Source organism: Anolis sagrei, chromosome 13 (assembly GCF_037176765.1).
Source record: "Anolis sagrei isolate rAnoSag1 chromosome 13, rAnoSag1.mat, whole genome shotgun sequence".
NCBI classification, from domain to species: Eukaryota; Metazoa; Chordata; class Lepidosauria; order Squamata; family Dactyloidae; genus Anolis; species Anolis sagrei.
In genome coordinates, this window is record NC_090033.1 from 15,480,603 (window position 1) to 15,552,691 (window position 72,089).

The 72,089-nt window shown below is 42.5% G+C and overlaps 2 protein-coding genes across 4 annotated transcripts in view; both read left to right on the forward strand.

Moving 5' to 3' along the window:
* The first annotated feature begins 454 nt into the window (after window positions 1–454).
* On the forward strand, window positions 455–59,020 carry CEP104 (centrosomal protein 104). Of its 3 annotated transcripts, none has more exons than XM_067472818.1 (22): window positions 455–579; window positions 7,099–7,229; window positions 12,108–12,281; window positions 15,912–16,050; window positions 16,207–16,269; window positions 16,359–16,435; window positions 19,794–19,962; window positions 22,890–23,048; window positions 24,335–24,577; window positions 24,654–24,860; window positions 37,840–38,007; window positions 38,090–38,263; window positions 40,996–41,172; window positions 42,233–42,439; window positions 46,467–46,583; window positions 49,565–49,601; window positions 51,935–52,004; window positions 52,324–52,432; window positions 53,705–53,843; window positions 55,284–55,351; window positions 58,388–58,498; window positions 58,600–59,020. In XM_067472818.1, the coding sequence occupies exons 2-22, from the start codon at window positions 7,117–7,119 to the stop codon at window positions 58,696–58,698; spliced, it is 2,820 nt and encodes a 939-aa protein (XP_067328919.1). In that variant the 5' UTR covers window positions 455–579; window positions 7,099–7,116; the 3' UTR covers window positions 58,699–59,020. The 3 variants fall into 3 exon arrangements, with proteins under 3 accessions (XP_067328919.1, XP_067328917.1, XP_067328918.1); XM_067472816.1 differs by having other exon boundaries at window positions 58,388–58,484; XM_067472817.1 differs by having other exon boundaries at window positions 455–575; window positions 58,388–58,484.
* Window positions 59,021–66,777: 7,757 nt separating this feature from the next.
* Window positions 66,778–72,089, forward strand: part of LRRC47 (leucine rich repeat containing 47) — an 18,451-nt gene continuing 13,139 nt past the window's right edge. Inside the window, exons 1-3 of the mRNA XM_067472819.1 lie at window positions 66,778–67,470; window positions 70,878–71,309; window positions 71,423–71,539. Of these exons, the coding sequence (XP_067328920.1) occupies window positions 66,817–67,470; window positions 70,878–71,309; window positions 71,423–71,539 (1,203 nt within the window). The 5' untranslated portion in view covers window positions 66,778–66,816. The remainder of the gene's footprint in view (window positions 67,471–70,877; window positions 71,310–71,422; window positions 71,540–72,089) is intronic.

Sequence of the window (72,089 nt, forward strand, 5' to 3'; positions counted from 1 at the left end):
TATTCTCCGCGCATGCGCACTACAGGAGAACACATCCGTTGAGAATTTTTTTTGTATTCTCCGCGCATGCGCACTACAGCAGAACACAGCTGTCGAGGGGATGACTTTTTTGTATTCTCCGCGCATGCGCACTACAGGAGAACACATCCTCCGTTGAGAATGACTTTTTTTCTGTATTCTCCGCGCATGCGCACTACAGGAGAACACATCCTCCGTTGAGAATGACTTTTTTCTGTAGTTTCCGCGCATGCGCACTACAGCAGAACACATCCTCCGTGGAGAATGACTTTTTTTCTGAATTCTCCGCGCATGCGCACTACAGTAGAACACATCCGTTGAGAATGACTTTTTTCTGTATTCTCCGCGCATGCGCACAACAGAACACTCCCTCCGTTGACGTCACCGCCCCTTGAGGGGAAAAAAACTGTGGCCGATGATTGGTTGGCGGGACTTTCCCCGCCCAGTGACGTCACCGCTCTTTGTCCTCTCTCTTCCAGCTTGGCGGCGCATGCGCGGTGGCGTCCGAAGCGGTTGCTAGGAGATGAAAGTGGCCCTAGTGATGGAGCCGGAATAAAGTAGGTAGGAAAGAAAGAAGGAAGGAAAGAGGGAAGGGAGGGAAAGGAAGAGGGGCCCCCGCCAGGCCACAATGAGCCACGGGCCTGGGGGACTCCCTGCCACAAGGTGAGGAGGGCCAGGCGAGGATTCCTTGGCAAGAGGCCTGGGCTAGGCCTAGTAGGAGTAGTAGTCGTCATAGGAGTATTATTATACCAATACATGAATATTGTACTCGTATTATTATACTAATATACCAATATTATACTGGAATATTAGTAGTATATCAATATTATAATATTAGTATTAGACCCATAATACACTAATGTTATACTATAATATAAGTATTGCGGACCTTTTTCCCGACAGGTGTTGGCTCTTTGTTGGAATTCTTCTTTGGTGATGTCTCCCTTTTCCCACTTCTTGTGCGTGTCTCTTTTGTGTCTTGTTGTTGTTGTTCATTCGTTCAGTCGTCTCCGACTCTTCGTGACCTCATGGACCATCCCACGCCAAAGCTCCCTGTCGGCCGTCACCACCCCCAGCTTCTTGTTCTTCAGGGGACTACCTTTACCTTTTTAGTATAATAATACTAGTATAATAATATAATACTAATATAATATTAGTATATTAATTTAATAATGCTAATATTATAATACTGATATAATATTATAGTACAATATTAGTATATTAATATAATAATACTAGTGTGATATTAGTATATTGGTATAATAATGCTAATATTAGTATTGTGCTAAGCTGAGGAGCCTTCTAATCAAGGTGAAAGAAGAAAGTGCAAAAGCCGGGTTGCAGCTAAACATAAAAAAACCAAGATTATGGCAACAAGAATGATTGACAACTGGGAAATAGAGGGAGAAAATGTGGAGGCCGTGACAGACTTTGTATTTCTAGGTGGAAAGATTTCTGCAGATGCAGACTGTGGCCAGGAAATCAGAAGACGCTTCCTTCTTGGGAGGAGAGCAATGTCCAGTCTCGATAAAATAGTAAAGAGTAGGGACATCAGACTGGCAACCAAGATCCATTGCCTAGTCAAAGCCATGGTCTTCCCTGTAGTCACCTACGGATGTGAGAGCTGGACCTTAGGGAAGGCCGAGCGAAGGAAGAGAGATGCTTTTGAGCTGTGGTGTTGGAGGAAAGTGCTGAGAGTGCCTTGGACTGCGAGAAGATCCAACCAGTCCATCCTCCAGGAAAGAAAGCCCGACTGCTCACTGGAGGGAAGGATACTAGAGACAAAGCTGAAGTCCTTTGGCCACATCATGAGGAGACAGCAAAGCCTAGAAAAGACAATTATGCTGGGGAAAGTGGAAGGCAAAAGGAAGAGGGGCCGACCAAGGGCAAGATGGATGGATGGCATCCTTGAAGTGACTGGACTGACCTTGAAGGAGCTGGGGATGGTGACAACCGACAGGGAGCTCTGGCGTGGGCTGGTCCATGAGGTCACGAAGAGTCGGAGATGACTGAACGAATGAACAACAACAATCAATATTATAATATTAGTATTATTATTACACCCATAATACACTAATGTTATACTATAATATAAGTATTGCAGACCTTTTCCCTACAGGTGTTGGCTATTTGTTGGAATTCTTCTTTGGTGATTTCTCCCTTTTGCCACTTCTTGTGCATGTCTCTTTTGTGTCTTAGCTCAATACTAATATTAGCATTATTATACCAATATACTAATATTACACTAGTATTAATATACTAATATTATATTGGTATTATACCATTATACTAGGAGCCCCCGGTGGCGCAGTGGGTTAAACTCCTGTGCCGGCAGGACTGAAGACCGACAGGTCGCAGGTTCGAATCCGGGGAGAGGCGGATGAGCTCCCTCTATCAGCTCCAGCTCCTCATGTGGGCACATGAGAGAAGCCTCCCACAAGGATGATAAAAACATCAAATCATCCGGGCGTCCCCTGGGCAACGTTCTAGCAGATGGCCAATTCTCTCACAACAGGAGCAACTCCTGACATGACAAAAAAAAAACCCCATTATACTAGTATTATTATACTAATGTACTAATATTATACTATAATAGTATTATATCGGTATTATAATATTAGTATTGTAACAATATATTAATGTTACATGAGTATACTAATATTATACTATAATAGTATAATAGTATTATGTCGATATTATAATATTAGTATTATAACAATATACTAATATTACACTAGTATTATTATACCAATCTCCCTGTTGTGCCACCTCTACAAAGTTCTGGAGAGACTTATTTTGCATAGAATTATGGAAAATATAGACCCCTGTCTGATCCCACAGCAAGCTGGCTTCAGAAAAGGCAAAAGCTGCACATCGCAAGTGCTGAACCTGACCCAGCACATAGAAGATGGCTTTGAAAGGCAGCAGATCACAGGAGCTGTCTTCATAGACTTGTCAGCAGCCTATGATACTGTGAACCACCTTGGCCTCCTCCTGAGAAAAATGTATAGTATCACAAAGGACGACCACCTCACCCGCCTCATAGGAAACCTGCTACAAAACAGGAGCTTCTTTGTTGAGTTCCAGGGCCAGAGAAGCAGATGGCGGAAACAGAAGAACGGCCTGCCTCAGGGGAGCGTGCTTGCTCCATCCATGTTCAACATCTACACAAATGACCAGCCACTGCCAGAAGGGACAGAGAGTTTCATCTATGCTGATGATCGTGCCATTACTGCTCAAGCAGGGAGCTTTGAGATGGTAGAACAGAAGCTCTCCGAAGCTCTAGGTGCTCTTACTGCCTATTACAGGGAAAACCAGCTGATCCCCAACCCATCTAAAACACAGACATGTGCCTTTCACCTTAAGAACAGACAAGCATCCCGAGCTCTGAGGATTACCTGGGAAGGAATCCCACTGGAGCATTGCAGCGCACCCAAATACCTGGGAGTCACTTTGGACCGTGCTCTGACCTACAAGAAGCACTGCCTGAACATCAAACAAAAAGTGGGCGCTAGAAACAACATCATACGAAAGCTGACTGGCACAACCTGGGGATCACAACCAGACACAGTGAAGACATCTGCCCTTGCGCTATGCTACTCTGCTGCTGAGTATGCATGCCCAGTGTGGAACACATCTCACCACACTAAAACAGTGGATGTGGCTCTTAATGAGACATGCCGCATTATCACGGGGTGTCTGCGCCCCACACCACTGGAGAAATTACACTGCACCACCTGACATCCGCCGGGAAGTAGCAGCCAATAGCGAAAGGACCAAGGCAGAGACATCTCCAGCTCATCCCCTGTTTGGGTATCAGCCAGCACGTCAAAGACTTAAATCAAGACATAGTTTTCTTAGATCTACAGAGACACTCGCTGGAACACCCCAGCAAGCGAGAGTCCAAAAGTGGCAGGCCCAAACCCAGCACCTCAATTCATGGGTGATACCAGATGAGAGACTCCCCCCTGGGCACTCAGAAGACTGGGCGACTTGGAAGGCGCTGAACAGATTGCGCTCTGGCCCCACGAGATGCAGAGCCAATCTTAAGAAATGGGGCTACAGGGTGGAATACTCGGCATGCGAGTGCGGAGAAGAACAAACCACTGACCACCTGCTGCAATGCACCCTGAGCCCTGCCACATGCACGATGGAGGACCTTCTTGCGGCAACCCCAGAGGCACTCCAAGTGGCCAGATACTGGTCAAAGGACATTTAACCAAATACCAAATTTGCAAATTCTGTTGGCGGTGTTTTTTTTCTTTCTTTTTTTCTTTTTCTTTTTAATCTCTGTGTTTGTTTTGCTCTGTTAGAATTGTAATACAATGGTTGCTGATGACACGATAAATAAATAAAATAAATTATACCAATATTATACTATAATAGTATTATATCAGTATTATAATATTTGTATTATTATCCTTACTAATATTGTACTATAATATTATATCAGTATTATAGTATTACCGTTATTGTAACAATATACTAATATTATGCTATAGTATTAGTATTATATCAGTATTATAATATATAGTATTATTATACCAATATAGTAACATTACACTAGTATTATTATACTAATATTATACTATAATAGTATTATATCAGTATTATAATATTAGTATTATACCAATATACTAATATTATACTAGTATTATAATATTAGCATTATTATACCAATATACTAATATTACACTAGTATTATACTAATATTATACTATAATAGTATTATATCAGTATTATAATATTCGTATTATTATACCAATCTACTAATATTATACTAGAATTATACTAATATTAGTATTATTATAACAATATACTAATATTATACTAGTATTATACTAATATATTAATATTGTACTATAATAGCATTATATCATTACTATAATATGGAACGGTATATGGATTACGAGATTGGTTATGATTCTACAATAAGACGGAGCGGATTATTTTAGTGTAATTATATTATTGTGTACTAGTGATATGTTGATTTTTCGTTAATGCTTTATTGTAAATTGTCTTTTATATGTTGTACACCGCCGTGAGTCACCGTAGGGCTGAGAACGGCGGTCAACAAATGCAGCAAATAAATAAATAAATAAATAATATTAGTATTATAACAATATACTAAAATTACACTAGTATTATTATACTAATATTATACTATAATAGTATTATATCAGTATTATAATACTTCTAATATACTAATATTATACTCTAATATTGTACTAGAGTAGTATTATATCAGTATTATAGTATTAGCATTATACCAATATACCAATATTATACTAGTATTATTATACTAATATACTAATATTATACAATAATAGTATTATATCAGAATTATATTAGTATTATTATACTAATAATATACTATAATTTATAATATAATGTAATGCAGTATAATACTAATAATATTAATGTGATAATTATATATTTTATATTACATGTAATCTTTCTAATAATATTACAATATAATTTTATAGTACAATATAATGATATATAGCAATCCCCAGATTAAAACCAGCCGCTATTCGAGGGGGCGGGGCCAAAGAAGGCAACGTTGCGGCCCCTCTGAAATGGCTAGGCGACCCCTCTGGGGGTCGCGACCCCCAGGTTGAGAACCGCTGATCTAGATTAAAACCAGCTCACAGTGTTAAACTGCTTAAGACACCTACTTAAGACAGAGGCACTCCTGGTCAGTCGCAAGGCCGAACAGGGTATAGAGTTACAGCCTGTGTTAGACGGGGTTACACTCCCCCTGAAGACGCAGGTTCGCAGCTTGGGTGTGATCCTGGACTCTTCGCTAAGCTTGGAACCCCAAGTTTCGGCGGTGTCCAGGGGAGCATTTGCACAACTCAAACTTGTGCGCCAGTTGCGCCCGTACCTTGGGAAGTCTGACTTGGCCATGGTAGTCCACACTCTGGTTACATCCCGGATTGATTACTGCAACGCGCTCTACATGGGGTTGCCCTTGAAGACTGCCCGGAAACTTCAGATGGTCCAGCGCTCGGCGGCCAGGTTGCTAACGGGAGAGGTACTCAGGGAGCATACCACTCCTCTGCTGAGCCAGCTCCACTGGCTGCCAATCCGCTACCGGGCACAATTCAAGGTGCTGGCTTTAGCCTATAAAGCCCTAAACGGTTCTGGCCCCGCTTACCTCTCCGAACGCATCTCCACCTATGAACCGACCAGAACATTAAGATCGTCTGGGGAGGCCCTGCTCTCGATCCCGCCTGCGTCACAGGCGCGCTTGGCGGGGACGAGAGACAGGGCCTTCTCAGTGGTGGCCCCTCAGCTATGGAATGCCCTACCGGCAGACATCAGGCAGGCACCTTCGCTGCTGGCGTTTCGGAGAATGGTTAAGAGCTGGCTTTATGAACAAGCGTTTGGTTAAGCAGTGCAACCAATCATAGGAAGATGGTAAATAGAACATAGGAATGGCACAAGGATTATGAGAACGGATCTGATTTCAACTGAGGCGTTATGTTATGTTTGTCTTGTCGATCTGTCTTATTGTTGTGGATTGATGCTGTTGATCCTGTTTGTTGCATTGTTATGTTTTAATTGCACTGACACTGTTTGATAATTGTACCATGTAAACCGCATTGAGTCGCCTGTCAAGGGCTGAAAAATGCGGTATAGAAATAAAGCAAATAAATAAATAAATAAATACTCATAGTTGGAAGAGACCCCAAGGACAATCTAGTCCACCCCTCTTGTTTCAAGCACCCCCAACAGATGGCCATCCAGCCTCTGTTTAAAGGCCTCCAAAGGAGCTGCGAGGCAGAGAGTTCCACTTTAGACACTTAAAAACTTTCAAGACCCTAGGTTCTTGTGGGTTTTTTCGGGCTATAGAGCCATGTTCTAAATGCCTCTAGAACATGGCTCTATAGCCCGAAAAAACCCACAAGAACCTAGTGATTCCAGCCATGAAAGCCTTCGACAATACATTTTCAAGACCCTGCTTCACCCCAGGACTCTCTCTCGAGTATGTTCTTCTCAGGAATATGTGATGTCATGGACTTTCTTGGAAACGTTGGGGTGCCCCAGGAAACGTTGTCTTTGCTTTCCTTGCAGTTCGCTCAAGAGGGCAGGATGCCGCACAAGGTTGGGTTCACTGTTGTAAGTTCATCCGGGCACGAGGATGGCTTCAGTGCAAAAGAACTGATGGTCCACGCCCCGACCGTGAATGGATGGAGGTCACCAAGGTAGGCCATGGCGTCGTAGAGGTCCATAGGACCGTGCGTGATGTAGTCACCCCTCTGTATCGGGGTCAGAAAGTGGTCTGCCTTAAAGGCCATCCAACCCAACCCCGTTTTTGGCAGGAACACATCAAAGCACACCATCAATAGTTTGAAGTCAACCACTGTTAAGATGAGCACAATAACAGACGGGGAAAGTCAGGCCCGCCTCGAGACTTACGTGGGATCAAAGAGAGACACTGGGTTGTTGTATGTTTTTCGGGCTGTATCGCCATGTTCTAGAAGCATTCTCACCTGATGTTTCGCCTGCATCTATGGCAGGCATCCTCAGAGGTTGCGAAATCTCTTCGCCCAACTCCTTATCTAATGCTGCAGTTTCTGGCTCCTCTGACTGACCTTGAAGCCCTGCACTTCGCAAGTCAGCATATTGCAAGGGGTGTGCAATATGGCCATGTGCTACACATTCAGTTTACAGACTTCATTCAGGAATCTTGACAATTTAGAAACATAATTACTAGGGCTGGGTAACCACGGAAAAATTTGATTCTAAACTCGATTCGTTTTTAGGGGGTTTTTGCGTTTCGTTTTTTAAAAGAATCCCGAAATTTTTCTTCAAAAAAGTTCGAAATATACGAAATTTCGTAAATTACGAAACAATTACGAATCGATTCGTTAATGGCGGACGCGATTGCGCAATATGCTAAAAAACCCTCCAAATGGGACAGGGGGAACTTCTGAAGCTTCCCTCTCCCTCTGTTGTTGACTGTTGGTGTGATAATTTATTTTTTATCACTGATAAAACAAACAACAACCCTAAAACTTGCACCAGACATACGGAAACTAGGTAATTACTAGGCCTGGGTAACAACGCAAAAATTTGTTTCTAAAATCAATTTGTATTTGGGGTTTTTTTTTGTTTCGATATTTAAAATAATTACAAAATTTTCCCTTAAAAAAGTTTGGTATTTACGAAATTTCGTTAATATTTACAAAACATTTTGTAAAGATGGCGCCCTTTTTTTTTCAATATTTTTCCAATATTTTTTTAATTTAATTATTAATTTAGTAGAATAGGGAGGAGAAATTATTATTTAGGGAAGGCAGGCACTCACTCTGGCAGGCCCTCAAGCGCTGCCGCCGAGTCGGGCCCGGCTCCTCCGAAGCTAAGGTTTCAGTGCGGAATTGGGAGAAGGGGGTCCCCAAAGGCCATCTAGTCCAGCCCTCTGCTAAGGTTTGAATGCGGAATTGGAGGAAGGGGCTCCCCAAAGGCCATCTAGTCCAGCTCCCTCCTAAGGTTTGAATGCGGAATTGGGAGAAGGGGCTCCCCAAAGGCCATACATTCCAGCCCCCTCCTAAGGTTTCAATGCGGAATTGGGAGAAGGGGCTCCCCAAAGGCCATACATTCCAGCCCTCTGCTAAAGTTTCAATGTGGAATTCGGAGAAGGGGCTCCCCAAAGGCCATCTAGTCCCGCCCTCTGCTATGGTCTCAATGCGAAATTGGGAGAAGGGCTCCCCAAAGGCCATCTAGCCCAGCCCTCCGCTAAGGTTTCAGTGCGGAATTGGGAGAATGAAGCACACCCACCGCAAAGGTGAGGAAGGAGGGACGGGCTGCCTTCCCGCTGAGGGTCGCTCTCCCTCTCGCTCGCTTGCTCAGCCGGCGCCTTCCCCGCCCTCTCCTCCTCCTCCTCTTTCAGGCTCTGACTGGCTAAGGAGAGGAGAGAGAGGAGAGCTCCCAGCAAGCATCTAGCCATCTTACGTATTTCCGAAATGGACGGAAATACAAAAATATTTGGCGCATGCCGTTTCGATATTTAAAAACACTTCCGGGTTTAAAAATAAGTTTTGTAATCGTTTTGTAATTGCTAAAATTAACGAATATTTAACGAATTACAAAATTAACGAACGAAACCGGCCAGGCCTAACGGAAACAATTACGAAACAATTACGAAACAATTACGAAATAAATTGAAAAATTTGTTTCGATTTTTTAATTGCTCCTGCATGGCTCGATATCGGAGCTAATTTAAATACGAATTAATAACGAATTACGAAATTAACGAACGAAACCGCCCAACCCTAATAATTACGTTGTCTGAGTCACTATAGTTTTTCAAGGAATCTATAACATGTCCTACGTATTTGAAATGTTTTACTTGCTTGATGTAGTGGCCTATCTTCCAGACTTTTCCCAAAAACCAGGATCTTGGCTTTATCATAATTCACCTGCAGTTCATTCGTCTCACAGAAATCCACAAATTTGTCCAAGAGTCTTTTTAAACCCACCTGGGAGAGGGATAGTAGGCCACATTATCCGCAAATAGCAAGAGGGGAACATGCTTTGGGCCAATCTTGGGACTATGCCCGTCTACTTGGGCCAGGGTGTGAAGGAGACCGTTTTAATGCCACCGAATGCCACCAAATGTGAAGGTGCGAGTGGTAAAACACCCACTGCCACCTAATCTATGAGGGAAGCCAGGCAACGATCAATATCAAGCTAGGAGCTATTTTATAAAGGGACTGTTAATTACAGAAGGCTTTATTTATTTGATAGCGTAGCGTTTACTTTCCTGGCTTGACTTTACTATTGCAGGCTGTTCAACTTAGGAGAAACTGTATCAGGCAAGGCTTGAGGAGAACAGTAACAAGTTTATTTTAACAGGAGTATAACATGTTTAACTGTTTCTTCAAAAGAGGCACAAATCTTGATGGTTACATCGGAAAGGTTTCATGAGTAATCTCAGGCACAGACTTCAAAACGTTTCACAGCAGACACAGCAGGCTTAAACCCAGCCAAACCTTGATTCTTAATTCAGAATCAACAACCCCCTGTAGCTCTCTCACTACCGGGTCCTTCTCTGCAACTACTTTGGTCACCAATTGATTCTCTGAATCCCCACCCTGAGATTCAGTCTTTCCTATAGCACACCGGCTACAGACACATTCCCTGAATCTCCACCCAGAGACTCAGTCCTCTCAGTAGCTCACCGGCTTACTGACTGACTTTTTAAAACAGCTGCCTCCTGAAGAGGCAGTTGACTCCGCCCCTTTTGCTATGGCAACTCAGCTAACGCCAAGCCACCATCTCCAACAAAACATAATCTCCCATACTTACCATCCCTAAACTACTGTCCAAACTACACATAACCAAAGGAATAAAATTTACACATCGTCACACAGGGCTATAGGGAGATCATGCAAGAAGATGTTGAAGAGGATTTACCTATTTCTTTAAAGTGCTTTTTTACTTTGCTGTTTTTAAATGATCTTCAATAAAAGGATTGTTTTGCCTATTCAACGTGTGGTGTTTCCTGTCAGGATTATTTGGTTATGCATGTGTGTTTTTCAATGTGTTTCTATGTGCTTCAAGATGGATTAAGATGTTCAAAGTTCAAAACATTTATTTCGGTCATTGACCAGCACAGGAAATAGTGTCACATTTCCTTACAAGCCTGGCATGTTTGGTACATTAAAAATATAAATACAACTACTAAAAACACAATATGGGTGAGGGAGCAGAAGGGGAAACAGGGTAAAAACATACAATGCCCAGATCCATCACCAAATTGTAGATTCAGGGAAGACGATTACTGGACACACAGTTGACTTTTGGAACTAGTCATTCCCTGGCGGATTTTGTATGCTGCTGCACAAAACTTTGCGACATTGTAGGTTGTAGCTGAATTAGTATCCGCAAGTAGCAGGGAGGTATAAAATTGTCCTGAATGGCCTGGGTGCTTGTCTATCAGGGGTAAGATAAGCCTGGCACGGATATCCCTGTAGAACGGGCACTGAAGGAGCACATGTTCTATTGTTTCCACATGACCCGAGTCACAGGGGCAGAGTCTCTCTGGGAAAGGGATCTTCCGGTAGCGGCCTTCGAGTACAGCTGATGGGAGAGCGTGGCATCGGGCCAGGGTGAAAGCCCTCCGATGAATAGGAACCTCTAAGTATGTTAAATATGCCATAGGGGAGGCAAGGTATCTGCTGTCTTCACTGACAAGAAAGGTTGGAGCCGAGGCCAGATCTAGTTGGCGCTCTGTGTCTGTGATACGTTGTTTAATAAGTGCTTTGGCTTGATTGTAATCCATAGCTAATAGTAGACCTGGAGAAAATCCCAACGAGGAGATTTTGGATGCTACCGCCTGCTTCCATGTGGATTGGAAGTCATCCTTCATGGTTAGTGGGGCAAGGCCAAGGGGTGCACGGGACAGTCTGAGCCAGAGGTTAAGTATGGCCACCCACACCCTGGCCTCCACTCTCATAAAACCCATCTCTAGTCGCAGGGTGATTAAGATGTATTTCAAGATGGATTCCATTCTGCTCTTTTGTGTATTAAGAAAACATAGTGCAGAGGCTGTGAAACGGTAACTTTGACAGAAATGAGATAATGTGTTCTCTGGCTGGGAAGAAGAGGGAGGATCTGGTCTCAGCCAGAAGTCAGATAAGCAGGTGTTCAGAGACTGTTGTTTTTGCCTAGTAGTTTATTTATTTATTTACTTTACTTTACTTATATACCGCTGTTCTCAGCCCGAAGGCGACTCAGTTCCTGTCTGTTGCTTGTTGTGAATAGACGTGTATAGATGTACTTAGTAAACTTAGTTTTCTGTTGTAACTGAAAGCTTGCAGAGTCCTTTTTGAACACAGTGTTTGCTGATCTAGCAATCCTTCCGCTGGCGTCCTGGAAACACCACACGTTGCAACAGATAGCCTCTGGGGTCTGGTCTCTGGGGTCACCTGCTCTGGAAGGCGCAGAGGCGCTGCTGCGTGTGGCTGCACTCGATGGCCTCCTCCCGCTGGTCCTGCAACAGTGCCAGGAGCCTCTTCCTCTGCTGTAGAGGACATTCTGTTTCGGAAAGTGACATCCTTGCGTGTTTCCATTTTCAGGCTCTGCCAGTATCCCCAAGAGATTGTCCTGCAGATGGTGGAGCGATGTAGGATTCGAAAACTGCAGTTGCTGGCTCACCAGTATATGATCTCCAGCAAAATCGAATTCTATATCAGCGACAACTTGCCCGAGTACTTTGCGCCATACAAGTCGGAGAGGTTCCGGAGACTGGGGTAAAGCATCCACTTTCCCAAGCTCATTACGCTGTTGTTGCTCGTTGTGCTCAATGGGGAAGCTGCCTTGTATAAGGAATATCACAGGAGGGAATTGATAAACAGGGAACGATATAACTGTATAGATATATTTGAATGACATCTGAACTGAGAGGTTTTCAAAAGGCTTCTTCAATTGGGTACGCTGCCACCTTATTGCTTAGTATTCAGGCTGAGTTATATGTGTGAAGAGGATACTTAGTAACACCCTTCTGTGTTACTATAGTGTTTATTTTCTTCAGAGCGTTTAAATACCAATGACGTTCACACACAGGCTGTTGTAATGTGTTAACTACGAGGGGTATTTTTTAAGTAAGGTCTGTTTGAACATAAGCACACAACGAAAGTTTATTTCAAAAAAGTAAATTTATTTTCAGAAAGTATATACTTCACTCTATTTTTTGACATAGTTGCCAAGTTTGTTCAAACATTTATCATACCTCTGGACCAATTTTAAAATACCCTTTTCATAAAAACTGCCACCTGCTCCAATAACCAAATCATCTGTAAGCAAAGAAGAGCGACCAGAGTGGTCCTCATCATGGACGTTGTCACGGCCATCTTTGAATTGTCGTACCCACTTACGCACTTTGCTTTCACTCATACCAATATCACTGTACACTTCACAAATCTGTCGATGAATTTCTGCAGCAGGCAGGTTCCTTGCTGACAAAAAAAGTATCATAGAATCAGAATCAAAGAGTTGGAAGAGACCTCATGGGCCATCTAGTCCAACCCCATTCTGCCAAGAAGCAGGAATATTGCATTCAATTCACCCCTGACAGATGGCCATCCAGCCTCTGCTTAAAAGCTTCCAAAGGAGCCTATACCACACTCCGGGGCAGAGAGTTCCACTGCTGAACGGCTCTCACAGTCAGGAAGTTCTTCCTAATGTTCAGATGGAATCTCCTCTCTTGTAGTTTGAAGCCATTGTTCCGCGTCCTAGTCTCCAGGGAAGCAGAAAACAAGCTTGCTCCCTCCTCCCTGTGGCTTCTCTCACATATTTATACATGGCTATCATATCTCCTCTCAGCCTTCTCTTCTTCAGGCTAAACATGCCCAGTTCCCTAAGCCGCTCCTCGTAGGGCTTGTTCTCCAGACCTCACATGTGGCTGGTGAGTTGATACTCTTAAACATTTTTAAAGCACAGATCAGAACCTACAGAGCTACAGAGCGGAAACTGAGCATAGTTGTTCCCGAGGCATGCCAATACACGACGCACATGCTCGTTGCGGTATGCTTGCGAACTACTAGTGTCTACAACAAAACGGACCTTACTTAAAAAATACCCTTCGTATAATGAAACGTTTATTTAACAGGCTTAAACTCTTCTGGTACAAATGTGTAATGGTTTCTGTAAGTTAATGGCACAAAAGCTTTTGGTTACGTTTGATGTACAATTCTTAGATGGGTACTGGGTTCAAATCTAGAGTTAACAAACCGGAGATTATCTCAGGAAACTAATCTCGGATGATAATTCCAAACCAAATTCCCACTTTCTGGAATCTAGCCAAATAACCTTGGCCTAGCCTTCCTCAGGAATAAAAGAAACAGACCGTAGGCAAGGTCCTGTTCCCACTCTCAGTATTCCTGGCTAATTCCTCTAGCCCTTGAATACTACAAAAGATTAACCCAATTCTCTTACCTAGCACTATCCAACTGTGAACGCCAACCGACTACCTAACTCCCATATCAAGACCCAGAAGCCTCAAGTAGAGCCAAACACAGGATAAAGAGTTCAAACACAGCTTTATTGTACAAAAATTGTCTTTTAAAGCACTTAACTTCAGTGCAGAGAGTCAATGTAGCAATTTGGCATCAAAAACGCCAAATACCAGTAACAAAAATATAACCTGGATTATAATGCTGTTTAATCCAGATTAAACTCAAAGTTCAGCAATCTGCTTGCAAATTAGCTCAGCACAAAAACACAGTCACAGAAGATGAAAAACGAAGTCCCAAAAACGATGAGATGTTCAAGCACAAAGTTAGCAGAGTTTAAAGTTCCAGAAGTCAAAAGCGAAAGTCAAACCGGTCCGTGGTCAAGCCATAGTAAAAGGTAAACACAGGAATGCAGGAATCTCAGGAAAACAGGAAGCTGTAGCCCAAGGACCCAAGCTAGAGAGTTGGCAGCAACAAAGATTTATGTCCCATAAAGACACTTTGCCTTCTGCAAAGTATCATTCAAACAGAACCCACTTTTATCTTAGATCTCCTCATTAGAGGATGATGAGCTCCCCACCCTTTCCTCATCGCTCTCAGCTGCATCCATCCCCGCAGCTGACCCCGGGAACTAGAGAGTGTGTGGCGTTTGGATCCGAGCGAGCCAAATCGAACACGGTTTGTGGCCTTTCTAAGGGCATATGCCACGGCAATAAAAGCTGCAAAGAAATCTTTCTTTGCAGCCAATATTGCGTCTGCTAAGAACCGTCCGGCGGAGCTGTTTCGAGTTGTCAGAAGCCTATTAAATCCCACCACTCGGGATGGGAGCACTGACAACAGTAGACACTGAGGGCTATAACCTCCATATCTGCCAGCGTCTGCTAAGACTTAGATCTTGCCAAGTCCTCCCCAGTTGCCAATCCCCCGTGAACCCCTCAAATTCATCACTGGAGGTGGGTTGGCTACAAATGTCCCTAATCTGTTGAACATGGGTCCAATCCAGCTCATCCTCCTCTCCCATATCACTCCCAGACCCATCACTCCTTTCAAACCCCATGAAATCCTCGTCCTCTGTTGGGGCAGTAAGTATTTCCCAGATGCGCTTCCTCTGAAGCTCCTCATCGGACTCCAGATCGCGAGTAGCCCTCTTTACTCCCCTGCTCTCCTCCCCATCTCCCATTTCGCAATCAGAGATGCCCTCAAACGTCTCCGAATCACTTGGGGCCAATATTATTTCCCTAATGCGTTTCCGCTGTTGTTGTTGCGCAGACCTCTTCTCCCTCCTACTGGTAGTAGGAACGTTACCATCACGCTGAACTACAACATCCCAACTGCCAAAACTCAAGCCTCAAATTCAAAAAGTACACTTTTTCCATCTATTTGAATATTAGGCTCCGCCCCCTATTCTTAACCAATCCTGGCCATCTACTCTTTGCTTACTGGACTAGGACACGCTCCATCTAAGAAAACTTGACCTAAAACGGTGTCTCCCTGTTTCCCTATCCTAAGATGGCTGCCAGGGCTTCGCTTTGTTGTTGTTGTTCATTCGTTCAGTTGTCTCCGACTCTTCGTGACCTCATGGACCAGCCCACGCCAGACCTCCCTGTCGGCCGTCACCACCCCCAGCTCCTTCAAGGTCAGTCCAGTCCCTTCAAGGATGCCATCCATCCATCTTGCCCTTGGTCGGCCCCTCTTCCTTTTGCCTTCCACTTTCCCCAGCATCATTCCCTTTTCTAGGCTTTCCTGTCTCCTCATGATGTGGCCAAAGGACTTCCACTTTGTCTCTAGTATCCGGACTTCGCTAGGCCCACATTCTAACTGTTTAGGCCGTCAGGCTTCGCTAGGCCCACATTCTGGCTGCTAAAGGTAAGGGTTCTTCACACCTTGCTTCCAGTGGTCATCACTGACCCTTTCCCTTTGGTTGTGCAGTTATGTCTCTCTCTCGGACAACGAAAAGACCAGCTACAGAGCCCGAGAGCTGAAATCGGTCTATGTGGACGCCGTTGGGCAGTACCTCAAGTTGACCTTCCACAAAAACTATGTCAATAGGTACAACTTGTACAGCCAGGTACGGTAAATTTGATTTATATCAAAATAAAGTCAGGGGGAGGAGGGCGGAGTATAAATATAGGAAATAAATAAACAAACAAATAAATAGAACCAACACCCAAGAGGAAGAGGAGAGTACCCACGTTTCATTGCTCGTCTCTCCTTCTCTTTTTAGGTTGCTCTTGTGGCCATCAATATCATTGGAGAGGCGGCAGATTTCAACATTGATAGTAGCCACGTAAGTTGTGCAGTGGTGGGACGGGGAACACTCCGCAGGGCTTCTGTGGGAGGAAAACACCCTGCGCATTTCTCTCCGTCTTTCCAAAGGTGTCTCGAGAGAAGCTGATCGATCATTACCTTGGGAACAACCCAGACGATTCGGCTTTAGATGGAACTTACACTGGGTAAGGATCACTGCTATACAGGTCCTTGACCTCTTATTTATTTATCACTAGCTTGGGAACCCGGACCCGTCGCTGCCCGAGTTATTTGTGATTGGCATTGTTTGTCTGTTCTGTAGTTTTAGTCTAGATCCAATGTCTAGTGGTTCAGTGGGTGCAGGTGAACTCAAGTAGCCGAGCTAAACTAGCTCCTTGGTTCAACGAGGAGTTGGCAGCGATGAAGCGAAGGAAGAGGGAACTAGAGAGTGTGTGGCGTTTGGATCCGAGCGAGCCAAATCGAACACGGTTTCTGGCCTTTCTAAGGGCATATGCCACGGCAATAAAAGCTGCAAAGAAATCTTTCTTTGCAGCCAATATTGCGTCCGCTAAGAACCGTCCGGCAGAGCTGTTTTGAGTTGTCAGAAGCCTATTAAATCCCACCACTCAGGATGGGAGCACTGACAACTGTAGACATCGAGGGCTATAACCTCTTTCACAGAAACCGAACAAAGGGGAGAGGAGGCGGAGTAGCCTTATATGTCAAAACCCGTTATGCTGCAGAAGAGATGCAAGAGAGCAATCCGGGAAACCAGCTTGAAAGCATCTGGATAAGAATCAAGGGAACTGGGACTCAAAAAGATCTCGTTGTAGGCATCTACTACAGACCTCCAAGGCAGGAGGAAGAACTTGATGAAGTCTTCTGCCAACAGTTGACCAAACAGGCACAGAGAAGAGATGTAGTAGTCATGGACGATTTCAACTATCCCAATATTTGCTGGAAAACAAACTCGGCTAAGAGTATAAGGTCCAACAAATTCCTCGCTTGCCTTGCAGACAATTTCATGGTCCAGAAGATAGAAGAGGCAACAAGGGGATTGGCTACTCTTGATCTCATCCTAACAAATGCAGAGGACCTGATCAATGCGGTTGAAGTGGTAGGATCCTTAGGGGCAAGTGACCATGTGCTCCTGCAATTTGAGGTACAAAGGAAGGCCAAAACTAAGACAAGTCAAACCCGCATTTTGGACTTTAGGAGAGCTGATTTCCAAAAAATGAAGGAAACACTGAGCAGCATTCCGTGGACACAGATATTAAAAGACAAGGGAGTTACGGATGGATGGGAATTTTTCAAGAGTGAAATACTCAAGAAGCAATTGCAAACTGTGTCAACAAAGAGAAAAAATAGGACAAGTGCAAAGAAGCTAGAATGGATGTCCAAAGAACTTCTAACTGTGCTAAGACACAAAAGAGACATGCACAAGAAGTGGAAAAAGGGAGAAATCACCAAAGAAGAATTCAAACAAATAGCCAACACCTGTAGGGAAAAGGTCCGCAAGACTAAAGCACAAAACGAGCTCAGGCTTGCCAGGGACATTAAAAACAATAAAAAGGACTTATTTTCTTATGTCAGTAGAAAAAGGAAAAACGAGGAGGCGATAGGGCCTCTTTGAGGAGAAGATGGGGCAATGCTGACAGGGGATAGGGAAAAGGCAGAACTACTCAATGCCTTCTTTGCCTTAGTCTTCTCACAACGAGAAAGTCATCTTCAACCTCAGCAAGATGGAGTGGATGAGGGATTAGAGGACATCCAACCCCAAATTGGGAAACAAGTTGTCCAGGAATACCTGGCCGCTCTCAATGGGTTCAAGTCCCCTTTCAGGGCCAGATCAACTACACCCAAGAGCATTGAAGGAACTAGCAGAAGCCATCTTGGAACCATTGGCAATCATCTTTGAGAGTTCTTGGAGAACGGAAGAAGTTCCAGCAGACTGGAAGAGGGCCAGTGTGGTCCCAATCTTCAAGAAGGGGAAAAAAAGGATGACCCAAACAACTACCGTCCGGTCAGCCTCACGTCGATACCAGGCAAGGTTCTGGAAAAGATGGTTAAGGAAGTGGTCTGCAAACACTTAGAAACAAATGCAGTCATCGCTAATAGTCAACATGGATTTATCAAAAACAAGTCATGCCAGACTCATCTGATCTCTTTTTTCGAGAGAGTTACAAGCTGGGTAGATGCGGGGAACGCCGTGGATGGAGCGTACCAATGGGATTTTGGCCTGCATCAATAGGAGCATAGTGTCTAGATCAAGGGAAGTCATGCTACCCCTCTATTCCGCTTTGGTTAGACCACTTTACCTGGAGTATTGTGTCCAATTCTGGGCATCACAATTGAAGAGAGATACTGACAAGCTGGAATGTGTCCAGAGGAGGGCGACTAAAATGATCAAGGGTCTGGAGAACAAGCCCTATGAGGAGCGGCTTAAGGAGCTGGGCATGTTTAGCCTGAAGAAGAGAAGGCTGAGAGGGGATATGATAGCCATGTATAAATATGTGAGAGGAAGCCACAGGGAGGAGGAGGGAGCAAGCTTGTTTTCTGCTTCCCTGGAGACTAGGACGCAATGGAACAATGGCTTCAAACTACAAGGAAGGAGATTCCATCTGAACAACTCAACAGCCCGCTGTGAAGCATTTGCTCGGTTCTTCGCAGACAAAGTCTCTTTGATCCGTTCTAGTCTGGACACCATGTTAATGGCAGTCTCTGAGAATGTAACACGAGCATCTGCTTGACCGGTTTTGATTGATACAAGCAATAACAACAGTAAACAATTAAATAAAACTCAAAACAAAAAAGCAATATACAATGACCGTAATACAACACACAATTAAAAATCTATGACTGGGCCAAATGTAATTAAAGTTAAAAATCATGCTAGGCATAGATAAGGTGGGAGAGATATAATAATATCTATATGTCTATAAAGACAACAACAACAATAATATCTATATAATATTTTTGAACTGGGTTATATGGCAGTGTGGACTCAGGGCCCTTCCACACAGCCACATAACCCTTTGACCTCGAGGAGACTGAAATGGGCCTATCTTAGGTTGACACTTTGCCACTTCCATTGTGTATTGATAGCTTAGAAACCAGCTCTTCCTCTTTTCTTTCTTTCCCATTTCTCCACGATGAGCCACAGCAACGCGTGGCCGGGTACAGCTAGTAAATAAATAAATATATACTCTATGCTCTTTGGATATTATACTTTCTCCTTACATAGATTGCTTTGAGTTTGTTCTGACATCCAACAAGTATTCTGGGACGTTGTATAGTAGTATGTCTCATTGAGAGCCACATCCACTGTTGTAGTGTGGTGAGATCTGTTCCGCACTGGGCATGCATACTCAGCAGCAGAGTAGCCAAGCACAAGGGCAGATGCCGTCGCTGTGTCTGGTTGGGAACCCCAGGTTATGCCAGTCAGCTTTCGTATGATATTGTTTCTAGTGCCCATTTTTTGCTTGTAGGTCAGGTTTTTGCTTTCTGGTGTGGCCCAACCAAGTCCCCACCTATTTCTATTTCTCTGCCCCTCTTTCGCCCCAGGAAGCCAGATTCCATTTCGCCGCTGGACGATCTGGCCTTTGATATGTACCAGGATCCGGAGGTTGCCCAGATAATCCGCAAACTGGACGAGAAGAAGCACGATGCAGTGCGGCAGGAACACTACGACCACGCCAAGAAGCTCAAGCAAGCTATTGCCGACCTGCAGAAGGTAGTGTCATGCCCCCTGTGTTGCACTCCAGGACAGGAAAAGCCTACTGACTGTAAATACCACACCGTTGATTGGAAAACAATCCTTTCATTGAGAATAATTAAAAAGCAGCAAAGTAAAAAGCACTTTAAAGAAATAGGTAAATCCAATCAGGTATGAAAATAAGCAGGTGCAAAAATAGTCCAGTGTAAAGTTCACCAAAGTCCATAAAAGCAAAGTCCACACAACTCTTTAAACACCACACTGTTGAATAGGTAATTACAATCCTTTTTTTGAAGATAATTAAAAAGCAGCAAAGTAAAAAAGCACTTTAAAGAAATAGGAAAATCCAATTAGGTATGAAGATAAGTAGGAGTAAAAATAGTTCAGGGTAAAGTTCAGCAAAGTCTATGAAAGCAAAGTCCACACAACTCTTTAAACACCACACTGTTGAATTGGTAAAAACAATCCTTTTATTGAAGATAATTAAAAAGCAGCCAGGTCAAAAGCACTTTAAAGAAATAGGTAAATCCAATTAGGTATGAAGATAAGCAGGAGTAAAAATAGTCCAGGGTAAAGTTCAGCAAAGTCCGTAAAAGCAAACTCCACACAACTCTTTAAACACCACACTGTTGAATAGATAAAAACAATCCTTTTTGGAAGATAATTAAAAAGCAGCAAGGTAAAAGCACTTTAAAGAAATAGGTAAATCCAATTAGGTACAAAGATAAGCATCAGCAAAAATAGTCCAGGGTAAAGTTCAGCAAAGTCCTTAAAAGCAAACTCTACACAACTCTTTAAACACCACACTGTTGAATAGGTAAAAACAATCCCTTTATTGAAGATAATTCAAAAGCAGCAAAGTAAAAAGTACTTTAAAGAAATAGGTAAATCCAATTAGGTATGAAGATAAGCAGGAGCAGAAATAGTCCAGTGTAAACTTAAGCAAAGTCCACACAACTCTTTAAACACCACACTGTTGAATAGGTAAAAACAATCCTTTTATTGAAGATAATTAAAAAGCAGCAAAGTAAAAAAGCACTTTAAAGAAATAGGTAAATTCAATTAGGTATGAAGATAAGCAGGAGCAGAAATAGTCCAGTGTAAACTTAAGCAAAGTCCACACAACTCTTTAAACACCACACCGTTGAATAGGTAAAAACAATCCCTTTATTGAAGATAATTAAAAAGCAGCAAGGTAAAAACACTTTAAAGAAATAGGTAAATCCAATTAGGTACAACGATAAGCAGGAGTAAAAATAGTCCAGGGTAAAGTTCAGCAAAGTCCTTAAAAGCAAAATCCACACAACTCTTTAAACACCACACTGTTGAATTGGTAAAAACAATCCTTTTATTGAAGATAATTAAAAAGCAACAAAGTAAAAAGCACTTTAAAGAAATAGGTAAATCCAATTAGGTATGAAGATAAGCAGCAGCAAAAATAGTTGAGGCTAACGTTCAGCAAAATCCACACAACTCTTTAAACACCACACTGTTGAATTGGTAAAAACAATCCCTTTATTGAAGATAATTAAAAAGCAGCAAAGTAAAAAGCACTTTAAAGAAATAGGTAGATCCAATTAGGTACGAAGATAAGTAGGAGAAAAAATAGTTCAGGGTAAAGTTCAACAAAGTCTATGAAAGCAAAGTCCACACAACTCTTTAAACACCATACTGTTGAATAGGTAAAAACAATCCTTTTATTGAAGATAATTAAAAAGCAGCCAGGTCAAAAGCACTTTAAAGAAATAGGTAAATCCAATTAGGTACGAAGGTAAGCAGGAGCCAAAATAGTCCACGGTAAAGTTCAGCAAAGTCCATAAAAACAAAGTCCGCACTTCTCTAATATAATCCAGGAAACATTAATCCAAGGCATGAGTAGGCATTCATACAATCCAAGAATGCAAACCAAGAACTACACTTGATTCTAAACCAGTCTTTCTCAATCTGGGGGTCGGGACCCCTGTAGGGGTCGCGAGGAGGTGTCAGAGGGGTCGCCAAAGATCATCAGAAAACATAAAGTTTTCTGTTGGTCATGGGGGTTCTGTGTGGAAAGTTTGGTTCAATTCTATCGGTGGGGTTCAGAATGCTATTTCATTGTGGGTGAACTATAAATCCCAACAACTACAACTCCCAAGCGGCATGGTCTATTTTCTCCAAACTCTACCAGTGTTCACATTTGGGCATATTGAGTACTTGTGCCAAGTTTGATCCAGATCCATCATTGCTAAAGTCCACAGTGTTCTCTGGCTGTAGTTGAACTACAACTCCAAAAACTCACGGTCAACGTCCACCAGACCTTCCCAGTGTTTTCTCTTGGTCATGGGAATTCTGTGTGCCAAGTTTGATTCAATTCCATCATTGGTGGAGTTCAGAAGGCTCTTTAATTGTAGGTGAACTATAAAACCCAGCAACCAGAACTCCCAAATGACAAAATCATAATTTTTTGAGTGATGGTCACTCCTTGTGTTGTGAGAGGTTTCGTTGCCAAATTTGGTGTGATTTCGTTCACTGGTTCTTTTGTTTTTAAGGTACTTATGCACTGAGCATTTTTATATATATAGATAATTGGTTAATAGGGTCCTTCTCGGAAAGCAACCGGACGGCGGAAGGTTGAGAACCACTGTTCTAAACGATGCTTCATCTGACTATATTTCCCATACTTGGAACTTATATCCCCTCGTTAAGCTATTCCAATCACTCAGAAATTGGTTTCACTTTGAGATTCCCTTATCTTTTTCTCTCGGTTCCTGGCAATCCGCCGAAGCCACTGTTCGGTCTGCCTGTTTTGACTAATCTCCTGCCGTCTATCTATTTGCTCATTGGGCCAGGTGCTGAGTTGTTTTCAAGCCCCAAATCCTGGGAACCCTCTGGTAGCAATTCAGTGAGTACACTACCATCGCTACACCCTTCAGGGACATTCTCATGAGAAACTACACTTTTCGCAGGTCGGTGAGCGGCTGGGCCGCTACGAGGTGGAGAAACGCTGCGCCGTCGAGCGGGAGGACTACGACCTCGCCAAGCAGAAGAAGCAGCAGATGGAAGAGTACCGCCTCAAAGTGTACCAGCAGTTGGAGCTACACAACCTCCTGGATCCGGACCTGATGGTGGGTGACGACGGCGGCAATGCATGTCCCTGTATGTTGCAGCCCCCCCCCTCTCTCCCCGGGCCCGAACCCCTTTGTTGTTTCAATCCCGGTATTAAAAAACTCTAAAATTACAACAGCAAAACAACAGAGAGGAAACATTCAGGCACATCTAATCACCTCTCAACAAAAGATTGCCCCAGGCACTGCCTGGCCATCAAATGCTAATCAAGGTGGTCAGTTGAAACATTCACACCCAGCTCTAGCAGATAAGAGTTCTTTCTCCCACCATGGTCATTCCACAGATATTCCATTTTCCTACTTCCAACAGACCTCACTACCTCTGAGGATGCTTGCCATAGATGAAGGCGAAACGTCAGGAGAGAATGCCTCCAGAACATGGCCATATAGCCCGAAAAAAAACCTACAACAACCCAGTGATTCCGGCCGTGAAAGCCTTCGACAATAGATTAAACACGATTGAAAATAAATTAAATGGATTAAAAAAGAATAATTTTAATAATAATGTTTAATAATAATTTGTAATAATAATAAAAAATTAATAATGTTTAATAGCAATAATTTTAATAATAATAATGTTTAATAATAATAATTTGTAATAATAATAATAATTTTAATAGTAATAGTGTTTAATAATAATTTGTAATAATAATAATAATAATTTTAATAGTAAGTGTTTAATAATAATAATTTGTAATAATAATAATAATTTGTAATAATAATAATAATAATTTTAATAGTAAGTGTTTAATAATAATAATTTGTAATAATAATAATTTTAATACTAATGTTTAATAATAATTTGTAATAATAATGTTTAATAATAATTTTAATAATTATTATTTTAATAATAATAGTGTTTAATAATATATATATATTTTGTCGTGTCAGGAGCGACTAGAGAAACTGCAAGTCGCTTCTGGTGTGAGAGAATTGGCCGTCTGCAAGGACGTTGCCCAGGGGACGCCCGGATGATTTGATGTTTTTATCATCCTTGTGGGAGGCTTCTCTCATGTCCCCGCATCAGGAGCTGGAGCTAATAGAGGGAGCTCATCCACCTCTCCTCGAATTCGAACCTGCAACCTGTCAGTTTTCAGTCCTGCCGGCACAAGGTTTTCTAAGGTCTACAGAGACACTCGTTGGAACACCTCAGCAAGCGAGAGTCCAAAAGTGGCAGGCTCAAACCCAGGACCTCAATCCGTGGGTGATACCAGATGAGAGGGGATCAAAAAGGCCCGAAATCCCAGCTCCTTGCTCTGACTTCCTCTGCTGTTTCACTCCTCCAGGTTCGACGGCCTCTCGACTTGTCTCTGGACCGGCTGGCCTATCCCGCCATGTCTCCTCACCACAAGAAGCCTCTGCTCTCTCCCCGCCGGGACAAGACCGATCCCGATCCAGCGGAGCCTTTGCTTCTGGAAAAGCCGCCCGAGACTCTCTCCCCGGAGCCCCTCCTCACCCAGCGCTTCTCTCCTCCGGCCGCCCAGGCCTCCCCCATCTCTGCTGCTGACGCTGGGTTCCCAAAAATAAATGTAAGTCTTGTTTTGATTCGATTCGATTCGATTCCCTCCTCTGCCGCTGATCCACCACTTTCTCTCCTGCCTTCAGGTCGACTTCCTCCCCTACGACGAGAGGCCTCTCCCCGCCATCCGGAAGCAGCAGCAGGAGGACGTGTTCGCCTACCCGGATCCCGAGACGGCCGAGGAGGACCCTGGGGACACTCCCAGGAGCGGCGTCGTGGGAGAGCCGGAACCGTTGACGGAGAAAGCACTGCGGGAGGCCAGCGCGGCCATTGAAGTGTTTGGGGAAGGGCTGGTGAGTTCCCTCTCGCCGTCGTTTGTTGTTGGCACGTGCCTTTGCGTCAAGTCTGCTTCTGGTTATGACATTTATTCCCCGTATGTGTGTATGTGCTGGTTGGAGCTCAGCCTGTGATTGTGTTTCAGGATCAGGGTGCTTTGGATGTGGGGAGGGATGTCAATGAGTTTCAAGATGGCAATGGTTTGGTCAATATTGATGCAGAGAATGACATAGAATCATAGAATCAAAGAGTTGGAAGAGACCTCATGGGCCATCCAGTCCAACCCCATTCTGCCAAGAAGCAGGAATATTGCATTCAAATCACCCCTGACAGATGGCCATCCAGCCTCTGCTTAAAAGCTTCCAAAGAAGGAGCCTCCACCACACTCCGGGGCAGAGAGTTCCACTGCTGAACGGCTCTCACAATCAGGAAGTTCTTCCTCATGTTCAGATGGAATCTCCTCTCTTGTAGTTTGAAGCCATTGTTCCGCGTCCTAGTCTCCAAGGAAGCAGAAAACAAGCTTTCTCCCTCCTCCCTGTTGCTTCCTCTCACATATTTATACATGGCTATCATATCTCCTCTCAGCCTTCTCTTCTTCAGGCTAAACAGGCCCAGTTCCCTAAGCCGCTCCTCATAGGGCTTCTTCTCCAGACCCTTGATCATTTTAGTCGCCCTCCATAGAGACCCCAGTCAGGGGCGGCTCGTCCATTACGCGAAGTAAGCGGTCGCAGAACACTTTTTTTGCCAGGGGTGCAGAGGTGCCTCTGTAAATGCCCCTCGACTGCCACTTAAGGAGCGCCCCCTCAGCTCACAACAGCCCTAGCAGTCCGGGGGGAGCCTCGGCTTTCTTGCCTCGCTGCCGGGCGATCCTCTTCCCAAAGGGGCCGGGCCCTTGAGCCTCGCCTAGCCCCTCTCGTTCCTGCTCCACCCGGCCACCGGGTGCACGAGCAGAGCCGGCACTCAATCGTTCTCCGCGTTCGATCCCTTCCCCATGACCGGCTCCCTTTCCTTATCCCCCGGCGCTCTCCTCTCCCCAATCCGCGGGTAGGCCAAGGGGCAGATCCGCCGCACCCATATAACGGCTTCCCCTTCGTGTAGTCTGTGAAAGACGCACATAATGGGTTTTATTCTGCGCATGCGCAGCTGTTCGGAACCTTCTAGAATTTAAAATAGACACTTTTTGGCGGACGCCCCGCCCATACTCCCCAATACTATAAGTACCCAAGGCGGGAGCCTCGGCTCAGTTCCTTTTTCCGCCATCACAGCGTTTGGAACACCTTCTAGCAAAGTATTTTTCTAGCGGACTGATTTGTGTTTGACCGGAATCCTCATCGACCTAGTGAAAATCTCCTCTCCATCGACCTCGGCACGGAATTAGACTACTCTCAGGCCAGTTTCCTTCTCAATATGAGCACCACCTTTTTTAAGAAATGCGGCTCCTGCGGGGGCAAGGTGCCCGAGTCAGACGGGCACTCCATGTGCCTGCTCTGCTTAGGGGAATCCCATCGTCCCCAATCCTGCCAAGTATGCCTGGCTTTCACTCCTAGAGCCAGAAAGGACAGAGAGTCCAGGCTTAAAGCCCTACTTTACGAGAGAGCTCTGGCCCCGAGCACCAGCCGAGCTGAGAAGCGCCCGGCCCCCGAAGTACTCCCTAACCATCAGGGAGGTCAAGAGGCAGAACTGGCCGCATCTCATCCATCCCCTCCTGGCCAGGAGGGGGAAGGGGACTCCCAGCCGGGCCCCGCGAAAAGGGCTAAGCCTCCCAAACAGGGAAAAGCTTCCCATAAGCATAAGGAAGGGCTTAAAAAAGGAAAGAAGAAGGGGCAACTCGGCGGCAGCCCGCCCCTGAGTCCCCAGTCCTCAAGGGACATAGCCCAGGGGGATACAACTCGAGCCCTTTCTGATGGCCCCCCAGAGCCAATGGAGGGGATTCAGCAAATGGCGGCTCAAACCGCCCAGCCAGAGGAAATGGCGCCAGCCCCTCCAACACTCTCCCCAGCGGAGGGAGTTCGCCCACGTGGCGCAACGGCCGATGGGCCCATCACCCCATCTGACTTACCTGTGGCGCCCCAGGGCACGGGGAGCTCCCTAACCCCATCGGGGTTGCCCCAGCAGGCGCAAAATCTGCCCTCATCATCAGCGATGCATAGGAGGGAAGGAAGAAGGGGCCGCTCCCAGGAGCGCCGGTCGCGCCATGTGCCACGGCACCGACGCAGATCTCCCTCTATCAGCTCCTGGAGTTCTCGGTCCCGAAGCCCTGTGGGATCGTACTACAGGGGGGATTACTCCCCAGAGCGCCACCATCCAAGATACTACAGAGACTATGCCCAGTATAAGTACGCTGGGCCCTACAATGAGAGAGGCTGTTGCCGCCATCTTGGCTGCTGCCAGTACGCCGAGCACGCTCAGCCTGACTTGGGAGCCACGCCCCCTGGCGCAAGCCACGCCCATCTGGGAGGAGCGGCCTCGGCTCCGTCCCAGCTTGGAGCCATGAGCCAGCCTGCAAGGCAAAACACGGTGCCGACCACTCAAGCCAAGCCCAGCGCTGCAACAGCGCCACCTGCTGGGGGACCTGCTGGGGGACCTGTCTACTGCCCCGTGGCTGGCCAAGCAACCTAAACCAAACTCCATCGTGGTGGACGTTAGTCAGCCTCGCCCCTCACAAAGATCCCAAACGACTCCATCAGACAAGGAGGGAAAGAAATTGGAGACTTTAGGGAAAAAGATCTATGCTTCGGCCTGCCTCGCTTCCAGGATGGCCCACTACGGGGCCTACATGGCGGGCTATCAAGAACATCTATGGAGCAAGGTAGCGGGATATCTAGACATGCTCCTGCCAAATGAACAGATATTGGCGAAAGCCTTCCAACAAGAAGCATCGTTGTTGGCCTCTTTCCAGAAAGACCTGGCCAAACATACAGCGGATGCAGCGGGTAAACTCTTAGCAACAGCAGTCGCTTTACGCCGCCACGCGTGGTTGAGGGCTTCAGGCCTATCCCAATCAGCCAGAACAGTGATAGAAGACCTTCCAATGGACGAATCCGGGCTCTTTAACCCAGAAACGGATTCGCAACTGGAACATACACAAAAGATGAGACAGACAGCTCACAAGTATGGCTTCTCTCCCTACCTGTCGCAGCACCACAGACAGTACTGGCCGAATCGTTTTCAGCAACATCGTAGACGCTACAGCCCTCCAAACTTCAGAGGACGTCAACTCCCCACTGCTCCACCAGCATCCATCAGAAAGCCATCTCTGCCATACAAGAACCAACAGCGTGGTGGAGGTAAACAGCCAGAGCGCCAGAAGCGCCGCTTCTAGCCCCCAGGCTAGAAGCGAATCGCCAGTTACATCAGTTCCACAGTTTCAAAGTTCCACAGTTGGCTCCGTTGAGCTAAGTTCATTATTTGATGGTTCCTTATCCTGCGATAGTTACCCGCCACAACAGGGCACCTTCCGGGATCGGTTGGCCCCGTTCGTGCATGCTTGGAGAAGAATAACAACGGATTCTTGGGTCCTTTCCATCGTGGAGCATGGCTACGCCATAGAATTTGACTCTCACCCCCCCCCCTGTAGGGGTATTGAAATTTATTCCATCCTCCCCACAGCTGCAAGAGGAAATTTCCATCCTCTTAGAGAAGGGAGCCATCTCCAGAATCCACCCTGCGGAAGCTGGACGTTGCTTCTTCTCAAGATATTTCCTGATTTCGAAAAGGGGCGGTGGCCTCCGCCCCATATTGGACTTAAGAGACGTAAACTTCTTTATAAAGCCCCGCAAATTCCGTATGGTGACCTTAGCCTCCATTCTCCCGCTCCTGAGACCGAGAGCGTGGTTTGTGACGCTGGACCTCCGAGATGCGTACTTTCATTTTTCAATAAGAGCAGATCATCGCAGATTCCTCTGTTTTGCGTTAGACAACCAACTGTATTCGTACACTGTTCTCCCGTTCGGACTCGCCTCCGCGCCCCGTGTTTTCACAAAATGTGTAGCAGTAGTAGCCGCCCACTTGAGACAGAAAGGAGTGACAATCTTTCCGTACCTGGATGATTGGATGATTACTTCAGAATCAAGATCTCAACTCCAATCAGACCTTACCCTCACTCTGTCTCTCTTACAGAGCCTCGGCCTCATGGTCAACTTCGAAAAATCCAACTTGATTCCATCGAGACGCGTCCAATTCATCGGCGCCACCATAGATTCCATCGAAGAGAGAGCCTTCCTGCCAGAAAACCGCTTCCACACCATCAAATCTCTCATAGACGACATCTGCACGCAAGGGAAAGCCACTGCATGGGTCATTCAATCTCTGCTTGGGCACATGGCCTCCACAACATCAGTCATCATGTTCGCGAGACTAAAAATGCGCCCACTTCAACACTGGTTTCTCGGTGTTTTCAAGCCCCACCGGGACAGCCAAAACACCCAGCTGTACCCCCCACGTCATGTACTCTCATCCCTCCGTTGGTGGACAAGAGAACAGAATGTCCTTGCAGGCATGCCGTTCAGACATCCACAACCGTCCCGTTATCTGACGACAGATGCGTCCATGCAAGGATGGGGGGCCCACCTCCGAGACCTGACGATACACGGAAAGTGGTCCCAGGAAGAAGCAACCTGCCACATCAATTATCTCGAACTTTTAGCTGTCCAAAAAGCCCTGCGAGCATTCGAGTCCCAAGTCAACGGGCACACCGTCCAACTCATAACAGACAATACGACGGTGAAATGTTATGTCAACAAGCAGGGTGGGACACACTCCTCCGACCTCCTCCACCTGGCCACAGAGATTTGGGAATGGTGTATTCCACGAGAAATCCTCCTCACAGCGATACACCTTCCAGGAGACGAAAACACTCTGGCCGACATGCTCAGCCGTACTCAGTCATCGACACACGAATGGCAGCTCCATCAGGACGAGTTCCAGTTCCTAACTCGTCATTGGGGCCGACCAAGATTGGATCTGTTCGCGTCACCGGAGAACAGACAATGCGACATGTTCTGTGCCAGACTTCGCCCCAAATCAACACCGGGCTGCATGGGAGACGCCTTCTTATTCACTTGGGCCCCGGGCCTTCTATACGCCTTTCCTCCAATTCCATTGATCCCCAGAGTGCTGGCCAAGATGATCGAGGACAACACGGATGCCATACTAATTGCTCCATGGTGGCCACGCCAGCACTGGTTTGCGCCCCTCCTCAAGACCTCGGGCAGCGAGTATCTCTACCTGCGGGACAGACCAGACCTCCTATCCATCCAGGAGGGTCAGGTGCACCACCCGGACCTAGCATCACTGAGACTCACGGCGTGGAGAATTCGGCCCAAGCCCCACTCTCGGAGGAGGTGCAGCTCATAATCGCAGCAGCACAGAAATCTACGACCAAGAAAGCTTACAATTATAAGTGGTCACGCTTCCTAGAATTCCTCAAACCGCTTAATGTTGACCCTTTGAAAGTCCCAACGAAGATAGTCCTTGACTTCCTGGTACACCTCTCCAGCAAAGGACTGTCTCTGTCATCGATCAAATGCTACCTGGCAGCGCTCTCGTGGCGCTGGAGACAGGCAGGAAGACCATCATGCTTCCACGACCCTATGATCCGGCTTTTTCTCAAAGGGTACGCTAACTTACACCCGCCCGTCATGCCTCCCCCCCCAGCCTGGAGCCTGGAACTGGTCCTATCGCAACTCTCCAGACCACCATTTGAGCCAATGGCCACCTGTGATTTGTCACATCTTTCGTGGAAGACCGCATTCCTTGTGGCCATCACATCGGCCAGGAGAGTGAGTGAAATCTGTGCCTTAAGGGTTGATCCACCATACTTACGATTTCATAAGGAGAAAGTTGTGCCACCTCTACAAAGTTCTGGAGAGACTTATTTTGCATAGAATTATGGAAAATATAGACCCCTGTCTGATCCCACAGCAAGCTGGCTTCAGAAAAGGCAAAAGCTGCACATCGCAAGTGCTGAACCTGACCCAGCACATAGAAGATGGCTTTGAAAGGCAGCAGATCACAGGAGCTGTCTTCATAGACTTGTCAGCAGCCTATGATACTGTGAACCACCGCCTCCTCCTGAGAAAAATGTATAGTATCACAAAGGACGACCACCTCACCCGCCTCATAGGAAACCTGCTACAAAACAGGAGCTTTTTTGTTGAGTTCCAGGGCCAGAGAAGCAGATGGCGGAAACAGAAGAACGGCCTGCCTCAGGGGAGCGTGCTTGCTCCATCCATGTTCAACATCTACACAAATGACCAACCACTGCCAGAAGGGACAGAGAGTTTCATCTATGCTGACGATCGTGCCATTACTGCTCAAGCAGGGAGCTTTGAGATGGTAGAACAGAAGCTCTCCGAAGCTCTAGGCGCTCTTACTGCCTATTACAGGGAAAACCAACTGATCCCTAATCCATCTAAAACACAGACATGCGCCTTTCACCTTAAGAACAGACAAGCATCCCGAGCTCTGAGGATTACCTGGGAAGGAATCCCACTGGAGCATTGCAGCGCACCCAAATACCTGGGAGTCACTTTGGACCGTGCTCTGACCTACAAGAAGCACTGCCTGAACATCAAACAAAAAGTGGGCGCTAGAAACAACATCATACGAAAGCTGACTGGCACAACCTGGGGATCACAACCAGACACAGTGAAGACATCTGCCCTTGCGCTATGCTACTCTGCTGCTGAGTCTGCATGCCCAGTGTGGAACACATCTCACCACACTAAAACAGTGGATGTGGCTCTTAATGAGACATGCCGCATTATCACGGGGTGTCTGCGCCCTACACCACTGGAGAAATTACACTGCTTAGCCGGTATTGCACCACCTGACATCCGCCGGGAAGTAGCAGCCAATAGTGAAAGGACCAAGGCAGAGACATCTCCAGCTCATCCCCTGTTTGGGTATCAGCCAGCACGTCAACGACTTAAATCAAGACAGCTTTCTTAGAACTACAGAGACACTCGCTGGAACACCCCAGCAAGCGAGAGTCCAAAAGTGGCAGGCCCAAACCCAGCACCTCAATTCATGGGTGATACCAGATGAGAGACTCCCCCCTGGGCACTCAGAAGACTGGGCGACTTGGAAGGCGCTGAACAGATTGCGCTCTGGCACCACGAGATACAGAGCCAATCTTAAGAGATGGGGCTACAGGGTGGAATCCTCGGCATGCGAGTGCGGAGAAGAACAAACCACTGACCGCCTGCTGCAATGCACCCTGAGCCCTGCCACATGCACGATGGAGGACCTTCTTGCGGCAACCCCAGAGGCACTCCAAGTGGCCAGATACTGGTCAAAGGACATTTAACCAAATACCAAATTTACAAAATCTGTGTGGTTTTTTTTCTTTTTTTTTCTTTTTTTCTTTTTTTCTTTTTCATTTTAATCTCTGTGTTTGTTTTGCTCTGTTAGAATTGTAAAACAATGGTTGCTGATGACACGATAAATAAATATAAGGAGAAAGTGGTCCTTCGACCGGACACTGCATTCCTGCCAAAGGTTGTCTCGAAATTTCATTTGTCACAAGATATCTCACTCCCAGCCTTCTTCCAGAATTCTTCTTCTCCACTGGAAGCCACTCTGCATTTACTGGACGTTAGACGTGCCCTAGCCTTCTACACCAATAGAACAGCTCCTCATAGAAAGTCGGTGAAACTGTTCTTGAAATACCGTAAAGACTCCCTAGGCTTACCTGTGTCATCCCAACGCCTTGCTTCATGGATCGTTTCAACCATCAGACTAGCTTACCTTCTCGCAAAGAAAGATCCACCTCAACAGATCCATGCCCACTCTACGAGGGCAGTGTCAACGTCGCAGGCCTTCCTGAGAGGCATCCCCATTGACGACATCTGCAGGGCGGCGACTTGGTCCAATCCCTCGACATTCGCTACCCACTACAGGCTGGATGCCAGAGCGAGAAAGGATGCTGCCTTCGGTCGAGCGGTGTTGTTTTCCTGCATCGCATGACCCCGCCTCCAAGGTTGGTAGCTTGCTAGTCACCCATTATGTGCGTCTTTCACAGACTACACGAAGGGGAAATGCAGGTTGCTTACCTGTAACTGCGTTTCCACGAGTGATAGTCTGTGAAATTCGCACATCCCCGCCCGTCCTCCCCGCAATGGTCATGCTCGTTTCTACAGCTGCTGATGGCGGCTGCGGAACTGAGCCGAGGCTCCCGCCTTGGGTACTTATAGTATTGGGGAGTATGGGCGGGGCGTCCGCCAAAAAGTGTCTATTTTAAATTCTAGAAGGTTCCGAACAGCTGCGCATGCGCAGAATAAAACACATTATGTGCGAATTTCACAGACTATCACTCGTGGAAACGCAGTTACAGGTAAGCAACCTGCATTTCTCAGCTGTTATCTCCCTCGGAGAAGGGAAAAGAGGCTCCTCCACGTGGCGCTGATGCTGGAGTGGAGCCGGCATCGGCCTCAGCTCGCCCCGCGCGAGCACAGGAGGAAACTGAAAACGAAACTGAGCCAAGATCGGCCAGAACACGCCCCGCGCATGCGCAGGAGGAGGCTAACACCACGCCTCCGATGCCGACGCTCTCGGCGCCGGCTCCTACCATGGCTCAAGGGACTGGATTTGGGGAGGAGCCGAGACGGGCGCCTTCCGTAGCGCTCCCATCCACATCGGGGGCAAATAGCTCCACAGCCCCTGCTCAGCGCCGTGCGCGCACTCCTTCCCGCACAGGCAAAAATAAAAGGGGACGTCAGGACCACTCGAGCTCGAGTGATTCCTCCCCATCTTCTACTACTTCCTGCTCTGCAAGGAAACGCAGACGTGCATGCGCTAAGAGAGCAGTATCGACCTCATCCTCGAGAACATCACGCTGGGGGGGTCTAAGTGACAGAGGACGGCCATTCCCTCATCCAGGCTTCTATGAGATAACCCCGCTGGGACAATTTATTTATTGCGGTACACCACCAAGGTCTTCAAGACAAGAGGACATTTATCCTGCTAGGCTAAGCGGGCCAGGCAAGGGAGCAAGTGCGGCAAGTGCAGTTACTGGGATGTATAGTTCACCTACAATCAAAGAGCATTCTGAACTCCTCCAATGATGGAATTGAACCAAATATGGCACACAGAACTCCCACGAGAAACAGAATATATATATATCAATGATTGGTTGGTTGTGGCACACAGAACTCCCACGACAAACAGAAAATATATATCAATGATTGGTTGGGGGGGGGGCACCAAAATACTGTTTGCTTACCGTTGAAAATTACCTAGGGCCGCCTCTGACCCCAGTTCAAAGTGTAGTTTCCCATGAGAATGTCCCTGAGAGGTGTGGGGATGATGGTTGCTCCCTGAATTGCTACCAGAGAGTTCCCAGGATTTGGGGCTTGAAAACAGCTCGGCACCTGGCCCAGCTGCAGAAGTTAATGAGCAAATAGATTTGGTCAGTGATATTGATGAGAGGGCGGAGCTAACCAAGGTGCCTTCACGACCCCCAGCAAATGGCCGAACGACCCCCCTGGAAACAGAAGAACGGCCTGCCTCAGGGGAGCGTGCTTGCTCCATCCATGGTCAACATCTACACAAATGACCAGCCACTGCCAGAAGGGACAGAGAGTTTCATCTATGCTGATGATCGTGCCATCACCGCTCAAGCAGGGAGCTTTGAGATGGTAGAACAGAAGTTATTTATTTATCGTGTCATCCGCAACCAGACCATTGTATTACATTTCTAACAGAACAAAACAAACAAACAGATAGAAAAACCCACAAATTTTGCAAACTTGGTAGCTGATTAAATGTCCTTTGACCAGTATCTGGCCACTTGGAGTGCCTCTGGTGTTGCCGCAAGAAGGTCCTCCATTGTACATGTGGCAGGGCTCAGGTTGCATTGCAGCAGGTGGTCAGTGGTTTGCTCTTCTCCGCACTCACATGTCGTGGATTCCACTTTGTGGCCCCATTTCTTAAGACTGGCTCTGCATCTCGTGGTGCCAGAGCACAGTCTGTTCAGCGCCTTCCAAGTCGCCCAGTCTTCTTCTGTGTGCCCAGGGGGGAGTCTCTCATTTGGTATCACCCATTGGTTGAGGTTCTGGGTTTGAGCCTGCCACTTTTGGACTCTCGCTTGCTGAGGTGTTCCAGCGAATGTCTCTGTAGATCTTAGAAAACTATTTCTTGATTTAAGTCGTTGACGTGCTGGCTGATACCCAAACAGGGGATGAGCTGGAGATGTCTCTGCCTTGGTCCTTTCACTATTGGCTGCTACTTCCCGGCAGATGTCAGGTGGTGCAATACCAGCTAAGCAGTGTAATTTCTCCAGTGGTGTAGGGCGCAGAAACCCCGTGATAATGCGGCATGTCTCATTAAGAGCCACATCCACTGTTTTAGCGTGGTGAGATGTGTTCCACACTGGGCATGCATACTCAGCAGCAAGGGCAGATGTCTTCACTGTGTCTGGTTGTGATCCCCAGGTTGTTCCAGTCAGCTTTCGTATGATATTGTTTCTAGCACCCACTTTTTGTTTGATGTTCAGGCAGTGCTTCTTGTAGGTCAGAGCACAGTCCAGAGTGACTCCCAAGTATTTGGGTGTGCTGCAATGCTCCAGTGGGATTCCTTCCCAGGTAATCCTCAGAGCTCAGGATGCTTGTCTGTTCTTAAGGTGAAAGGTGCATGTCTGTGTTTTAGATGGATTAGGGATCAGTTGGTTTTCCCTGTAATAGGCAGTAAGAGCACCTAGAGCTTCGGAGAGCTTCTGTTCAACCATCTCAAAGCTCCCTGCTTGAGCGGTGATGGCACGATCATCAGCATAGATGAAGCTCTCCTTTCTGGCAGGGGCTGGTCATTTGTGTAGATGTTGAACATGGATGGAGCAAGCACGCTCCCCTGAGGCAGGCCGTTCTTCTGTGTCCGCCATCTGCTTCTCTGGCCCTGGAACTAACAAAGAAGCTCCTGTTTTGTAGCAGGTTTCCTCTGAGGCGGGTGAGGTGGTCGTCCTTTGTGATACTATACATTTTTCTCAGGAGGAGGCGGTGGTTCACAGGATCATAAGCTTCTGTTCAACCATCTCAAAGCTCCCTGCTTGAGCAGTAATGGCACGATCATCAGCATAGATGAAACTCTCTGTCCCTTCTGGCAGTGGCTGGTCATTTGTGTAGATGTTGAACATGGATGGAGCAAGCACGCTCCCCTGAGGCAGGCCGTTCTTCTGTGTCCGCCATCTGCTTCTCTGGCCCTGGAACTCAACAAAGAAGCTCCTGTTTTGTAGCAGGTTTCCTATGAGGCGGGTGAGGTGGTCGTCCTTTGTGATACTATACATTTTTCTCAGGAGGAGGCGGTGGTTCACAGGATCATAAGCTTCTGTTCAACCATCTCAAAGCTCCCTGCTTGAGCAGTAATGGCACGATCATCAGCATAGATGAAACTCTCTGTCCCTTCTGGCAGTGGCTGGTCATTTGTGTAGATGTTGAACATGGATGGAGCAAGCACGCTCCCCTGAGGCAGGCCGTTCTTCTGTGTCCGCCATCTGCTTCTCTGGCCCTGGAACTCAACAAAGAAGCTCCTGTTTTGTAGCAGGTTTCCTATGAGGCGGGTGAGGTGGTCGTCCTTTGTGATACTATACATTTTTCTCTGGAGGAGGCAGTGGTTGACAGTCTCATAGGCTACTGACAGGTCTATGAAGACGGCTTCTGTGATCTGCTGCCTTTCAAAGCCATCTTCTATGTGCTGAGTCAGGTTCAGCACTTGCAATGTGCAGCTTCTGCCTTTCCTGAAGCCAGCTTGCTATGGGATCAGACATGGGTCTATTCTTTGCATAATTCTATGCAAAATAAGTCTCTCCAGAACGTTGTAGAGGCAGCACAACAGGGAGATTGGTCTGTAGCTTTTTGGGTCATTACCGTCTTTGCCTGGCTTCAAGATGGCGATGACTCTTGCTTTCCTCCAGATTTTGGGGATCTGACAGGAGATTGGTTTGAGGTAATTTTATGCAAAATTTTAATGAAATTTTATGAAAAAGATAAGCGAAACCCATTTCTGAGGGCTTGGAATAGCTTAACGAGGGGATAAAAGTTCCAAGTAGGGGAGATGTAGCCAGATGAAGCATCATTTGGAATCGGGTGTAGTTCTCATCCTTGTTTCATGGAAGCCTTGCTTGGAAGATTCGTGCTTAAGTATTTCTTGCTTCATAGTTTTGATTCTTGTATTTTATGATTGCATACTCAAGCCTTGGATTAATGTTTCCTGGATTATATTAGAGAAGTGTGGACTTTGTTTTTATGGACAGGAGGGCGACTAAAATGATCAAGGGTCTGGAGAACAAGCCCTATGAGGAGCGGCTTGGGGAACTGGGCATGTTTAGCCTGAAGAAGAGAAGGCTGAGAGGAGATATGATAGCCATGTATAAATATGTGAGAGGAAGCCACAGGGAGGAGGGAGCAAGCTTGTTTTCTGCTTCCTTGGAGACTAGGACGCAGAACAATGGCTTCAAACTACAAGAGAGGAGATTCCATCTGAACATGAGGAAGAACTTCCTGACTGTGAGAGCCGTTCAGCAGTGGAACTCTCTGCCCCGGAGTGTGGTGGAGGCTCCTTCTTTGGAAGCTTTTAAACAGAGGCTGGATGGCCATCTGTCAGGGGTGATTTGAATGCAATATTCCTGCTTCTTGGCAGAATGGGGTTGGACTGGATGGCCCATGAGGTCTCTTCCAACTCTTTGATTCTATGATTCTATGACTTTGCCGAAATTTACCCTGCTTATCTTCTTACCTAATTGGATTTACCTATTTACCTGGGGGTCGCAACCTCCAAGTTGAGAACTGCTGATGTAGAGCAACCTCATCATTAGAAACATCATTAGAAACATGAACCTCATTGTCATTCCCAACAACTGGAGTACCCTGATCATTAGACGCAATCACAGGCTGAACTCCAACAACCACTGAGAATTTGGTCTTTTGTGAGTGTTGCACCGTCGGCGTTGGTTTCTCTCCCAATTGACATCTGTTGACATCCCGCCGTGCCTTTGTTTGGGGTCAGGTTGCTGGGGCCTACTCCAAAACATGGTCCTATCGTGAAGACTCCTTGCTGGCGATCTACAAAAAGATGACGGAAGTGTCTCCAAGCACACCAAAGGAGGACCTGAAGAGCCTGCTCCGGGGTGCCATCTTTCTCATCGTGAGAGCCATCAAAGACATCGTCTCCTCGGTGAGTGAGGGTCCAACCCCGAGCGGAGCAGGAATCGCCTCTTTCCCCGCTGCAGGCTCTATTTGATGCTCCTTTGTTGCAGGTCTTCCAAGCTTCCTTGAAGCTCCTCAAAATGATCATCACCCAGTTCATCCCCAGGCATAAGCTTGGGAGGCAGGAGACCAGCCACTGCGTGGAGAGGACCTTCCCCAACCTGCTCTCCAGGACCGGAGACTCCTCCGCCCGCCTCCGCGTGGCCGCGGCCAACTTCATCCAGGTAGGTCGGCCTGGAGAGGTAAATAGAGTAAAATAATAAGTGTAATAATAATAGAGTAAAATAATGTAAATATAATAATAATAGAGTAAAATAATGTACATATAATAATAATAATAAATAATTTATAATAATAAATAGAGTAAAATATTAAATGTAATAATAATAAATAGAGTAATATAATAAATGTAATAATAATAGAGTAAAATAATAAATGTAATAATAATAGAGTAAAATAATAAATGTAATAATAATAGAGTAAAATAATAAATATAATAATAAATAGAGTAAAATAATGTAAAAAAAATAATAAATAATGTATAATAATAGAGTAAAATATTAAATGTAATAATAATAGAGTAATATAATAAATGTAATAATAATAGAGTAAAATAATAAATGTAATAATAATAGAGTAAAATAATAAATATAATAATAAATAGAGTAAAATAATGTAAAAAAAATAATAAATAATGTATAATAATAGAGTAAAATATTAAATGTAATAATAATAGAGTAATATAATAAATGTAATAATAATAGAGTAAAATAATAAATGTAATAATAATAGAGTAAAATAATGTAATAATAATAATAATAAACAAAATAATAAATGTAAGAATAATAATAGAGTAAAATAATCAATGTAATAGAGTAAAATAATGTAATAATAATAATAAATAGAGTAAAATAATACATGTAATAATAGAGTAAAATAATAAATAATAAGCAAAATAATAAATGTAATACTAATAATAAATAGATTAAAATAGTAAATGTAATAATAATAGAGTAAAATAATGTAAATATAATAATAATAAATAGAGTAAAATGATGTAATAATAATAATAGAGTAAAATAAATAAATAATAATAATAATAATAATGTAAATATAATAATAATAAATAGAGTAAAATGATGTAATAATAATAATAGAGTAAAATAAATAATAATAATAATAATAATAAACAAAATAATAAATGTAATAGAGTAAAATAATGTAATAATAATAATAATAAATAGAGTAAAATAATAAATGTAATAATAAATAGAGTAATATAACAAATGTAATAATAATAGAGTCAAATAATGTAAATATAATAATAATAGAGTAAAATAATACATGTAATAATAGAGTAAAATAATAATAAATAATAAGCAAAATAATAAATGTAATACTAATAATAAATAGATTAAAATAGTAAATGTAATAATAATAGAGTAAAATAATGTAAATATAATAATAATAAAGATATTACATGCAATAATAATAATGACTAGAGTAAAATAATAAATGTAATAATAATAGAGTAAAATAATGTAAATATAATAATAGAGTAAAATAATGTAATAATAATAATAGAGTAAAATAATAAATAATAATAATAAACAAAATAATAAATGTAATAATAATAATAATAAACAAAATAATAAATGTAAGAATAATAATAGAGTAAAATAATCAATGTAATAGAGTAAAATAATGTAATAATAATAATAAATAGAGTAAAATAATGAATGCAATAATAAATAGGGTAATATAATAAATGTAATAATAATAGAGTAAAATAATGTAATAATAATAATAATAGAGTAAAATAATACATGTAATAATAAATGGAGTAAAATAATAAATAATAATAAGCAAAATGATAAATGTAATACTAATAATAAATAGATTAAAATAGTAAATGAAATAATAATAGAGTAAAATAATGTAAATATAATAATAGAGTAAAATAAATAAATAATAATAAACAAAATAATAAATGTAAGAATAATAATAGAGTAAAATAATAAATGTAATAATAGAATAAAATAATGTAAATATAATAATAGTAAAATCATGTAATAATAATAATAATAACTAGTGTAAAATAATAATAAGCAAAATAATAAAAGAAATAATAATAATAAATAGAGGAGAATAATAAATGTAATAATAACAGAGTAAAATAATGTAAATATAATAATAGAGTAAAATAATACATGTAATAATACAATAATAAATGTTATAATAATAATGAGTAGAGTAGAATAATAAATGTAATAATAATAAATAGAGTAAAATAATAAGTGTAATAATAATAGAATAAAATAATGTAAATATAATTATAATAATAAATAGAGTAAAATAATGTAAACATGATATTAAATAGAGTAAAATAATAAATATAATAATAGAGGTAAAATAATGTAAATATAATAATAGAGGTAAAATAATGTAAATATAATAATAATAGAGTAAAATAATACATGTAATAATAATAATAATAGTAAAAATAATGATGATAATGACTAGAGTAAAATAATAAATGTAATAATAATAATGACTACAATAGAATAATAAAAGTAATAATAATAAATAGATTAAAATAATAAATGTAATAATAGAGTAAAATAATACATATAATAATAATAGAATAAAATAATGTAAATATAATAATAATAATAATAATAGCAACAACAACACTTTATTTATATTCCGCCCTTCTCACCCCAAAAGGAGATTCAGCACAGATCGCAGTACACATAACATGGCAAGCATTCAATGCCAAAGCTGTTTTCAGACTTCCTAGGTCAACAATAAGCTGGGCTGACAGTCGGAAGCTTACGCCAACCCGGGGCTTCGAACTTGCAACCTCTCGGTTGATAGATCTCATAACTGGTGATTTACCGGAGGGACAGCTTGCTGTTCAGTTGGAGCCATGTGTGCGTGATCTTTCTCTTCCCAGGAGATGGCCCTCTGCAATGAAGTGCGGCCCCTCCAGATCATCCCGGCCCACCTGGTGCAGCCCCTGAAGCCAAACGCTTCCACGCACCTCTCCATGAGCCAGGTGGAGCTGGTGGAGCGCCTACTCAGGGATCTCGGGACCGACAACACTGGCTTCACCGTCGACAGCGTCATGAGGGTAAGGGGCCCTGCGGGTCGCTCTCCTCCTGCCATCTTTGGCCCCAGGCTGGTAGGAATTGTGGGAGTTGAAGTCCAAAACACTTGAAGGGAGGGCCAAAGTTTGCCCATGCCCGTTAGCCAGAGCACAAGACGTAGAGCACAAGTTTGCCCAACTCCTTATCACAAATTCACAAATTTTGTATTTTGTCTTCACAAATTTTGTATTTTGTCCCCAACTCCTTATCTAATGTTGCAGTTTCTGGCTCCTCTAACTGACCTTGAAGCCCTGCACTTTGCAAGTCAGCATATTTCAAGAGGTGTGGAATATGGCCAGAAGCATTCTCTCCTGACTTTAGCCTGCATCTATAGCAGGCATCCTCAAAGGTTGTAAGGTCTCTTCGCCCAACTCCTTATCTAATGTTGCAGTTTCTGGCTCCTCTGACTGACCTTGTAGTCCTGCACTTTGCAAGTCATCATATTGCAAGGGAGATGCAATATGGCCATATTCCAGAAGCATTCTCTCCTGATGGCAGACATCCTCAGAGGTTGTGAGGTTGCTTCGCCCAACTCCTTATCTAATGTTGCAGTTTCTGGGTCCTCTAACCGACCTTGAAGCTCTGCACTTTGCAAGTCAGCATATTGCAAGGGTGTGCAATATGGCCATGTTCCAGAAGCATTCTCTCCTGATGGCAGGCATCCTCAGAGGTTGTGAGGTTGTTTCGACCAACTCCTTTTCTAACATTGCAGTTTCTGGCTCCTCTGACTGATTTTGTAGCCCTGCACTTTGCAAGTCAGCATATTGCAAGGGGAGTGCAATATGGCCATGTTCCAGAAGCATTCTCTCCCAACTCCTTATCTAATGTTGCAGTTTCTGGCTCCTCTGACCGACCTTGAAGCCCTGCACTTTGCAAGGGGAGTGCAACATGGCCATGTTCCAGAAGCATTCCCTCCTGAAATTTCGCCTGCATCTGTGGCAGGCATCCTCAGAGGTTGTGAGGTCTCTTTGCTGAACTCCTTATCTAACGTTGCAGTTTCTGGCTCCTCTGACCAACCATGAAAGCCTTTGCCTTTGCTCTCAGTTTGCCACAGGCGCTCTGGAGCACCGGGTCTATGAGGTCCGGGAGACGGCCCTCCGGATCATCTTGGACCTCTACCGCCAGCACCGGTTGGCCGTCCTGGATTACCTCCCGCCCGACGACGCCAACACCCGGAAGAACGTCCTCTACAAGACACTTTTCGACGGGTTCGCCAAAATCGACGGCAGGCTCACGGAATCCGAAATGAGGGTCAGAATCCCAGCGTTTCCATTTAATCATTCCTTCTCTTGGCTCGTTTCCTCTATGTCTGTAAGTCGGGGACTACCTACATATATCTATATAGATATATAGATATATGTAGGTAGTCCCCGACTTACAAACGCCTGGTTTTTAAGGCTTATATAATAATACAAGGCTTATATATTAATATGTTATAGTGCTAATATATTACTGATGTGCTGTGCTAATAATATAATATATTGTGTACACATATAATATTGATAATAATAATATATTGATAATAATATTGATAATAATAATATAATTGTTATAATATAACTATATAATATATTGTGTACACATATAATATTGGTAATAATATTGATAATAATAATAATATAATTGTTATAATATCATAACAATATAATGTATTGTTTACACATATAATATTAGTAATCGTATTATAATGTAATACAATATAATACTAATAATAACACAATATAAGAATTATATATCTCATTTCACATTTACCAGTACTAACAATATTACAGTATAGTGGTATAGTTCAATATAATATATAATATTAATGTTGTGCTGTTCTAATAATAATAATAATAATATATTGTATGCACATATTATATTGATAATAATATAATAATATAATACATTGTATACACATATAATAGTGTTAATAATAATATAATTTGTATAATATAATAATAATATAAATATATAATATACAATATTAATATTGTGCTGTTCTAATAATAATAATATATTGTATACACATATAATATCGATAATATTATAATAATATAATAATATAATACATTGTATACACATATAATAGTGTTAATAATAATATAATTAATATAATATAATAATATAAATATATAATATTAATATTGTGCTGTGCTAATAATAATAATATATTGTATACACATATAATATTGATAATATAATAATATATTGTATACACATATAATAGTGTTAATAATAATATAATTAATATAATATAATAATATAAATATATAATATACAATATTAATATTGTGCTGTTCTAATAATAATAATATATTGTATACACATATTATATTGATAATATTATAATAATATAATAATATAATACATTGTATACACATATAATAGTGTTAATAATAATATAATTAATATAATATAATAATATAAATATATAATATACAATATTAATATTGTGGTGTGCTAATAATAATATATTGTATACACATATAATATTGAAAATATTATAATAATATAATAATATAATACATTGTATACACATATAATAGTAATAATAATATAAATAGTATAATATAATAATATAAATATATAATATTAATATTGTGCTGTGCTAATAATAATAATGTATTGTATACACATATAATAGTGTTAATAATATAATTAGTATAATATAATAATAATATAAATATATAATATATAATATTAATATTGTGCTGTGCTAATAATAATAATATATTGTATACACATATTATCTTGAAAATATTATAATAATATAATACATTGTATACACATATAATAGTGTTAATAATAATATAATTAGTATAATATAATAATATAAATATATAATATTAATATTGTGCTGTGCTAATAATAATAATAATAATATATTGTATACACATATAATATTGATAATATAATAATATAATAATATATTGTATACACATATAATAGTGTTAATAATAATATAATTAGTATAATATAATAATAATATAAATATATAATATATAATATTAATATTGTGCTGTGCTAATAATAATATATTGTATACACATATAATATCGATAATATTATAATAATATAATAATATATTGTATACACATATAATAGTGTTAATAATAATATAATTAGTATAATTAGTATAATATAATAATATAAATATATAATATTAATATTGTGCTATGCTAATAATAATAATATATTGTATACTCATATAATATTGATAATATAATAATATAATAATATATTGTATACACATATAATAGTGTTAATAATAATATAATTAGTATAATATAATAATAATATAAATATATAATATTAATATTGTGCTGTGCTAATAATAATAATATATTGTATACACATATAAGTGTTAATAATAATATAATTAGTATAATATAATAATATAAATATATAATATTAATATTGTGCTGTGCTAATAATAATAATATATTGTATACACATATAATAGTGTTAGTAATAATATAATTAGTATAATAATATAATATATTGTAATTTATTATAATGTAACACAATATAGAACTAATAATAATTCAATATAATAATTTTATATTTTATATTACATGTAATATTACTAATAATATTACATTATAGTAATATATAAAACGAATATTGTGCTGTGCTAATAATAATAATATAATGTAAACACATATAATATTGATAATATTATAATAATATAATATATTGTATACACATTTAATATAGTGGTATAGTTCAATGTAGTATATAATATTAATATTGTGCTGTGCTAATAATAATAATAACATATTGTATACACATATAATATTGATAATATTAGTATAATATAATAATATAATGTATAAACATATAATATAGTGGTATAGTTCAATGTAGTATATAATATTAATATTGTGCTATGCTAATAATAATAATATATTGTATACACATATAATATTGATATTATAATAATATAATAATGTATACACATATAATAGTGTTAATAATAATATAATTAGTATAATATAATACAATATAAAACTATTAATAATATTATATTACGAATATTGTGTTGTGCTAATAATATAATAGATTGTAAACACATATAATATTGATAATCTAGGTATATAATAAAAGTCAGTGTTTGTATGCGGAGGAAGGATGGGAGGTGTATGTGGCAGCTTTCTGATTGGCTGCCACTGTGGTACAATTTGCATATGGTCTCTGATTGGCTAGCCTCAGCATTCCAAGGTAGCAGAGGGAAAAGGTACTCACTTACTGAAACCACTCCGACCCTCATCCAATGACTGATCAAGACCAAACTTGGCACACAGAGCCCCCATGACCCACTCTACTTCCTGCTGCAGTTTGGAGGAGGGTGGACCATGGATGATGGGACTTGCAGTACCTTCACTCAATTACTGAAACCACTGCGACCCTCATCCAATGACTGATCAAGACCAAACTTGGCACACAGAGCCCCCATGAGCCACTCTATATCCTGCTCCAGATTGGAGGAGGGTGGACCATGGATGATGGGACTTGCAGTACCTTCACTCACTTACTGAAACCACTCCGACCCTCATCCAATGACTGATCAAGGCCAAACTTGGCACACAGAGCCCCCATGACCCACTCTACATCCTGCTGCAGTTTGGAGGAGGGTGGACCATGAATGATGGGACTTGCAGTACCTTCACTCACTTACTGAAACCACTGTGACCCTCATCCAATGACCGATCAAGACCAAACTTGGCACACAGAGCCCCCATGACCCACTCTATATCCTGCTGCAGTTTGGAGGAGGGTGGACCATGGATGATGGGACTTGCAGTACCTTCACTCAATTACTGAAACCACTGTGAACCTCATCCAATGACTGATCAAGACCAAACTTGGCACACAGAGCCCCCATGACCCACTCTATATCCTGCTGCAGTTTGGAGGAGGGTGGACCATGGATGATGGGACTTGCAGTACCGTGACTCACTTACTGAAACCACTGCGACCCTCATCCAATGACTGATCAAGACCAAACTTGGCACACAAAGCCCCCATGACCCACTCTACATCCTGCTGCAGTTTGGAGGAGGGTGGACCATGGATGATGGGACTTGCAGTACTGTCACTCAATTACTGAAACCACTGTGACCCTCATCCAATGACTGATCAATACCAAACTTGGAATACAAAACCTCCATTACCTCAAGCTAGTAATATTATAATTATTATAATACAATATAAAACTTAATAATTATACAATATTAGAATTATATATTTTACTTTATATATTTTTGCGTACGTGTGTGTCTCTCTCCTTGGACAGACCCAGAAGAAGATGGCCGCCGAAGAAGCCGAGAAGCAAAAGAAGGACGAAATCAAAGTTTTGCAAGGTCAGCTGGCGGCCCTGAAGGAGATGCAGACAGAAGCTCAAGCGGCAAAGGTGGGTCGCGTGACCCAAGGCCACCTCTCTTATTATTCTAATATCTATAATAATATCGCCTCTGGTGTTGCCGCAAGGAGGTCCTCCCTTGTGCATGTGGCAGGGCTCAGGGTGCATTGCAGCAGGTGGTCAGTGGTTGGCTCTTCTCCGCACTCGCATGTTGAGGATTCCACTTTGTGGCCCCATTTCTGAAGGTTGGCCCTGCATCTCGTGGTGCCAGAGCACAGTCTGTTCAGCGCCTTCCAAGTCGCCCAGTCCTCTGTGTGCCCAGGGGGGAGTCTCTCATCTGGTATGACCCACGGATTGAGGTGCTGGGTTTGAGCCTGCCACTTTTGGACTCTTGCTTGCTGAGGTGTTCCAGCGAGTGTCTCTGTAGATCTAAGAAAACTATGTCTTGATTTAAGTCGTTGACGTGCTGGCTGATACCCAAACAGGGGATGAGCTGGAGATGTCTCTGCCTTGGTCCTTTTACTATTGGCTGCTACTTCCCAGTGGATGTCAGGTGATGTGATACCGGCTAAGCAGTGTAATTTCTCCAGTGGTGTAGGGCGCAGACGCCCCGTGATAATACGGCATGTCTCATTAAGAGCCACATCCACTGTTTTAGTGTGGTGAGATGTGTTTCACACTGGGCATGCATACTCAGCAGCAGAGTAGCATAGAGCAAGGGCAGATGTCGTCACTGTGTCTGGTTGTGATCCCCAGGTTGTGCCAGTAAACTTTCGTATGATGTTTCTAGCGCCCACTTTTTGCTTGATGTTCAGGCAGTGCTTCTTGTAGGTCAGAGCGACTCCCAGGTACTTGGGTGCGCTGCAATACTCCAGTGGGATTCCTTCCCAGGTCATCCTCAGAGCTCGGGATGCTTCTCTGTTCTTGAGATGAAAGGCACATGTCTGTGTTTTAGATGGATTAGGGATCAGCTGGTTTTCCCTGTAATAGGCAGTAAGAGCACCTAGACCTTCGGAAAGCTTCTGTTCTACCATCTCAAAGCTCCCTGCTTGAGCGGTGATGGCACGATCATCAGCATAGATGAAGCTCTCTGTCCCTTCTGGCAGTGGCTGGTCATTTGTGTAGATGTTGAACATGGATGGAGCAAGCACGCTCCCCTGAGGCAGGCCGCTCTTCTGTTTCCGCCATCTGCTTCTCTGGCCCTGGAACTCAACAAAGAAGCTCCTGTTTTGTAGCAGGTTTCCTATGAGGCGGGTGAGGTGGTCGTCCTTTGTGATACTATACATTTTTCTCAGGAGGAGGCGGTGGTTCACAGTCTCATAGGCTGCTGACAAGTCTATGAAGACAGCTCCTGTGATCTGCTGCCTTTCAAAGCCATCTTCTATGCGCTGAGTCAGGTTCAGCACTTGCGATGTTTTTATAGTCAGTCCAATGCCTATTTAGGCAGGCCTTTGGCTGGTTTTAATTGCCTGGTGGCACGATGGGTCAGAGGTTTGAATCCGGGGAGAGCGCGGATGAGCTCCCTCTGTCAGCTCCAGCTCCCCAGGCGGGGACATGAGAAAAGCCTCCCACGAGGATGGTCAAACATCAAAACATCCAGGCAATGTCCTCTGGGCAACGTCGTTTTTGTTATTTTTTTGTTTTAGTTTTTTTCCCCAATTTTTTTTGTTTTTGTTTGATTTTTTTTATGTTTTTTATGGGTTTTTTAACGCAATACAATTATTTGGTTCGCTCCTGACACGACAAATATAGTGTTGATAATAATATAACGTAATACAATACAAAACTAATAATAATTCAATATAATAATTATATATTATTTTTTTGTTTTTTCCCCATTTTTTTGTTGTTTTTAGGGTTTTTTTTTAACGCAATACAATTATTCGGTTCGCTCCTGACACGACAAATATAGTGTTGATAATAATATAATGTAATATAATATAAAACTAATGATAATTCAATATAATAATTATATATTGTTATTTTTTGGTTTTTTTCCCCAATTTTTTTTGTTTTTGTTTGGTTTTTTTGTCATTTTGTGGTGTTTTTTTTAATGCAACACAATTGTTTGGTTCGCTCCTGACACGATAAATATAGTGTTAATAATATAACGTAATACAATATAAAACTAATAATAATTCAATATAATAATTATATATTGTTATTTTTTGGTTTTTTTCCCCATTTTTTTGTTGTTTTTAGGGTTTTCTTTTTTAATGCAATACAATTATTCGGTTCACTCCTGACACGATAAATATAGTGTTGATAATAATATAATGTAGTACAATATAAAACTAATAATAATTCAATATAATAATTATATATTGTTATTTTTTGGTTTTTTTCCCCAATTTTTTTTGTTTTTGTTTGGTTTTTTTTTTAGGTTTTTTTTAATGCAATACAATTGTTTAGTTTGCTCCTGACACGATAGATATAGTGTTGATAATAATATAATGTAATACAATACAAAACTAATAATAATTCAATATAATAATTATATATTGTTATTTTTTTATTTTTTCCCCAATTTTTTTTGTTTTTGTTTGGTTTTTTTGTCATTTTGTGGTGTTTTTTTTAATGCAACACAATTGTTTGGTTCGCTCCTGACACGATAAATATAGTGTTAATAATATAACGTAATACAATATAAAACTAATAATAATTCAATATAATAATTATATATTGTTATTTTTTGTTTTTGTTTTTTTCCCCATTTTTTTGTTTTTTTCCCATTTTTTTTGTTGTTTTTAGGGTTTTTTTTTAATGCAATACAATTATTTGGTTCGCTCCTGACACGATAAATATAGTGTTGATAATAATATAACGCAATACAATATAAAACTAATAATAATTCAATATAATAATTATATATTATTTTTTGATTTTTTTCCCCATTTTTTTGTTTTTGTTTGTTTTTTTGTTGTTTTTAGGGTTTTTTTAATGCAATACAATGCAATAACGACGTCTTAACTGCTTATTCAAGATCATTACGTTAATTAAACCTAATACTTCGACTTTTCCTTTTCTTTTAGGAGAAAGAGACGGATTTTCAGAAAACAAAGCATCCAGGTGGGGATTTTAATGTGTGTGTTTGTGTGTGTTGGGAGCGACTTGAGAAACTGCAAGTCGCTTCCGGTGTGAGAGGATTGGCCGTCTGCAAGGATGTTTTGATGTTTCGCCATCCTTGTGGGAGGCTTCTCTCACGTCCCCGCATAGGGAGCTAGAGCTGACAGAGGGAGCTCATCAGCGCACGCCCCAGATTCGAACCTCCAACCTGTCAGTCTTCAGCCACCAGGAGCTCCGGCCCGGATGTTTTGATGTTTCGCCATCCTTGTGGGAGGCTTTTCTCACGTCCCCGCATGGGGAGCTAGAGCTGACAGAGGGAGCTCATCTGCGCTCGCCCGGGATTCGAACCTCCAACCTGTCAGTCTTCAGCCACAGGGAGCTCCGGCCCGGATGTTTTGATGTTTCGCCATCCTTGTGGGTGGCTTTTCTCACATCCCCGCATGGGGAGCTAGAGCTGACAGAGGGAGCTCATCTGCGCACGCCCCAGATTCGAACCTCCAACCTGTCAGTCTTCAGCCACCGGGAGCTCCGGCCCGGATGTTTTGATGTTTCCCCATCCTTGTGGGAGGCTTTTCTCACATCCCTGCATGGGGAGCTAGAGCTGACCGAGGGAGCTCATCCGCGCTTGCCCCAGATTCGAACCTCCAACCTGTCAGTCTTCAGCCACAGGGAGCTCCGGCCCGGATGTTTTGATGTTTCCCCATCCTTGTGGGAGGCTTTTCTCACATCCCCGCATGGGGAGCTAGAGCTGACAGAGGGAGCTCATCCGCACTCGCCCGGGATTCGGACCTCCAAGCTGTCAGTCTTCAGCCACCAGGGGTTCCAGTGTCTTTCATAATGGACAATTCTATTATTATTATTGTTGTTGTTGTTGTTGTTGTTGTTGTTGTTGTTATTATTATGGCGACAAACCCCAGCCTAACCCCAATCATCCCACGGAGGGAGAATACATAGCCTTTTAGATAGACACTAGGCTTGGGCGATCAAGAAAAAAATTGAAAAAATCTAAACTCGTTTCGTTTCTAAGGTGCGCTAGCGTTTCGAAATTCTGAGGACTTCCAAAATTTAAGATTTCAAAATTTCGAAATTTCCGGAATTTCGTAAATTACGAATTGATTCGTTAATGGCGGATGCGATTGCACGATATGCTAAAAAAACCTCCAAAAACAAAAAACAACTATATTATATTATATTATATTATATTATATTATATTATATTATATTATATTATTATTATATTATATTAATTATATTATATTATATTATATTATATTATATTATATTGTTGTATATTATATTATATTATATTCTTATAATATTATTATATTATTATATTATATATATTATTATAATATATATATATATAATATAATAATTTATTATTTTATATATATTATATTATATTATTATAATATTATATATATTATATTATATTATTATAATATTATATATTATATTATAATATTATATATTATATATATTATATTATATTATATTATAATTTATTATTTTATATATATTATATTATAATATTATATATTATATATATTATATATATTATATTATAATTTATTATTTTATATATATATTATATTATATTATATTATAATATAATATATTATATATATTATATTATATATATTATACAATTATAATATAATATACAATACAATGCACCAGGCATACGAAAATAATTACGAAATAATTATGAAAATTGGAAGAAATTGTTTTTATTCTTAATTACTCCTCACACTATTCCTGCATGGCTCGATATTGGATCGTAAGCTAATTTAAATACGAATCAATAACGAATTACGAAATTAACAAACTGGATCGCGCAAGCCTAGTGTATAATATATATAATATATATTATATTCTATTATATAATAATTTATTATTTTATATATATTATATTATATTATATTATATAATATTATATTATATATATTATATTTTATATATTATACAATTATAATATAATATAATATAATAACATAGTAATATAATATATAATAATATAATATAATATACAATACAATGCACCAGACATACGAAAATAATTACGAAATAATTACGAAAATTGGAAAAATTGTTTCGATTCTTAAGTACTCCTCACACTATTCCTGCATGGCTCGATATTGGATCGTAAGCTAATTTAAATACGAATCAATAACGAATTACGAAATTAACGAACTGGATCGCCCAAGCCTAATAGACACAACCTGGAAACTTTTAGTTTGACTATTGGAGTGGCGACCCTCTCTCAAAAAGAATGGTTGCCCCGGTCAAGTACTTTTTCGTAAGTTTAACCCTTTTTTGTCTTTGCTTTCCGAAAGACGACACCTTCAAAATCGCCACCGACGCTGCCGCGGAAGACAATTCCTCTGTCGCGAATTACCTGGACAAGTAAGTGAGCAAGTTGCCAAGAGGTCATGAGTTTGAAGCCAGCCCGGGTCGGAGTAAGCTCCCGACCATGTGCCTAGCTTGCTGTCAACCTAAGCTAAGGTAGATGTCCCCAGCCAGCCCGGGTCGGAGTAAGCTCCCGACCATTTGCCTAGCTTGCTGTCAACCTAACCTAAGGTAGATTTCCCCAGCCAGCCCGGGTCGGAGTAAGCTCCCGACCATTTGCCTAGCTTGCTGTCAACCTAAGCTAAGGTAGATGTCCCTCAGGTGAGCGAGACTTCTCAAGTAAGTAAGGGCCTTTCCTCCGGTTCCTCCGTTCCAGCCTTTGCATCTTCTGTGGGGAACGGGACGACTCCTTCACCGAGGAAGGGCTGGACCTCCACTACTGGAAGCATTGCCCCATGCTCACGCGCTGCGACTTCTGCAAGCAGGTGAGCGCCTCCCCCTGGTCACAGGCCGTATCTGGGCACAGGCAAGAACCTCCTTCCTTCCTTCTTCCTTCGTTCTTTCCTTCCTTTGCTCCTTCCTTTCCTTCCTCCCTTCTTTCCTTCCTTCCTTCCTACTTACCTACCTTCGTTCTTTCGTTCCTTTGTTCTTTCCTTCCTTCCTTCCTTCTTACCTAACTTCATTCTTTCCTTCCTACCTACCTTCGTTCCTTCCTTCCTTCCTTTTTACCTACCTTCCTTCTTTCCTTCCTTCATTCCTTTGTTCTTTCCTTCCTTCCTTCTTTCCTTTCTTCATTCCTTCCTTCATTCATCCTTCCGTCATTCTTCCTTTCTTTCCCTCCTTCTTTCCTTCCTTCCTTCCTTCCTACCTACCTTCATTCTTTCCTTCCTTCCTTTTTACCTACCTTTGTTCTTTCCTTCCTTCCTACTTTCCTTTCCTTCCTTCCTTTTTCCTTTCTTTCCTTCATTCTTTCCTTCCTACCTAACTTCCTTCCTTCTTTCCTTCCTTCCTTTTTACCTACCTTCTTTCTTTCCTTCCTTCCTTCATTATTCCTTTCTTCCTTCCTTTTTCCTTTCTTTCCTTCATTCTTTCGTTCCTACCTAACTTCCTTCCTTCTTTCCTTCCTCCTTTCCTTCATTCTTCCTTTCTTTCCCTCCTTTCCTTCCTTCCTTCCTTTTTTACCTACCTTCGTTCTTTCCTTCTTTCTTTCTTTCTTTCTTTCCTTCATTCTTCCTTTCTTTCCTTCATTCTTTCCTTCCTACCTAACTTCCTTCCTTCTTTCCTTCCTTCTTTCCTTCATTCTTCCTTTCTTTCCCTCCTTCTTTCCTTCCTTCCTACCTACCTTCGTTCTTTCCTTCCTTCCTTTCTTTTTACCTACCTTCGTTCTTTCCTTCCTTCATTCTTCCTTCATTCCTTCCTTCCTTCCTTCATTCATTCTTCTTTCCTTTCTTTCCTTCCTTCCTTTTTCCTTTCTTTCCTTCATTCTTTTCTTCCTACCTACCTTCCTTTCGTCATTCCTTCCTTCTTTCCTTCCTTCCTTCCTACCTACCTTCGTTCCTTCCTTCCTAGGCAACCTCCTGCCATCATTACGGACAAGGTTGGCAGAAGCTGGGGCTAACAATGGGAGCTCACCCCTTCTCGTGGAGAATGAGATCTCATTATTTGTCTTTTATTATTGTTATTATTGTTATTATTATTACTATTATTAGTACTACAAGATCCCAGACTCCGGTTTTCCTCTCCTTCCCTTTCTGCAGGTTGTCGAAATTGCCAGCCTGACGGAGCACTTGCTGACCGAGTGCGAGAAGAAGGACAGCTTCGGCAAGTGTCCGCGCTGCTCTGAAGCCCTCCCAAAGGACGAACTGCCCCGGCACGTCAAGGCCAAGGCCTGCAACCGTAAGGAGGCCCAGCCATATTATTATTATTATTATTATTATTATTATTATTATTATTATTATTATTATGCTTTCCTCACCTAAAAAGACTCAAAGCCACTCATAACACTAAAACCATACATATAAACATTGGAATAAAATTAAATACAGAATTGGAAAAATCACATAAAACCATTACAATTATTAAACCACTGCACAGAAACTCCTAAACAATTTATATATATATATATATATATATATATATATATATATATATATATATTATTAAATACTAATCAATGTTATTATTAGTATTTTAAAATTATTATTATTATTAAATATTAAATAATAATAATAATAATGTATTACTATTTTATTATTAAATACTACCAAATATTATTAGTATTTTTAATATTATTAATAATAATAAATATTAAAAAATATTATTATTATTATTATTATTAATAAATATTAAATAATATTAATAATTTATTATTATATTATTAAATACTACTAAATATTATTAGTATTTTTAATATTATTATTAGTAATAAATATTAAATAATATTAATATTATTATTATTATTATTATTATTATTATGCTTTCCTCACCTAAAAAGACTCAAAGCCGCTCATAACACTAAAACCATACATATAAACATTAGAATAGAATTAAATACAGAATTGGTAAAATCACATAAAACCATTGCAATTATTAAAGCGCTGCACAGAAACTCCTAAATAATTCTATATATATATATATATATATAGTTATTAAATACTAATCAATGTTATTATTAGTATTTTAATATTAATAATAATAAATATTAAATAATATTAAATACTACTAATACTATTAGTATTTTTAATATTAATATTATTATTAATAATAATAAATATTAAATAATAATATTATTAATATTATATTATTATTAAATACTACTCAATATTATTAGTTGTATTTTAATATTACTATTATTAATAAATATTAAATAATATTAATATTAATATATTATGTTATTGTGTTATATTCTGTTATCAATGTTATTATTAGTATTTTAATATTATTATTATTAATAATAAATGTTAAATAATATTAAATACTACTAAATACTATTAGTATTTTTAATATTAATATTATTATTAATAATAAAAATATTAAATAATATTAATATTATTATTAATATATTATCATATTATTATTAAATACTACTCAATATTATTAGTCGTATTTTAATATTACTATTATTAATAAATATTAAATAATATTAATATAAATATATTATTATTATGCTTTCCTCACCTAAAAAGATTCAAAGCCCCTCATAACACTAAAACCATACATATAAATATTAGTACAGAATTAAATATAGAATTGGTAAAATCACATAAAGCCATTGCAATTATTAGAGAAACTCCTGGATCATTCTTTTAAACTCTCCTCTCTGCTTTCTTTCCCCAGCCTCCAAACCTGAAAAAGTGGCCAACCACTGTCCCTTGTGCCACGAGAACTTCACTCCGGGAGAAGAGGTAGGCGTGGCACCGGACCCCCATCGGGCGTCAGCATGGCGGTTGTGCGGAAACGGCTGGCTTTTCGTGGGGGCTCATTTCCCCACCACTGCCCTCCCCTGGCTTCACTTGCTTTTTTGTTTCTGTTTACATTTTGTATTGTATACAAGTAACAAACAAAAAAACCTCCAGAAAAATACAATAACAAACCCAAACTGTACAGTGACAACATCGCTCAACACCTTATCTAATGTTGCAGTTTCTGGCTCCTCCGACCGACATTGCAAGTCAGCATATTGCAAGGGGTGTGCAATATGGCCATGTTCTAGAAGCATTCTCTCCTGATATTTTGCTTGCATCTATGGCAGGCATCCTCAGAGGCTGTGAGGTCTCTTCGCCCAACTGTGCTTTGTGTGTGTATTGTACGTATATATTTCTTGTAAGCCGCCCTGAGTTCCCTTGGGGAGATGGTGGCGGGGTATCAATAAAGATTATTATTATTATTATTATTATTATTATTATTGTACATATATATTAGGCTTGGGTAACTACAGAAAAAAATTGGTTCTAAACTCGTTTTGTTTTTAGGGGGCCCTTGCGTTTCATTTTTTAAAATAATTCCGAAATTTTCCTTTAAAAAAATTCGAAATTTACGAAATTTCGTATAATTTCGAATCGATTTGTTAATGGCGGACGCGATTGCGCAATATGCTAAAAAAAAAACCTCCAAATGGGACAGGAGGAACTTCTGAAGCTTCCCTCTCCCTCTGTTGTTGACTGTTGGTGTGATAAAACAAACAACAACTATAAAACTTGCACCAGACATGTGAAAATAATTACGAAATAATTACGAAATAATTACGAAATAATTTTTTTTTAAATGTTTCGAATCTTAATTACTCCTCACACTATTCCAGCATGGCTCAATATTGGATCGTAAGCTAATTTAAATACGAATTAATAACAAATTATGAAATTAACGAACGAAACCACCCAAGCCTAATATATATATATATCTTGTAAGCTGCTCTGAGTCCCCTTCAGAGTGAGAAGGGCGGCATATAAATGTCGTAGATAAATAAATAAATAAATGTTTGTTTATATTTATTTATTTACAACATTTCTGCCCCGCCCTTGTCTACCCCCCCCCCTCCGAGGGGGGAGACTCAGAGCGGCTAACACTGGCAACAATCCCAACTGAAACAGGCGGTGGTTCGTCCACTCCTCAAAAAGGTTTCCCTTGACTCCACAGTGCTGAACAACTTCAGACCAATCTCCAACCTCCCTTTCTTGGGCAAGGTGCTGGAGCGGGTGGTTGCCTCCCAGCTCCAAGGTTTTCTAGATGACATCAACTACCTAGATCAGTCACAGTCTGGTTTCAGGCCTGGTCACGGCACCGAGACAGCCTTGGTCGCCTTGGTGGATGACCTCCGTAGAGAGCTGGACAGTGGGAGTGTGACCTTGCTGGTTCTCTTGGACATCTCAGCGGCTTTCGATACCATCGACCATGGTATCCTTCTGGGTCGCCTCTCTGGGATGGGTCTCAGGGGCACGGTTCTGTTGTGGCTCTGGTCCTTCCTGGAGGGACGATCTCAGATGGTGAAGCTGGGAGACGCCTGCTCAGGTCTCTGGCCTTTGACCTGTGGGGTCCCACAAGGTCCCATTCTGTCCCCCATGCTTTTCAACATCTACATGAAACCGCTGGGAGAGGTCATCCGGAGTTTTGGAGTTAGGTGCCACCTCTATGCAGGTGACACACAAACTCTACTACTCATTTCCACCTAATTCCAAGGAGGCCTCTCGGGTGCTGGACGAGTGCCTGGCCACTGTGGCTATCTGGATGAGGAGGAACAAGCTGAAGATCAATCCCGACAAGACAGAGGTCCTTCTGGTCGATCGCAAACCTGACCGGGGTATAGGGTGGCAACCTGTGCTGGACGGGGTTATACTCCCTCGAAGCCACAGGTCCGCAGTTTGGATTCTACATTCTCGCTTGAGGCTCAGGCGTCGGCAGTGTCCGGGAGGGCCTTTGCACAATTAAGACTTGTGCGGCAACTGCGACCGCGAAGGCTTATCTGGCCGGGGTGGTCCATGCCTTGATCACCTCTAGGTTGGACTACTGCAATGCGCTCTACGTGGGGCTGCCCTTGAAAACGGCTCGGAAATTCCAACTGGTTCAACGGGCGGCGGCCAGGATGTTAACTGGCGCTCCTTACAGAGAGAGGTCAACCCTCCTGTTTAAGGAGCTCCACTGGCTGCCATTTACCTTCCGAGCCCAATTCAAGGTGCAGTTGCTTACCTACAAAGCCCTAAACAGTTTGGGACCTGCCTACCTGCGTGATCGCATCTCCGTATATGAACCTACCCGCTCCCTCCGTTCATCCAGATAGGCCCTGCTCGCGATCCCACCTGCGTCGCAGGCTCGTTTGGTGGGGACGAGGGACAGGGCCTTCTCTGTGGTTGCCCCCCGACTCTGGAACACCCTCCCCAAAGACATTAGACTAGCACCCACGTTGGCAGTCTTTAGGAAGAACTTGAAGACCTGGCTATTCGGATGTGCCTTTCCGGAATAGGATAACCCCCAGCACTACGTCCCAGAAGCACTTTATTAGAGTTTAAGACTTCTGCACATTGCACTTGCCCAGAATTCCAACATACCACCGTCACATCCAGCAGTTTTTGACCTGTACCCATCACTGGCCCGGCCTGTTTTTAATGTGTAATAGTGTAATGTTTTTGTCATTGCTTATGTTTTAATTTTTGCTTTGTATTGTATTGTTATTGTTTGCTGTTGTTGTGTTGAGGCCTTGGCCTTTGTAAGCCGCATCGAGTCCTTCAGGAGATGCTAGCAGGGTACAAATAAAGTTTAATAATAATAATAATACTAATAACAATTCGATGCCGCAATATCACAATATAAACAACAATAAAAAAGCATAATACATAACAGATTAAAACAATAACATTAATTATAGCCCTTCTCGCCTGCGTGCGCTGTTGGCCCCCGTTTACTTTCCCTCCCGCTCTTTCCCGCCTCATTCCTCTTCTTTCCCGCAGGCCTGGAAGACGCACCTGATGGGCAGAGACGGCTGCCGGCTGAACCTGCGGCGGACGCAGGTCTTGAACAAGAGCCTGCCGACACAGTCAGTCGCTGGTACGGCAAAGCGGGTATAAGTCCCAATTTGAAGTCGCGCTCCTTTGTTTACAAGCCAAGCCTGGCGGGGACCTCCGCCGGCTTCGGCTCACGACCTCTCTCTCGGTTCCCGCAGGCAGGCCCGCGGCACCGCTCAACCGTTCTGGCCCGGCTGGCGCGAAGCTCCGCTCCCCCTCGGTCGGAAGCAAGATCCCCACCCCGCGAGGAGGCTTGAATAAAAACACTGGCAGAACGTACGCCAAGCGATGACGTGGATCTCTTCTTCGCCCGGGAACCCGTTGGCAGGCGACCGCAGCGGTACCCCCCGCAAACACCACAAACACCAGCCGGCCGCTCTCCACTCGTCCGTCCACACTGGTGCTTTGGTGTGGCCGGGTTGAGCTTGGTCCTTAAAGCCACCTTCCCTTGTCCCTTCTCCCTCGCAGAAAAGCACGGGGAGAAGCAAGCAAAGCCATAGCCCTTCCTTGTTCCTCTTGCCCTTTGGGTCCTCTGGTTTCAACAGAATACACCATAAAACACCCGCCTGGATTCTCAAACCCATTTTCCGGTCATTGGATGCAAGCGGTTGGAACGTGAGATAAGATTTCTAAGGATGTTGCACCCCAGGACAGGAATAATCCTCTGACTTTAAACACCACATGTTGAATAGGGGAAAAAAACAATGCTTTTATTGAAGATAAGTTAAAAAAAAACAAAAAAAAAACAGTAAAGTAAAAGGCACTTTAAAGAAATGGGTAAATCCAATTAGGTAGGAAGATAAGCAGGAACAAATTAGTCTTATTAGCCTTATTTTATTGCATCGTTATATTATTACCGTTACATTCCAGGACCGGAATAATCCCCTGACTTTTAACACCACAAGTTGAATAGGGAAAAAAAAATAAGTAAAGAAACAGCAAAGAAGCACTTTAAAGAAATGGGTAAATCCAATTAGGTAAGAAGATTGATTGATTGAAGAAGATAAGCAGGAACAAATTAGTCCAAGGTAGAGTTCAGCAAAGTCCATAATAGCAAAGTCCACACAACCTTAATACAGGATTGTTGTAGGTTTTTTCAGGCGATGTGGCCATGTTCTAGAGGCATTCTCTCCTGACGTTTCGCCTGCATCTATGGCAAGCATCCTCAGAGGTTGTGGCAAGCAGAACATGGCCATATAGCCCGAAAAAACCTAAAACAACCCATGAAAGCCTTTACATTACATTTTTATTTATATAGATAAGTAAAAAAAAAAAACACCAAAGTAAAAGGCACTTTAAAGAAATGGGTAAATCCAATTAGGTAAGAAGATAAGCAGGACAAATTAGTCTTATCAGCCTTATTTTATTGCATCATTATATTATTACTGTTGCACTTCAGAACAGGAATAATCCCCTGACTTTAAACGCGCAGGTTGAATAGGGAAAAAAATAAGTAAAAAAAGCAAAGTAAGAAGCACTTTAAAGAAATGGGTAAATCCAATTAAGTATGAAGATAAGCAGGAACAAATTAGTCTTATTAGCTTTATTTTATTGCATCATTATATTATTACTGTTGCATTCCAGGACAGGAATAACTCCCTGACTTTAAACACCACAGGTTGAATAGGAAAAAAATCCTTGTATTGAAGATAAGTTTAAAAAAACAGCAAAGTAAGAAGCACTTTAAAGAAATGGGTAAATCCAATTAGGTATGAAGATAAGCAGGAACAAATTACTCTTATTAGCCTTATTTTATTGCATCGTTATATTATTACTGTTGCATTCCAGGACAGGAATAACTCCCTGACTTTAAACACCACACGTTGAATAGGGGGAAAAAACAATGCTTTTATTGAAGATAAGTAAAAAAAAAACCAAAAAAAAAACAGTAAAGCAAAAGGCACTTTAAAGAAATGGGTAAATCCAATTAGGTAAGAAGATAATCCAATTAGGTAAGAAGAAAAAAACGATGCTTTTATTGAAGATAAGTAAAAAAAGCAAAGTAAGAAGCACTTTAAAGAAATGGGTAAATCCAATTAGGTATGAATATAATCCAATTAGGTAACAAGAAAAAATCAGAGCTTTTATTGAAGATAAGTAAAAAAAACAGCAAAGTAAGAAGCACTTTAAAGAAATGGGTAAATCCAATTAGGTATGAAGATAATCCAATTAGGTAACAAGAAAAAATCAGAGTTTTTATTGAAGATAAGTAAAAAAAACAGCAAAGTAAGAAGCACTTTAAAGAAATGGGTAAATCCAATTAGGTAAGAAGATAAGCAGGAACAAATCAGTCTTATTAGCCTTGTTATATTGCATCGTTATATTATTACTGTTGCGTTCCAGGACAGGAAAAAAATCCTGACTTTAAACACCACAGGTTGAATAGGAAAAAGAAATAAGTAAAAAAACAGCAAAGTAAGAAGCACTTTAAAGAAATGAGTAAATCCAATTAGGTAGGAAGATAATCCAATTAGGTAAGAAGAAAAAAACAATGCTTTTATTGAAGATAAGTAAAAAAAAACAGTAAAGTAAAAGGCACTTTAAAGAAATGGGTAAATCCAATTAGGTAGGAAGATAATCCAATTAGGTAAGAAGAAAAAATCAGAGCTTTTATTGAAGATAAGTAAAAAAAAACAGTAAAGTAAAAGGCACTTTAAAGAAATTGGTAAATCCAATTAGGTAGGAAGATAATCCAATTAGGTAAGAAGAAAAAAACGATGCTTTTATTGAAGATAAGTAAAAAAAAGCAAAGTAAGAAGCACTTTAAAGAAATGGGTAAATCCAATTAGGTAAGAAGATAAGCAGGAACAAATTAGTCCAAGGTAGAGTTCAGCAAAGTCCATAAAAGCAAAGTCCACACAACCTTAATACAGGGTTGTTGTAGGTTTTTTCGGGCGATGTGGCCATGTTCTAGAGGTATTCTCTCCTGACATTTCGCCTGCATCTATGGCAAGCATCCTCAGAGGTTGTGGCAAGCAGAACATGGCCATATAGCCCGAAAAAACCTACAACAACCCAGTGATTCCGGCCATGAAAGCATTTACATTACATTTTTATTTATATAGATAAGTAAAAAAAAAAAATAAACACCAAAGTAAAAGGCACTTTAAAGAAATGGGTAAATCCAATTACGTAAGAAGATAAGCAGGAACAAATTCGTCCAAGGTAGAGTTCAGGAAAGTCCATAAAAGCAAAGTCCACACAACCTGAAAACAATCCAGAAAATCAGGAATACATTGATCGAAGGCTTGGGTAAGCAATCATGAAATCCAGGAATCGGAACCATGAAACAAATATCTTAGCATGAAACTTCAAAGCAAGGCTTCCATGAAACAAGGACAAAAACTTGGCGTGATTCTAAATGATGCTTCATCTGACTACACATCCCAAAATTGAGACTTTTATCCTCTCGTTAGCTAGATCACTAGCTTTAGTTGAGGCTTTGTTGTTTTCTGTCGAAGCCTGGCAGAACGCCTAAGCCATTGCTCAGCTTTCCTGTTTTGTTTTATCTGTTCTTAATCATAGAATAGAATCATAGAATCAAAGAGTTGGAAGAGACCTCATGGGCCATCCAGTCCAACCCCCTGCCAAGAAGCAGGAATATTGCATTCAAATCACCCCCGACAGATGGCCATCCAGCCTCTGCTTAAAAGCTTCCAAAGAAGGAGCCTCCACCACACTCCGGGGCAGAGAGTTCCACTGCTGAACGGCTCTCACAGTCAGGAAGTTCTTCCTCATGTTCAGATGGAATCTCCTCTCTTGTAGTTTGAAGCCATGGCTCCATTGCGTCCTAGTCTCCAGGGAAGCAGAAAACAAGCTTGCTCCCTCATCCTCCCTGTGGCTTCCTCTCTCATATTTATACATGGCTATCATCTCTCAGCCTTCTCTTCTTCAGGCTAAACATGCCCAGTTCCCTAAGCCGCTCCTCATAGGGCTTGTTCTCCAGATCTTTTATCATTTTAGTCGCCCTCCTCTGGACACATTCCAGCTTGTCAATATCTCTCTTGAATTGTGGTGCCCAGAATTGGACACAATATTCCAGGTGTGGTCTAACCAAAGCAGAATAGAGGGGTAGCATTACTTCCCTAGATCTAGACACTATGCTCCTCTTGATGCAGGCCAAAATCCCATTGGCTTTTTTTGCTGCCACATCACATTGTTGGCTCATGTTCAACTTGTTGTCCACGAGGACTCCAAGATCTTTTTCACACGTACTGCTCTCGAGCCAGGCATTGTCCCCCATTCTGTCTCTTTGCATTTCGTTTTTCCTGCCTAAGTGGAGTATCTTGCATTTGTCACTGTTGAACTTCATTTTGTTAGTTTTGGCCATTCATCTCTCTAATCTGTCAATCTTGTCTATTTATTATTCATTATTTTTATTATTTCTACCCCATCTCTACCCCCGAAGGGGGACTCAGGACGGCTTACATTTGGCAACGATTCGATGCCACTACATATAATCAATTGTAATAATACAACAATTAATATACATAATTAAAACAGTACATAAACCATTAATTAAAACAACAATACAGTATCATCAGCTATCTCTTGGCTCATTATCTACTTGTTCATTAATTTTTGCAGCTGGGCCAGGTGTCGAGCTATTTTCATGTTATTATATCATATTAGTATTTCATTATTAGTCTTATATTGCATCATTATATTATTACTCTTGCACTCCAGGACAGGAATAATCATCTGACTTTAAACACCACACGTTGAATAAGGAAAAACAATCCTTTTATTGAAGATATGTAAAATAAAATAAAAACAAAGTAAGAAGCACTTTAAAGAAATGGGTAAATCCAATTAGGTAAGAAGATAAGCAGGAACAAATTAGTCCAAGGTAGAGATCAGCAAAGTCTATAAAAGCAACTCTTCCCTTGTGTGGATTTTTGGGGTTTCTGCTGTTTCTTTTTTTTTTTTGGGGGGGGGGGGGGGTTGAGTGGAGAACATAAATTGGACTATTGGGTGTCTTGTGTCCAAATTTGGTGTCAATTCCCCCAGTGGTTTTTGAGTTCTGTGAATATCACAAACGAACATTACATTTTCTATATATATAAATTTGTTAGGGGCATCCAACGAGGAAACAAAACTCAAACCCCCCCCCCCCCAACGAAACTTAACCAAAATTCCCATGCCCATAACACAACCCACAAGGTACAAACATATCTACTCAAAATGAAAAACAACACAACAACACACTCACAAAACGGCAAAACAACAAAACTCAAAAATCCCCCAACGAAACTTAACGAAAATCCCTGTGCCCATAACACAACCCACAAGGTACAAACATATCTACTCAAAATGAAAAACAACACAACAACACACAAAACGGCAAAACAACAAAACTCAAAACCCCACGCTCCATCACTCCCCCCGCCGCTGCACACACACACGCAACCCCACGCTCCATCACTCCCCCCACCGCCGCACACACACGCAACCCCACTCCCCCCGCCGCCGCACACACACACGCAACCCCAGGCTCCATCACTCCCCCCGCCGCCGCACACACACACGCAACCCCACGCTCCATCACTCCCCCCGCCGCCGCACACACACACGCAACCCCACGCTCCATCACTCCCCCACCCCAATCTTACCTCCTTTTACTTCAGGCCACCTCCAAACCCCGCCCCGCCCCTTCCCGCCCTGTCAAAATCTAGGAAAGACAGGAAGGAAGGAAGGAAGGAAGGAAGGAAGGAAGGAAGGAAGAGAAAGGGAGGTAAAGAAAAAGGGGGAAGGAAGGAAAGTTAGAGGAAGAAGAAAAGGAAAGAAAAGGAAAGATGGAAGGAAAGAAAAGAGAGACAGCAGAAGAGAAAGAAAAAGGGGGAAGGAAGGAAAGAGATAGAGAAAGAAGAGGAGAAGGAAAGATGGGAAGGAAGGAAGGAAGGAAGGAAGGAAGGAAGGAAGGAAGGAAGGAAGAGGGAAGATTGGCCACAGCAACACGTGGCGGGTAAAGGTTGTTATTTCTATGATTATTATTATGCTATTGTTCCTATGAGACCCTTTGATAAGTTTTACTATAGGCCACAGCAATGCGTGGCAGGGCACAGCTAGTTATTTATATAGATAAGTAAAAAAAAAAACAGCAAAGTAAGAGGCACTTTAAAGAAATTGGTAAATCCAATTAGGTATGAAGACAAGCAGGAACAAATTAGTCCAAGGTAGAGATCAGCAAAGTCTATAAAAGCAAAGTCCACACAACTCTAATACAATCCAGAAAATCAGGAATACATTGATCCAAGGCTTGGGTAAGCAATCATGAAAGGACAGACAGACTCAAAGATAGATAGACTCAAAAATAGAGATTTATTATTATTATTATTAGATAAACAGACAAACAAATATAAAGATAGATAGGCAAATAGAAAGATAGGTAGGTAGACAGAAAGATGGATGGATGGATTAGATAAACAGACAAACATATAAAGATAGATAGGTAAATAGAGATAGAAATATAGATAGATAGATAGATAGATAGATAGATAGATAGATAGATAGATAGATAGATAGATAGATGATAGAGAGAGAGAGAGAGAGAGAAATGGAAGGATGGATAGAGAGATGGATAGAGAGATGGATAGATAGATGGAGAGAGAGAGAGAGAGATGGATGGATGGATAGATAGATAGAAAGAAAGATAGATGGATAGCTAGATAGATAGATAGATAGATAGGTGGGTGGGTGGATGGATGGATAGATAGATGGATAGATGGGTAGATAGATGGATGGATGGATGGATAGATAGATGGGTAGATGGATGGATGGGTGGGTGGGTGGATGGATGGATAGATAGATGGGTAGATAGATAGATGGATGGATGGATAGATAGATGGAAAGATAAATAGATAGATAGATAGATAGATAGATAGATAGAGATAGAGAGGGGGAGAGAGGGATGGATGGATAGATAGATGGATTGATGGATAGATAGATGAGAGAGAGATGGATGGATAGATGGATGGATAGATGATAGATAGATAGAGAGGGATGGATGGATAGATAAGATAGATGGATTGATGATAGATAGAGATGGATAGAGAGAAAGAGATGGATGGATAGATGATAGATAGATAGATAGAGATGGATAGAGAGAGGGGGGGCGGGATGGATAGATAGATAAGATAGAGAGATGGATGGATAGATAGATGGATGGATGGATGATAGAGAGAGAGAGATGGATAGATAGATGGATGGATGGATAGATGGAGACAGAGAGAGAGAGAGAGATAGAGAGAGAGATGGATAGATAGATGGAGAGAGAGAGAGAGAGATGGGTTGTGAAGCCGTGTGGACTCGGGTTCAAAGCAGGGGGCGGTGTGGAAGGTCCAGAAGAAACCGGAAGAGGCGGGGAATTGGGCGGGATTGACAGCTTCACGTAAAGAAAGAAGATGGGAAGGCCCTGACTGGTGGGAAGGCCTAGAGCGGAAGAGGCGGGGAATTGGGCAGGATTGACAAGAAGCAGAGGAGGAATTGCACGAACCTGATTGGAGGCGACAAGGAGAAGAAGCGGAAGAGGCCTAGAGCGGAAGGCCTAGAGCAGTAGGAAAGCCTAGAGCGGAAGAGACGGGGGATTGGGCAAGATTGACAGCTTCAAGTAAAGGAAGAAGACGGGAAGGCCTAGAGCGGAAGAGGCGGGCGATTTGCTGAGATTGACAGCTTCAAGTAAAGGAAGAAGATGGGAAGGCCTAGAGCGGAAGAGGCGGGCGACTTGGTGAGATTGACAGCTTCAAGTAAACGAAGAAGATGGGAAGGCCTAGAGCGGAAGAGGCGGGCGATTTGGCGAGATTGACAGCTTCAAGTAAAGGAAGAAGACGGGAAGGCCTAGAGCGGAAGAGGCGGGCGATTTGCTGAGATTGACAGCTTCAAGTAAAGGAAGAAGATGGGAAGGCCTAGAGCGGAAGAGGCGGGCGACTTGGTGAGATTGACAGCTTCAAGTAAACGAAGAAGATGGGAAGGCCTAGAGCGGAAGAGGCGGGCGATTTGGCGAGATTGACAGCTGCAAGTAAAGGAAGAAGATGGGAAGGCCTAGAGCGGAAGAGGCGGGGAATTGGGCCAGATTGACAGTTTCAGGTAAACAAGAGAGGAAGGCCCTGACTAGTAAGAAGGCCTAGAGCGGAAGAGGCGGGGCATTGGGCAGGATTGACAGCTTCAAGTAAAGGAAGAAGATGGGAAGGCGTAGAGCGGAAGAGGCGGGCAATTTGGTGTGATTGACAGTTTCTAGTAAACAAGGAAGAGAGGAAGGCCTTGGCCGGAAGAAAGGCCTAGAGCGGAAGAGGCGCGGGATTGGGTAAGATTGACAGGAAGCTGAATCTGATTGGTGGAGCCAGGGAGAGCAAGCGGAAGTGGTGGCAGTGTCCAAGATGGCGTCCTCTGAGGGAGAAGAGGAGGCGGCGGCGGAGTGGCGCGGCGGAGACGGCCGGGAGCTGTTCCTTCGCGGCGGGGCGGAGCTGGAGCGGAGCGTGAAGGAGGCAGGCGGGCGCCTCCCGGCGTGGGTAGGCCGTGCGGGGTCGGCGTTGCGCGGCCTGGAAGTGCGAGGCGGCTGCGCGGCGCTGAGAGAGCCCGGCCCGGCCTTGTCCCTCCTCTCGGGCCTCCAAGCCCTGGCCCTCCCAGACTGCGGCCTCGGCCCCGCCGGGCTCTCCTCTGCCGGCCGCCTCTTCCCGCCTTCCCTCCGCACCCTCGATCTCTCCGGCAACGCCCTTGAGGCGCTCCCGGCCGAGCTGGGCGGCCTGCTCCACCCCAACCCGCCCGGAGACAAGAAACCGCTCCTCCCGGCGCTGCGCCTCCTCAACCTGCGCCGCAACCGCCTCCAAGAGATGGGGCCCGGCCTGGGCCAACAAGCCCCGGCCCTCCAGGAGCTGCTCCTCGGCGGGAACCGGCTCACCGCCCTCCCCGGCGGGCTGCTCCCCTCCCATACGGCCGGGCCCGCCCCCTTCCCGCTCCTCAGCACCCTCGAGGCCGCCGGGAACCAGATCCAGCACCTCGGCCCCGACCTCGCCCGCCTCCCCGCCCTCAAGGTATTCATTTAATGTATTGTGAGGCAGTGTGGAGGTTGTAAGGTTCCACCACACACAGCAACAGAGAGTTCCACTGCTGAACATGTATAAATATGTGAGAGGAAGCCACAGGGAGGAGGAGGGAGCAAGCTTGTTCTCTGCTGACCTGGAGACTAGGATGTGAAACAATGGCTTCAAACTACAAGAGAGGAGATTCCATCTGAACCTGAGGAAGAACTTCCTGACTGTGAGAGCCGTTCAGCAGTGGAACTCTCTGCCCCGGAGTGTGGTGGAGGCTCCTTCTTTGGAAGCTTTTAAGCAGAGGCTGGATGGCCATCTGTCAGGGGTGATTTGAATGCAATATTCCTGCTTCTTGGCAGAATGGGGTTAGGCTGGATGGCCCACGAGGTCTCTTCCAACTCTTGGATACTAAGACTATAGACAGGACATAAATTCTGTGTGCCCAACGGATGCTCAAGTCCTATTACATATAATAGTATAGTAAAATACTATACAATACAAATACAAAATACAAAAACCTACTAAAACCAAGCTCTGCTCCCATATCAAAGACACAACGGGCATCAGAAATTGCTTGCACAAACGTCTCAGGGTCTGTACAGCCACTTCCAACGCTGCAGCTGCCTCAGACTAAAGGCCTTTGGATTTTCTCAAGACAGAGTCTTTAGATTACTAGGTTCTTGTGGGTTTTTTCCGGCTATAGAGCCATGTTCAAGAGGCATTTCTCCTGACGTTTTGCCTGCATCTATGGCAAGCATCCTCATAGGGACCACCAAACGCAGCGCCCAAACTTCTCTACTCTTCATTTGTTCCTTCTTCATCTCTTTATCTCCTTCTCTCCCTTCTTCCTTCTCTGCCCTTCTTTCTTTCCTTCTTCATCTCCTTCCCTCTTTCTCTCCTTCCTTCTCTTCTTTCCTTCACTGCCTTTCTTTCCTTCCTTCTTCATCTCCTTCCCTCTTTCTCTCCCTCCTTCTTTTCTTCTTTCCTTCTCTATCCTTGCTTTTTCCTTCCTTCCCTCCCTGCCCACGCCGCCGGGCCCGCCCCCTTCCCGCTCCTCAGCACCCTCGAGGTCGCTGGGAACGAGATCCAGCACCTCGGCCCCGACCTCGCCCGCCTCCCTGCCCTCAAGGTATTTATTTAATGTATTGTGAGGCAGTGTGGAGGCTGTGAGTCTCCACCACACTCTGCAGCAGAGAGTTCCACTGCTGAACAGCTCTCACAGCCAGGAAGTTCTTAGAATCCTAGAGTTGGGATGATGGCCCACCAGGGCAATCCTCATAAAACTAGCACATTTTGCAACACATGGATGCAATTAATTAAGAAAAGCAGAGTCAAAATTGCACATTAACTCTGACATGTATTGTCAAAGGCTTACATGCCTGGAATCCCTGGAGTGTTGTGTGATTTTTGGACTTTATGAATGTTTTCCAGCATAGAACATAACCATAACAGCCCAGAAACCACACCACTCCAGTTTTGCAATAACTACCCAGAGCATTTAATAACTGTCACAAGCCAATTTAAGTTAAAAAGAGAAGTAATAAGATGTAAATTTGAACCAGAAAGACTCTTAGCTAAAGAGTTAACATAAATACTAAACAAAAAAAGGTGCACTAGCACACAACCTTGTCTTCCAACTGCATTTGTCGGGATGGCCTTGGTCTAATGGCCTAGCCTGTTACATCTCACTTTCAAACATGTTTTTTGCATAAGGGTACAGATCAAAATCTACAGGTGCCTGTCAATATTAGTTATTTCCAATTTCTGCCACAATCTGTCTCAGGGAATCATATCAATTGCAGACTTAAAGTCAATGAAGGTTGTATAAAGGGCTCCCTTGGTCCTAGATGAAGCCCAGACTCTGCTTCAATGTCTCCACCACACACTGCAGCAGAGAGTTCCACTGCTGAACAGCTCTCACAGTCCTGCTGGACCATCGTCCAGCTCTCCCAGCCAGGAAGTTCTTAGAATCCTAGAGTTGGGAGAGACCTGGTGGGCCATCATCCAGCCCAACCCCATTGGCTGTCCAGCCTCTGCTTCAAAGCCTCCACCACACTCTGCAGCAGAGAGTTCCTCTGCTGAACAACTCTCCCAGTCAGGAAGTTCTTAGAATCCTAGAGTTGGGAGAGACCTGGTGGGCCATCATCCAGCCCAACCTCATTGGCTGTCCAGCCTCTGCTTCAAAACCTCCACCACACTCTGCAGTAGAGAGTTCCTCTGCTGAACAGCTCTCACAGCCAGGAAGTTCTTCGAATCTTAGAGTTGGGAGAGACCTGGGGGGCCATCATCCAGCCCAACCAATTGGACCATTTGAAGCTTCCAAGCCGCCTTCAAAGGCAACCGCCCTGTTCGGCCTTGCGACTGACCAGGAGGACCTTTGTCTTGTCTGGATTCAATCTCAATTTGTTAGCCCTCATCCAGTCCGACACAGCAGCCAAGCACCGGTTCAGGACCTGAACAGCCTCCTTAGTAGTAGGTGGGAAGGAGTGAAGTTAGGAGGGAAGGTATGCCCTGCACCAGTGGTTCTCCACTTGTGGGTCCCCAGGTGTTTTGGCCTACAACTCCCAGAAATCCCAGTTTACCATCAGTTAGGATTCTGGGAATTGAAGGCTGTATCTACAGCAGGCATCCTCAGAGGTTGTAAGGTCTGTTCGCCCAACTCTCTATCTAATGTTGCAGTTTCTGACTCCTCTGACCGATCTTGAAGCCTTGCACTTTGATGTTTCTCCTGATGTTTTGCCTGCATCTATGGCAGGCATCCTCAGAGGTTGTGAGGTCTCTTTGCCCAACTCCTTATCTAATGCTGCGGTTTCTGACTCCTCTGACCGACCTCAAAGCCCTGCACTTTCAAGTCAGCATATTGCAATGGCTGTGCAATATGGCCATGTTCCGGAAACATTCTCTCTTGACATTTCGCCTGCATCTATGGCAGGCATCCTCAGGTGTTGGGAGGTCTGAGGGAAACTAGAAAAATTGGGTTTATATATCTGTGGAATAATCTCCTGGGTGGGCGAAAGAACTCTTGTCTGTTTGAGACAAGTATGAATGTTTCAATTGGCCAGAGGAGCCAGAAACTGCAACATTAGATAAGGAGTTAGGAGAGAATGCTTCTGGAACATGGCTAGACGGCCCGAAAAACCTACCACAAACCAATGATGAGTTTGGGGAACTGACTCACGAACCTGGGAATTGTAGTTCACCCTGCACCCAGAGCAAACTTCCCTTGCTCTTCTGTGCAGTACCAAGAACAGAAGAGCAAGGGAGGAGAACGCCTTGGGGGCAAATAAGACGTGGTGTAGCAAGCTGGAGTTGAGGATGAGGGGAAACAAAGATCGGCCACACAGTCCTAGGGTAGACTTTGTGGAGGCCAAATATTAATGTTCTCCCCCCCCCCCCCCCCAATATAGATCTTGGACGTGTCCGATAACAAGCTCTCCGAGATCCCCGTGGAACTGGCCGACTGCCCCAAGCTGAAGGACGTCAACTTGAAAGGCAACGCCCTGAAGGACAAGCGGCTCGAGAAGATGGTGAATGGCTGCCAGACCAAGTCGGTCTTGGAGTACTTGCGTAAAGGGAAAGGCAAGCCGGACGGCGCGGAAAGGGAAGAGCCGAGGAAGAAGAAGCGGGAGAGGAACAGGAAGAAGGCCGACGGCGACGAAGAGGTGGGTGAAACCCAGAAGCTGCTGCTGAAAGTCCTGCACATCGCCGAGAACCCGGCGCCACTCGTAGTCCAGGCCAGCCCCGGCGTCAAAGAAGTCCGCCCGTACATCGTGTGCTGTGTGGTGAAAGGCATGGACTTGAGCCCAGGAAACGCCTTGAAGAGGTTCCTTTCCGTTCAGGTAGGCCGATCATCTGTCTGGAGTGGTCTGGGGAGCTCTCCCAACCCAAGTTGTATGACGTGGGTGAAGGAATAATAGTTGAGATGCTTAACAATTGAGGGTTTCTTTTTCAGACCAAGCTGCACGAGGACGTCTGTGAGAAACGGACAGTCGCCACCATTGCCACACACGACTTGCGATTGGTAAAAGGCCCCCTCTTGTATGATGTTCGGCCACCAGACGATTTGAAGGTAACGTGTGATAGCAGGAAGCATCTCCTTAAGTGCAGGTCACAAGGTGACAACTTGAGTTGTTGTAGGTTTTTTGGGCTGTATGGCCATGTTGCAGTTATCTAATGTTGCAGTTGTAAGGGCTCTTTGCCCAACTCCTTATCTAATGTTGCAGTTTCTGGCTCCTCTGACCGACCTTGAAGCCCTGCACTTTGCAAGTCAGCATATTGCAATGGGTGTGAAATATGGCCATGTTCCAGAAGCATTCTGTCCTGATGTTTCACCTGCATCTACAGCAGGCATCCTCAGCGGTTGTAAGGTCTACTTGCCCTACTTCTTCTCTAATGTTGCAGTTTCTGGCTCCTCTGGCCGACCTTGAAGCCCTGCACTTTGCGAGTCAACATATTGCAAGGGATGTGAAATATGGCCATGTTCCAGAAGCATTCTCTCCTGATGTTTTGTCTGCATCTATGGCAAGCATCCTCAGAGGTTGTAAGATCTCTTTACCCAACTCCTTATCTAATGTTTCTGGCTCCTCTGACCAACCTTGAGGGAAGGCCGACGTTTGCCC

Coding starts and splice junctions, on each gene's coding strand:
- CEP104 (XM_067472816.1), top strand. CDS start 7,117: ATGCCGCACAAGGTTGGGTTCACTGTTGTAAGTTCATCCGGGCACGAG. Junction 24,578..24,653: donor CTGGGTTCCCAAAAATAAAT/GTAAGTCTTGTT, acceptor TCCTGCCTTCAG/GTCGACTTCCTCCCCTACGA. Junction 41,173..42,232: donor CCGTCGACAGCGTCATGAGG/GTAAGGGGCCCT, acceptor CTTTGCTCTCAG/TTTGCCACAGGCGCTCTGGA.